Consider the following 72089-nt stretch of genomic DNA (forward strand, 5'->3'; position numbering starts at 1 on the left):
TACTTAGCCCGATTTAGAATTTAGCTCAACCCAATAAATTAAACAACCTAGGCTCATTAACGAATTTAGCCCAATTAATAAATTAAGCCCCCAATAACTATCTTAAGCCCAATAAGCTTGACTCAATAACTAAATCAATTCATGCAAGCCCAAATAAAATTTTAGCTCAAATAAACAACTCAAGCCCAATAAACATCTTAGACCCAATAAATAAATTAAGTCCAATAAACATCTTAAGTCCAATAACAAAATTGACCCAATGAATAAACTAGACACTTAGACTCTTAAATAAATTATCCGGCCCAAAATAAAATAATCCGGAACCAAACCATAACATATGTCCCTAATACACTTTACCTGACCTGGACAACCCACTCTCCCGAGCCCTGCCTGAGCTGCCCGCTAGATAGACCACAATTACAACCATCCAATTGTTCACCTAGCCGAGACTAGTTCAAGAAATCTTAAACCAACACCCAAAGCGACCTAATCCAACCATCAACCATTGAACAACAACTAAGACCTAGCCATGGCAGAAAAATTATCCACAATACATAAAAACGTGAATAATGCATGAGTTAAAATTTGAGCTATTATATCCACATATAAATGCAACAACACAATTTAATAACCAAAAAAGTGAATATACTGATCTAAACGGTGTGAGCAAGGAAGGGTATAACATGCCTTTGCGTTTAAAACGCACAAAAACTTATACGGTTACGGTTGCGCATATCGGGACTTGGGAATCTCATAATTATCCAATTTTGGAAGCTCAAAATCCCTGAACTACTGATTTCTGCCTCTAATTATCCTCAATTAGCTTCCGATCTGCGAAAAATCACACAATGGTAAAAAGTCAACCCTGGTCAACTCTGGTCAAACTTTAACAAAAAATTACCAAACTTTATTGCGCTCTCACCGCTTAACGATTTTGAATCTCGGCTCGAAACTTGGATATTCGGATCTACCATGTCGAACCGGTAAAAAATGGTTAACATGCAGGTGGTCGCCGGAAAATTGGGAAAGACGGCGGCGGTGCGGCGGCGATGAGCAAATCAACTCCAAAAATTCTGAAATTCGGCAGGGTTGTAGATCTCGACGAGGCGATTCCAATGCACTAAGACACGACCAAAGAGGACCACCGTGGCGGCCGAAATCGGCAAAAAACAGACGGTGGTGGCGGCGGCGTTCGAGCTCAGATCTGCCCAATCTTTCAACGGAAAAAGCTGTAATAAGAACGGGAAATGATCTACACACATACTAGAACCTTTTAAAAACACAAAAACAACAAGAATTGACCTGAAATCCGACGATTCGCGCGAGAAATATGATGAATAGTGCCGCGCAATTCTCGATTTTGTTCTCGCCAAATCTTACACCAAAACTCATGATTCTTGGTACGGATGTGATCGCCTTGAAGAGAGTTACAATATGGCATGCTCAATCGACGACGAAGGGCGGCGGACGGTGGTCGGCGATGGCGGGAAGTGAAATGGGGGGTTAGGGTTTAGTGTGTGTTCTTGGGGTTGTGCGTGAGAGATAGTGTATCACTTAATATTATAAAAATTGGTCCTAAAATGATTCGGTATGATCCATTTTAATGCTCTCGTGTTATTTTACTCCAATATGTAATTTAACACATTTTTACCATAATCTTGAATAGCGAACTTTGACCTGTCAACTAGACCAGTAAATTCTTAAATAAATAAATTGAATCAATCTTAGGCTTTGACCAATCCCCCAAACTGATTATTTTCTCCAAATTAAATTATCTGGCATAAATAATTATTTTAATTCCATTATCTCAATAATTATCTCGAAATGCCAATATTACCAGATATCCAGAAATAGTCAAACTCATTGACTAATTGGCATGTGTATTTTATAAATACACTCTGTAACTCAGTTGGCTCCAATAATTATTTTATACACTAAATAATTATTTTTAATTGCCAAATAATTCGGTAAATAAATTTTGGGGCATTACATAGAATATTCTAGTTGAATTGGATCGATACCAAGTGTGGTATCAAGATTTGGTTATCGTCTGTTAGAGATACATACGTCCCGTTGTTAGAACAGTCTTGGAATGTATTTTCTTTGATAAGTAATTGTTCTAAGTAGATAAGTTTTGATCTTGATTTATTATTTTGGGATTTAATCCAGGAAATTAGTTGAATTGATATTCAACCGGATTTAATTATCAGATGCTTGAAAACTCGGGATTTGAGTTGTGCCTCTACAGAGAGTTTTCTTTGACCAATGATTTTGGTCCAGATAGGAATGTTTCATAGTAAAAAAGACTCAGGGATGAGTTATGTCAGGATGCTGATGACTGTCGGGTTCCGAGATGTTATAGTAAGTGCAACCTTATGTCGGTGTACTCTGGAAGGATTCTGTTCCAGTGTGGTATTTTAGGAAAACTTACCTCAGTCTCGTTGTATGTACAGTCATACCAATGAGTATAACTATCAAAAGAGTATTCAGGATTTATTTGAGTCTTCTAGAATTATAGTTGGTGTTGGATTAGTGCAAATGGAATATGGTGAGTTATCGCCTGACTTCATCAGAGATACATATATTGATTCCGTTGATAGAATAGTCTTGGAAAGGATTCCTTGACAAGGGTATATTCTGGATGGATAGTTTTTACATGATACTGGGGGAGAACCAGGAGGTTTTACTAGTACTGTCTGATTCTATCAGGGGTATAATTAGTCATCTGGGTCTTGATTACGAGATGAACAGGAAAATCTAAGTAATGAATTTAGTTAAATAAGTTTCCCTGTAAGAATTGAAATTTGATTGATGGGTTATCATGCAAAGATGAGTTTTATCAGGACACTGGGATGACTTATACTGGGAGACGTGAACTATGATCATTGAAACAGTTACGTTAAAGTATAATTTGGCGTTATTTTGATAACCTTGAAAAGATACTCGATTCTATTGACAGATTTCATGAGCCTGTTAAGTTACAGCATGGATACGACAATATAAGAATTCACTTGGATAGTGGAAAGATGAGCACTTAGGTATCCATGTGTGTGTTTTGAAATGGTCAGTTAAACTGGTTCAATTTTGGTGCCCAGTGACTATTTGCAACTATTTATCTGAGGTAGATATAGATGTTATAACCCCGTGATGGGGGAGGTAAATATTCTTTTGCAGAAAGAACGATTGGAATTATTCAGTTTTTGGTAGACTGATAAGATGAGTACAACACTCAGATATTCAGTTCTCAGGAATGTTTTGCAGTAATTCTGGGACTTCAGTGTCAGAAATTTATCTAGCAAGCGTTTGAATTTTAATGGATACTAACAAGTTAGCATCAAGTGTTTAGACACGGAAAAAGGACAGCAGCTGAGATCTAAGTTTACTAGATCTAGCAAAATTTATGTCACTGATTTTTCGGATGTCTATTGGATGAATTAGGCCATTGATATGTCTGATTCGATGAGATCGAGTTGGGGGTTAGTTAGATTGTTTTAATCTAAGGACCTTGCCATAGAGAGATGAAACAGTTTTGTTCATCTGAGTAGCGCAAGTCAAAATTCAGCAAGAAATTATTATCCGTGGCAGGATAAGCAGTATTCTCATTTTTAGGTGTTATATCAAGTTATGAGATAGATGTCATTATATTAGTACTATGGCTGGCAAATTTTATATAAATCCTGACCCGTCCCGATTCCCAATCCGATCCCGTCCCGAAATTTTCCCGACCCGAGTGGTCGGGATTTTTCCCGACCCGATTAATTTTGGGATCGGGATCGGGATAGGCTACTCTTCCCGACGGGATTCCCGACCCGACCCGAATATAAAAATAATATTTTTTTTAATAATATTTTTTAATTAAAAAAATAAATTTTTTTTTAAAATTTTATGTTTTAATATTAATATTTTTATAATTATATACCATATAATTTTTTTATATTTATATTTTTTAATAATTAACATTGAGTTATAATTTTTTTTGTTTTTTTATTATTATTAATAATTATATGTTTTTTTATTAATTAAGTAGTTGTTTTAGTTTATTTGTAATGTACTAAAAAAAAGTTTTAGTTTTTTAATGGTTATATATAAAGGAATTTTAATTTATTTGCAATGTATTAAAAAATTGTTTGATTTTTTTAATAATTTTTTTTAAAAAAATATTTTCATAGAATTTTTTTAAAAAAAAATATTATTCGGGATTACCCTCTTCCGACCCGACGAAATCCTGAATGTTCGGGATCCCGAACATTCGGGTCCTGACACTTCTCGGGTGCGAGATCGGGAGAAAAAAAATATCTCAATTTTTATCGGGACGGGAATCGGGTAAGGGGGTTACGGGACGGGTCTCGACCCGATTATACCCCTAATTAGTACTAGAGATTGTACTAATTGACTTTTTAGTCAATAAGAATATTAGTATTGATATCTCCAAGAATAGAACCTGAAGGGTTCAAGAAATCAAGAATTGTGGACAATGATGTTGACACAGGTGTTATGACAAGTGTTAGTCGTAAAGTATGAGAATCCTTTCGGTGTACAAAGATTTGCGTATGAGGTTCTTTATGGTGGAAATGAATGAAGAAAAGTGCGTATGAGTATGTTTCTAGATGTTTGGTGTATCAGTAGGTCAAGGCAGAACACCGAGGATCTAGAGGATTGCTTCACGATTTATCCATTCTTGATCGGAAATGGGAGTTGATCATGATGGACTTTGTGATCCATTTACCGGTTAGCTCGAGGAATTGTGATGTTATCTGGGTTGTGGCGGACCGACTCACCAAGTCATCACATTTTATTCCTTATAACCGATATCCCAGGTTTACATCCAAGTTTTGGCTTCAGCGCGCTATTGGTACTACTCTTAGCTTGAGTACAACATATCACCCAGAGACTGACGGACAGTCAGAGCACACGATTCGTACTCTTGAAGACATGTTGCGAGCATGTTCTTTGGACTTTGGTCCAGCTTGGCAAGATCAGTTTCCATTAATTGAGTTTGCGTACAACAACAGTTACCATCACAGTATAGGGATGACTCCATTTGAGGCGTTGTACGGCGACGATGTCGTACTCCACTGTTCTGGGAAGAAGTGGGGGAGCGACAGTTAGAGGGACCAGAGTTAGTCCAACAGGCTGCTGATATTTTTGGACAGATCAAGAAGAGAATTAAGAATGCGCAGGGTCGGCAGGCTAGCTATGCGAATGTCAAGCGCAGACCTTTGCAGTTCGAAGTGGGAGAGAAAGTGTTCCTGAAAGTCTCCCCATTTTGCAGAATTTTGATATTTGGTCTCAAGGGTAAGCTATCTCCTAGGTACATTGGTCCATTCGAGATTCTAGAAAGTGTTGGAGATTAGGCTTACAGGTTGGCTTTACCGCCGTATTTGTTTAGTATACATGACGTGTTCCATGTTTCACTATTGCGACGGTATGTGGCAGATGAGTCTCATATATTACAGCCGCATGAGGTACAGTTGGACTCGGATTTGACATACGTGGATGACCTTTGCGAATCATAGGTCATAAGGATAAGGTGTTACGCAACATGACCATTCCTCTTGTTCTAGTTCAGTGGAAACACCGAGGCACTGAGGAGGCCACTTGGGAACTTGAAAGTCGTATGCATACAGATTATCCAGAATTGTTTTAAAATTGTTGTACTTCAGTTATATCTTGTAAAATGTTAAGTTTGAATAAAAAGAAATGTTTATTCATTTTATATCTGCATTCAATACTTAAGATTATTTGAGGACGAAATATCTTAAGTAGGGAGAGAATGTAGTAGCCTGGTTCAATTCCACAAGATTAAGTTATTTTAAACATGTTAGAAAATGACATAATTTTAAAAGTATCAGAACATGTTTAAGGAGTCATTATTTGGTAAAAATAATTGAAAAATCAGATCTGAAACGTCCAAAAATGGTAGGAAGGGTCCCGGGGGTCTCAGACAGTCCAAAAACAGCCAAACGAGTTCGGAAGGCCCGAAGTAGTTTGGAGCATGCGGACCAGTTCGGACCGTCCGAACTCAGCAGAGTCTAGGTGTCAAATGTGGCTCGAAAAAGTGGCAGTTTCGACCATCCGATCATAGTTTCGACCGTCCGAACTCACCGCCAGATTGAGGTGTCAAAATGCACTCTTTACGTGGAATTCATTCCAGGATCGGAGCCTCCGAACCCAGTTCGGACCATCCAAACCAAGGCCTATAAAAAAGGGTCCGAGGCTCTCATTTTGAATATCCAATTTCCTCTCCTCTCCCGGTAATGGCTCTATTTTAAGGGCTTTGGGACTCTTTCTTTAAGAGTTGGAGTAGGAAATAGTATTTTTATAGCGGACAGTGTCCGCAATAGTTGCCAGACAGCGGAGCTCTGGCGAGGTGTTCAGTGGTCGTAGCTAGGCTCTGCCCAGGCTCTGGGGTATGCGACATCAGCGGGCTGACGACGGATGAAGGTATGGCTTTGGTTCCCTATAGTAAATAGGGAGTAGGCTATAGTTTAATTAAGGCTTTTAGAGCCTAGTAGGTGATATTTGGCATGCTAGGTAATGCATGGTTATTTATGATTGTTGTGCTGCATGGTAGGCTTGAACCTAGATGAGAGCTTTTAGGATCTTTCTTAGTAAGGTACGGAAGTATTATACGAGATATCCAGATTGAGTACGCATGTATTATGTGTTTGCATGGATTATGTGATTGCATGTTTTATATGTCTTTATATACATTATGTCATGATTGTATGTTGCATACATGAGCATATTGAGCCTTTACCTTAGAGGTGGATTGTAGTAAGGTGCTCACCCTACGAGTTTGTGGATGGTTGGATACGCAAGTCTTGTGTTAGGTCACCGTGATGATTGGACATATGTACTAGTATCAGGTCACCATTATCCACTGGGTATATGAGTCATCTCCTGAGGCGACGGCGCAGCGTGTTATATACCCTGCCCGGTCTATGAGCTAGTTTCTTGACCTAAGTATCTTGGTACCCAGTTCATTTGCATTCATGCGCATATAATAATGTATACTCATACTATCGTACTGAGAATGTTAGGCTCACTTCCGGTTGTTTTCTGTTGGCTGGATGCCCTATTCCATGGAGCAGCTGCAGACAGTTCTCCCGGGGACAGGGAGGTTAGGTGGTGACCAAGGTTGGATAACAGGGTTGACCACTAGGTTTTGCCTACCTGGTATTATTTTATTTTAAGATTCTGCAGTTACTCTGATTAAGATTATTTTAATGTTTAATTGAATGCTTAATTCTCTGATTATTAGGTGATCACGATACGGGTCACTACAGTACGACTATATTGTACTTCATTTGAAACAACATATACTACTGATCAATATAAGAGATACTGCGTTTCTAACCAAGCACCAACACAACAATGGAAAGCATATACAATGGATACATATATGTGTGTTTGTTAATCACCATATATGTGACTAAATTAGACATTAGAATGCATAAACATGTGATATTCATTATTGATACTACTATATTTGACATTTGATGTGTAAACATATGTTAATCACCATTGATGTTACAAAATTAGGGCATTGGATGCATAGATAAGATTGTTTTATCCATAGATGATACAAACATATGTCATTAATACTTCTAATGTATAATTTAGTAGCATATATGGTGATTAACAAACACATGAATATGTATTCATTGTATATGTTTGTATCATCTATGGATAAAACAATCTTATCTATGCATTCGATGTCCTAATTTTATAACATAAATGGTGGTTTACATATGTTTACACATCAAATATCTAATATAGTAGTATCAACCATGAATATCACATGTTTTGGTGCATGGTCAGAAACGCGGTACCAATTATATTGCTCCGTAGTACTTGAGCTTGCAAATTAAGTATAATAATACCTTATTGTGGTATTCTACTTTGTTAAATTTGGTACATCTTTCATTCATCTTTTTCATGGTGGTGTTGATGCATGGTCAGAAACGTGATACCAATTATATTGCTTCGTAGTACTTGAACTTGCAAATTAAGTATAATAATACAACCTTATTGTCGTATGCTACTTTGTTATATTTGGTACATCTTCCATATATCTTTTCCATGGTGGTGTTGGTGCATGGTTAGAAACGCGGTACAAATAATATTGTACCGTAGTACTTAAGCTTGTAAATTAAGTATAATAATACCTTATTGTCGTTTTCTACTTTGTTAAATTTGGTACATCTTCCATTCATGTTTTTCATGGTGGTGTTGGTGCATGGTCAAAAACGTGGTACCAATTATATTGATCCGTAGTACTGGAGCTTGCAAATTAAGTATAATACAACCTTATTTTCGTATGATACTTTGTTGAATTTAGTACATCTTCCATACATATTTTTCATGATGGTGTTGGTGCATGATCAGAAACGCGATATCAATTATATTGCTCCGTAATACTTGAGCTTAAAAATTAAGTATAATAATTTCTTATTGCGGTATGAGGTTTTGTTAAATTTTATACATCTTCCGTACATGTTTTCCATGATGGTGTTGGTGAGTGGTCAGAAATGCGGTATCAATTATATTGCTCCATGGTACTTGAGCTTGAAAAATTAGTATAATAATGCCTTGTGGTATGCTACTTTGTGGTGCATGGTCAGAAACACAGTATCAGTTATATTGATCAGTAGTACATTATGTAGAAAATTAAGTATAAAACGTTCTTATTTCCCTGATACAGTACCAAATTCATCAACAATACCAAATACACTACCAACTACACCAACACAGTTATCCATCTGATCAAAATACAGTACAAAATACACCAAAAATAATTTTTTACTCCATTCTAATTTCCTTGAACTCATTTCATCAAAACATATTCGTCACTTAGGATGGCTGCACCAACGTGTGCCCTAGTACCATCTATGTTTCAATCAGTCTGATAATTCCATGTAAAAGGATTATCACGAGCATAACACTCAGCCTATAAGGAGGTAAACACACCACAATCGGTATTAGGCCCTTGGACTCTACACTTTGGAAATCCCACGGTGCAATTGGAAAGGTCAAGGTCCTTGAACATCCTCAAGTATCCTAATAGAAATTCAACCTGGACATAAATCGAGTTATTATAATAGTAAACAAATTGCATCACATAATGAGGGAGATACAGTAATGAAATACTTAAAAATTGCCTCGCACTTGTCCTGTCATATGGGCTGTCTATTGAGTTCCTCACCACAAATTCTCTTTTTTCACTATTCCACACAAAAACCAATGGGATCTCACACCAATAGGAAAGAATACATATCTGCATATCTCCATTACTTCCTTGTTTAGATCATGTAACTTCACCACGGTACTATTCGTACACTTGGAGAGGAAGTCCACGTATTGATGATCCTCGAGTGATTTATTCTTGTAGTGCTCACCAAGTACACTTAATACATCACGCTACGAAAAAATATTTAAATTTTCAACAATCAATTTTATAGTGCTTATATACAAAAATAAAAGAACATTTGATGAAATACAATTAATTACAAAGGTACTCCATACACACCTGAACACAATGTTGAACCGTATAAATGGGGAGGTCATGGTTATTGGAGTGGCTCAGAATTTTTAGGTAGCATTCTATTATCACTCCCCGAACATCTTTGCCAAACAGCAGATCGCATAGTTGAGCTCCTTCCACTGATAGGTATGAGTCATTCCACACCACACAACTGTGCAAAAGAAAATCAGTGCACTAACTAAAATATACAATAATAAACATGATGAGTTAGTCCAAATTTTCTCTTGAAAGAAAAGAAAAAATGGCATTTCTCTCCGAATCAGTCACTAAATCGTGTCCACAAAAATCTGTCTGACCCTTGTACAATTGCAAAGGATCCTCCATGACCTGTCCAATGTCTAGCGTCACCTGCTCAACAATACGATCAAAATCTACGACGTAGTAATCCTGATGAAACACACAATAATTAAAACAAAAACAATATGAGTCACATATCAAATTAAGAAAAGAAACAACTATAGGTAATATATTATTACTAAACTCTGTCGTACTACCAACCAAACTACTAGATTTCTCTCTCAGTCATTTTGATGTTCTTCTCGGTGCATTCATCAAACTCTCTTTGTTTCTCCTACTCGCACGCTCTACTTTTTTTCTTATGTTTGCCATCTTCTTAGGATCAAACCCACTTGCAGCATCGCTCTCATCAACCATCAATTTTGAAACATAGTCATCAACATTTCGACCAGAGGCTTCTCCATCAGCTTTCGAGGTAATTTTACTAGAATCCAAATTCACATTATCAACTATCTTCTTAGGTTCCTTCTTAATTTCATTTTCTACTTGCATTTTCTCACCTTCCTTCTCATCTAACTTACTGAATCCATCCTCCACTTCATCAGCAGCATCTTTCACATTTTCATGATTTATTGGAACATGTGTCTCTAGCTGCACACTATATAAGTCACTGAAATTTCCATCAAAATCCTTACCAACAAATTTTTTACGACTATTACTTTCTCCAGAAACATTCTTCGAACTATATTTACGTTTCAACTTCTCAATCTCAGAAGATTGTTCCCTAACAATCTTTTCCAAATGAGTGACATTAGTTTTCGAAATATACTCATTCATTGTTGACATTACCTGTAACAAATCAATCATACAATCCATCAACAAACTTTAAGAACAATACTCTTTCCTCAGGGAATGAAAATAGAGGAAAAACCTATTTATAACATAAAATTTCAACGTTAGAACCTTATAATTATTTTAGATAATATTATATAAAAATAACATATCAAATAGGACCTTCGTCCTCGTAATTGTGTTAAAAAATTCTTTGGCAGAATTGGCATTGTTAGGAATTTTGCACTTCGCCCAACGAAAAACACGGGGGAATTTCCTAAAACTTGTCTGAATGGCAAAGAAAGGTACACTCTCATACAACCAAGCCTACATTGAAAGATGATTAGATTAAGTATGAACAAGAAGAAAATGTTAGATGACTAATTTATTAAGAACAATAAATACTAACCATCAACCCCACTAAACAACCATCTAGGTATTTCTTCCGTTCTACTTCACCTTTTCCATCACCGATATGGGCAGCAATTTGCTCGCAAAGGAATCGGTACAAAACATCACCCCACGAGTAATAAAAAAAATGATCCAGATAATCAAGATATGAAAAAATAAATCGTGGAGTTGAATAATTGCCAACCGAAAAAATCACACAATTGAATAAATACAAGATAAACATCCTCGCAAAGTCATCAACATATTTTTTTTTCTTCTTACGTGCTACTTAAAGAAGTTTCAAACGAATACTTGACCGAATCATCTTGCTTACATTACCCCCAAAATAACAAGTTACAAAGGAAGATTCTATTTTCAAATCGATATTCACTGGTTGTCCAACATACTTTAACCTCATCACAATGGAAAAATCTGACGATTTAAAAGGAACCGATACACTACCATCGCCAAATTTGAAGGACAAAGACTGAACATCAAACATTTTCAACACTGCCTCAACCTTCAAACAACTAAAGCTAAGCTTTGGCATTTTTAACCATTCCAAGAATGGAGAATCATTTATCTACTGTAGTTGTCTTCTCCCGGTTATAGATGAAATTTCTTCCATTGTACTTCAAAATACTGTAGCAGAGCAACGACTTGGTGCCTCATATGGCCTACGAGTACTGCCTTTCACCTTAGATCCTACTCGTTTTCAAACCATTTCTAAATCAAAAAATAAATTTGGGTCATAATTCATAACGAAAAGATTTTAATAAACAACTTTCACGATACAAAGCAGAAAACATACAAATAAACCGAAAGGGAGATTTTTAATTTTGAACTATTTGAACTGTCTATACATAATTTTCGAGTATACAAATCATTGATAAATCTAGTTTCAACTGTCAAGACTACAAATAAAATTTTCAAAATTTCACATACAAATGATATTAAAAATTGTTTAAGCCAATGAAGATTTACAATTTAAAAAAAAATCACAGCCTAAGCATGCTGCTTAAACATAGAATGCATATAGATATCACGTGAGCAAATGAGTTATTGAAAAATTTTAATGAGCCAATGAAGATTTACAATTAAAAAAAACTTGTAGCCTAAGCGCTCAAATGCAAATATCGTAACCCTAGATCCCATTTTCTTCACCAAATTTCAATCCAAAATCCTACTTTAAGCACATAACAACATAAGAATTAATAAAGAGCGCAAACCGGTTGAAGCTTCTCAGATCAGCGAAAGGCCCCTGCGAGGATGACAATTTAGAACAGGAGGAAATTTTGAAAAATTGAATAGGAACGGATACTATAACGTGGAGAAGGGTGTGTATGCCTGTATTAATGGCGAGTGACTACGGCGGCGGCGAGCTACGGTTGCATCAGAGAGCGCAGAGAAGTGGAGGGAGGAGAAGAGACGGGGCGAAGCGATCCTGAGGTTGAAGCGACGGAAAGACAGTCATATAGAGCCGACTTCGCCGGTCGTTGGCCCAGTCGCCGGTTGATGATTTGGGGCTTAGGGATTTATCTGGTGAAGTTTTCTTTTGAGCGTGAAAGAGGTGGAATGATGATTTGGGGTTGAGGTTGTATTATTAATATTATTACTATTATTATTAAATTTTAAAAAAATAAAAATAATAAATGAGTGAAAAGATGAAATATGGAGCTAATAAAAAAAAGTTTGATGCATAAGGGAGTACAGTCTGTTTTATTCTAGCATGAGTACTAAATAAAAACTCAAGTTTGCTTTTAGGTATTTATCCTCAAATTTTCGTTAATTATATTGTATTATTGAAGGCATTGAAAGGTACATATTAAATTTGTTTCTTTCTCTTCCCAGTGAGTGAACTTGTTAATATAATACCCTTTCAACAAATTCACTGATAGAAACACTCGTTTCCCCTCATGGATTAGTTGCATCCAAGTATTTCCCCATGTGGGCTGGCTTGTACTCTGGTTTTGCCCCAAATAACAGGTGAATTTTCTCTTCTACTATTATTTTTCAGCATTGGACTTGATCAAATTATGAGAATCGTCTCCACAAAATATTTAGTAACATTGTAAATAGAGAGCAAGCGAGAACTTTTGGAAAGAGATACAACATATGTTGAAAATGCGCAGGAAAGAGATGCAGCCAAGGAGGAGCTAGTGTTTTTGGTCGATACTTAACCCAAAATTTTATTCACTACTTGCTCTTCGGTTCGTCTCTTTTTCTTTTTATTTTTCACCCCATTTTTTCTCCTTTTTTTTTGCCTTTTTTCTGCTTCTATTGTACTGTTTTCTAAATCTAAATTTTATGTTAGGATTAGTTTGGTTTTTTATGGGATTTTGTGTATTAGTTGTTTATTACAGATTATTTTTCAAAAAAAAATTTTGGGTTCTAGTTTATCTTCCAGTGAATTGCAATTTGCAAGTAGCAATTTAGGCCACAAAATTATTGTTCCTACTTTTTTTCACGTGCGTCGCATTTTGCGTTAGTGTTATAAAGGATGATGGGCTATTTTTTGTACTTGATTTGGACATTTGCTTAATTGAAGGAGTTTACCCGAGCAGTTTTATTTGTATGTACTGAATATGGTAGGGGGTACATAATTTTTTCTGGAAGCCTAAATCTGGGAGACCAACGACTTTTGGTGTCTGGTTATGCCCTTTTTTTACCTGCTAAATTTTCCATGTGCTTGTTTTCTCTTGGATTCTTCTAACAAATTCTTCTTCTCCGGACTATGAGATACATGGAAGCACAATGCATTCCCTTGATGCCAAAAGCAGTTTTCCTGTTGAACATGACAATGTGGAACCTGAAAATCGTGGATATCAGAAAAAATTACTTGTTATATCCTTTGGTTTCTGGTCTAGGCCAATTGTTTCCATTTATATTATGGATTCTGAACATACCATCCATTTCTTAAAAAGTGAGGCCTACTGCATTTTCCTGTCCTTCACGGATGCACATGAAAGCAGTATCACCTTTTCTTTCGCAGACAAATCTGTGAGATATTTTGATAGTTTTACTTTACAAACAAGATGATGAATATTCATTAACATGTCAATAATTTCAGGTAATAGAGATGAGGTTGAAGCAGATAGGATAAAGTTGAAGAAAAATGGTGATAGGTCTGCCAACGAAAACAATAGATGGAAGAGAGAATTAGAATATATAGATCATTACCGGTTTCTCCCGTAATAGAGATGAAGTTGAAGCAGCGAGAACTTTTTTTCATAATTGTATATTGAATTTTATTTTAGAAATTTTAAATTTTGAATGATTTATAATATTAAAAATTTGTATATTAATTTTTTTTTTATTTTTTTTAAAAATGACAACTGATATTCACTGTTGTCGTAGGTAGTGTAAAATTGTTGTTGAAGGTCCTCTTATAGAATCGTGGCTTAGGTAGTCCTACAGGGCTGACCATGCCTCTGATGGATGGATATCCTGAATGATTGCATGAGTTGTGACATATGAGTTAAACATTCGTTGACGAAGTTGAGTTCCTTCCTATATAATTAAATAGAAAATTAAAAAAATAAACGTAAGTTTATTATTAAACTTAAAATAAAATAAAATTAAATAAAAAGTTTTGATTTGCAGAGCAAATAAAGTAGCAACAATCAATTTATTTTAGCTTGCAGATGTTTTCTCTATGAGTTTAGAGTTTTTTTAGATTGGCATGACTCTCTGTCTTTCTTTATATTTCATTTTTTTTATTCTCGCTTTATTTTTCCCTAGGAGCGCAACTCATCAGCTTCCTCGATACGTATGTATTTTTCGGCTCTAGACAACAAATCCTCCAAGGTGTTCGGGGATTTTCCTGTTATAGATTCCTTGAACCTTCCAGGATGCAAGTTTTGCTGCATTATCCCAGACAACAAATCGTGGTTCAAGTGTAGGACTTCGTGAACTGCGTGAGTAAATCGTTGAACATATTCTCCCAAGAAAGGCAAAAGACTTAAATAAATTTTTTTAAAACTTTAAGGGATTTTTAGGAAATAAATATTTCCTTCAATTTTGAATAGATATGCTGTTGGTTTTGGGAATTTTTGTTAATTGAGAATTGCTGGATGAGTTGCTCCAAGTTGGCGATGGATCCAGATGGCAGTTTATTGAAGCACGAGAGTGCTCGCTCCGATAAGGTTGTTCGGAATATTTTACAGCATGCACCGTCTGTTATGTCATACAAATCTGTTTTCGCATAGAACTTGTCAATATGATCTTGAGGGTCATTAGTTCCATCGAATTCAGGTAAGTTGGGGATTTTGACTCCCGTAGGTAATATTTCAGATAAAATAGCATTGGTTAAGGGTCTCCGACGCACAGGGAGAATTGCTGACAAATTTTCTCCGTTGATATTTGTGTGAGAAGCATATCCTAGGGTTAGATTGGTGGTTTTTTCTTCCTCGAAGTAGTCTCAAACTGTGTGGCTAATTGGTTCGCCTTCTTTGCGAATCGTATTTTTCTTAGTTCTCCCGGGATCTTTGTCATTTGTTATTGACGCGGTTTTCTTCGGGTCTTTGTTACCGAGGTCATGAGATGAGGAACCTCCAATTTGAGATCTCTTTTCAAGGCTTTGGTGTTGACGGAAATGCCACGAATTGAGCAACCGCTTCAATCGTTGCACGTGCGGATGTTCCTTCTATTAAGGTTGTTAATGTTTCCTGGGTAAAACTGAATCCAGACGGTGGTTTGGAGATGGGAGGTGGGTCTCCATTATTTTTGATGGAGTATGCATTCTCAATGATGCAGCGAACAATTTCCCACAGACGACGCCAAGCTGATGTAGCAAAAAAATTGATATTACCCGATTGAAGTAAATATGGCTAATTTGTGGAGATCCGGGTGGCCGGATTAATATTCAAACAGTTTCAGAGAAAGAACTTCGTGGGTTGTTATCTGCATCACAAAAAAATGTGAGTGGCGCCGGAGGTTGCCCGACGAAGACACTCCGATGCTCAAGTCAGTATTTGCCCAATAAAAGTTCTAGAGAACTAGAGCATGTGACTATAGAGAGCGTACCTTAAGAATGAGAGAACTTTAGCTATTTTTAGATAGTCATAGAGTTTTATGGGCTTGAGCCTCTTATGGTATTTTAAAAATTTATGTGCCTTGATAAAGTGTCCAAATAAATAACTAAATAATATGGGACTCAAATAGATTGAGTCACTGGGCTTGGGCCTGAAAGAAAGTCAAATTGGGTAATAATCCATCATATCCAATGGCCGAGATCAATCAGATGGATTCAATCTGATGGATCAGATTGAATCTATTCCAACAAACACAACTATTTGTGAAAAATCCCTCCATCTCTTAGATGTCTATAAATAGACCCCTACAGCATAATGGAAAAGAGTTAAATAGTCTGGAATTCGAAAATACATATAATTTTGTGTAGAATCATTTTGCAGCATCAATATTATGTTGTTCATTCCAGAAAGTTCAAAAAACATTTTCAAAGTTCGTCGGGTTTTGTAATGTGGAGTGCTCCTATTACAAAACGAAATCATTGTATCTTGGGAGACAATTGTCATATTCCATCAGCACCGTGTGTGGGGAAAATTCGTCTTAAGGATATAGAGTTTGACTCTAGCCTTGACTTAAAGTTTTCTGTTCCTGTCTCAAGTCGTGTTGTAACATCAGCGAAGACACAAATCGAACAGACAGGGACGGAGCTAGGATTTTTAAGTGAGGGGGCGAATTTAGTATTATGTAATTATTGATTATTAAAAAAAATTAATATATATATATACATAATAATATAAAAAATAATTTTGGACTCATATCATCGAGAAAAGTTTATTAAAATTTGAAAAAAAAAACTGAATTTCTTATAAAGAAATTTAAAATAAAAATTAAACATATGGTTTATATTAAATTATGTAAAAGTTAAAAACAATTGTTTCAAAGTTTTTTAATATTTAAAATATTAAAATTAAAACTTTAATCACTGCAAAAAAAATATTTAACATGTAGATTAAAAATTAAAATAATATGTAATTTTTCTATTTACATGTCTACTATATTTAGATAAATTATTATACTCGAATTTTTTAATATAAAATTTCAAACTTAGTAGTGATTAAATTTATTATGAAATTTTGAACAAAATATGCATAAGTTTAATATCAACGAATAAATGTTAAAACATAAATCTTCCATATTTAATTATAAATTTAACACTTAAAACTCAACGTTCTATTAAAATTAAAATTGAAATAGTTAAATTAATCTAATTAATATATCTACGACATACTAACATATATATTAATTTTCAGTTTTTTATAATAGTGATTATAATTTTAGTAGTTTGATACATTCAAAAATTTATTATTGTACAAGAAATCAAATTAAAAAATATAAATACTTATTTAAAGGTAACTGTTTTTAATTTGTTAAACCGTCGAGAATACATTTTTTTCAAAATTTTTGCAATTAAATGTGATTCATATTATGTGAATTTTAGTATCAGAGTTTGTTCTTGCGAGATTAATGAAAAATATACATTGATCTCACAAATATAAAAAGAATTTTAATTTTTTTTAATTAATTATATATATGATATATATATATATACAAAAAAATTTGAAAAAATTGAGGGGGGGCGACGGCCCCCACCGCCCCTGTAGTGACCCGTATCCAGAATTAATGATTAATGAGTAATTAATCGTGTGATCATGTTTAGATTAAGTAAAACATGATTAAGGAAATTCCAGATGTATTAACGGACTTTGGAAATGTACTCAGAAGGATCGGAAATGGCTCGAAGGGTGACCAAGAACGGAAGCTCTGTTGTGACAATCGGAAGCTCCGATGTGTAATGGCAGCTCCGGTGATATTACGTCAGCCATGACGTAAGCAACAACGGAAGCTCCGATCGAGACCGGAGGTTCCGATTTCCTCTATCCGCAGCCAGCCAACGAGAGAACGACGCATGGCAGATAAGGGAGATCGAAAGCTCCGATTCTGCAATGGAGGTTCCGATCGTGTTCTATAAATATGGGGTTCGAGCTCCTCATTTCTAGCCAATTCCGAATCCTCTCCTTTGCCCACGTGGCTCTATTTTAGGGCTTTGGGTACTCTTATTTTAGAGTTGGAGTACGGAGTATATTTTAGCATAGTCAGACATTGTCTGACATAGTAGCGGAGCAGTGCTCATGTAGTGAAGCCGTGCTCAAGGATCTAGAACTGCAGCAGGGGTGTGCCCCTAGTTACGGGATAGTCGCCATCAGCGGGTTGACGACGGGCGCAGGTATAGCTATGGTCTCCTTAAATTATTAAGGAGTATGCAATGGCTTAGTTAAGGCTTTTAGAGCTTAATGAATGATGTATGGGTAATTTGCATTGTAGAGTTGATGATACGCTTGGAACCAAGAGTGGGACTGCTAGGACTGCCAATAGTAAGGCACGTAAGTACCGACTGAGATGACCAACATGATATATGATATATGTGAAAGAGTGGGTGCCCGGTGAGCCAACTTGTGGCTAAGGGCTTTTATGACTCTATGTATAAACAATCTTTTGTTTAATATAATTTACACTTTTATAATGGCATTTACTTTATCTTTTATCATATTATTATGTTGTGACATACTATAAGATGTTTAGATGAAGACCTTGAATATACTATCGTGTATGTAAGATGTGGTGGCACATGGGGATGGCTATCATGAAACACATCTTATAATCACTGTATATTCTAAACAGTTCTTAGTCGATTGAGCCGTCCGTTAATAAGGATAAGGATCGCTCGAGATTGAGACTAGCATTTGCGATGCCGAGTACCACGTTTCATTGGTATGGAACATAGAGATGTTCAAAGCATGCAAATGGATATTCATACGATGAATGATCGAACTACCCTATCCGGACTTTCCAAGTGGTTATCACTTATCGAGTGGATAAAGTCCGCGTTTTTGGTTGTACACCATTAGTCCTTACTACTTGAAACATCATTGAGACTCTATATAATAGTACTGTACTTTGACTCGTTTACCGACTCTATTGGGGTCATCAGGTGTCGGGATTGGGTACAGTTACGACACATATAGGAGTCGATGCTTTGTTGTCAAGGATTCACCACATACTTGCTAGTGTGGATATCCTATGCAATCTGAGGAGATATTAGTGTGACGAATCTCTGGCCAGAGTACATGATGTGTTTTAAGAAATGGTTTCTTAGTAGCACATGCGATGTCACTATTTGATCTTCAAGATGCATTGCATAGTTATCGAATCTCGAACGACTCTCGATTTACCAATGGTTGTTGATTCGATCGGGATATATGGATGAAGGGACCGTACTGTACGCTAACCAAAATCTATTGGTTCTTGCAGGCACTATCAGTGATACCTAGGGAATCATGGGGCGATGTTGCTAGGCGCTCTTACCATGATTCGATGGGCAAGTCGGAAATTGTTGTTCCGAGTCACAAGGAGATGTGAGCCCACGGCTAGCTGTATCCCTGAACCATTGAGGGTCACACAAGTAATGGATTTCTAATTTCCGTTGAGATAGTTAAATTTAAAGAGTTAAATTTAATGAACAAAGAAGTAGGACTTCTTATATCAGAGTAGAAGAGTAAGATTTCCTAAAATGACATAGGGATGGGCATTTTTGGAAATCACTGAATTCGGATTCAGAAAATTTATCTTGACTTTAAAAGATGCAGAAATGGTTTCTGTGCACATTGGTGAAATTGGTTTATCAATCTGAGTCACGATGAATTTTATATTAATTTCTGAATATGCAGGTTTTGCTTGTCACGCTTTAACTTATGACTAATGGGCCCTAAGCTGTTAGCAGCCCACATTATAAATAAGTTATTGCAGTGCAGAAATTAAAAAAAAAAAAACAAGTCTCATAATTTTCGAACACTAGGGTTTTGAGACCTAGAGTGTCCGCCCCCCTCTCTGTGTTTTTTCTCTCTGAAATCCAGTCTGTGAATTTTGAATTTGCAGTCTGGTTTAACAGATCAAATGCAATCTATCAGAGGGATTCGAATTCTGTTCGTGGACCTGATTGAAGAATTGTTCGTCCATCAGTTCCTGGGATATACAACAAGAGCAGAGTTATCTGTTGGTGTCCATAATCTCGTTTCGAGATTCAAGGTAAAAATTTAATTGTTATTTAATTTTTACACGCACAATTTAATCGTAAAGTTTTGATACCTTTGATATGGAATCGTTCCATATAAAATTTTAAAACTTCTGCTGCACCGGGTATCAATTCTGATTGATCTGAACACCGTTTTCCAACAGTGGTATCAGAGCCAGGTTGCTCAGATCAAGCGATTAAATTAATCGATTGTACAAAATTTTTAAGCCTTGGTTTTTTAAAACAAAAGGATTTTAAAATTTTAAAATTAATGGACAAACCCAGGGCAGCGATCGTCGTAGCCCAAGGGGCAGCGACGGGCTGCAAAAGGGCGCGGGCTGCCCAGGATCGTCCCGGGCGGCCCGGGAAAATTAATTTTTATTTTTAATTAAAATTTTAATATGTTAAAATTCTATTTTTGGTCCGATCGAAAATTGTTTTTGATTGGTCCACGAGGCGTCGGATCGAATTGTTCGAGTCCGAAAATTTTAAAATTGATTTTTGGATAAATTTGAATTTTTGGAAAATTTATAGATTTTATCCGTTAAATCAGATTTTATGAAATTAATTATTTTTGGTACAATTGATGATAAGATATGATCTTATGGAAATATTGAGTAAAATATGATTTTATGTATAAAATTGGATTTTATATGTAAAATATGATTTTATTTGATAAATAGGTAAAATATGATTTTGTATGTAAAATAAGATTTTATATATAGAATATGATTTTATCCTTTTTTTAATTTAATTGCCATTGCATGTTATCCAATAAATTAATTTTGAATTAAATATTATTGGATAAGGATGATCGATTACCATGACCAATTTTGTAGGTGTATGTTAGGGAATTTACATTTGTTTTTATTGTTGTTGGGTTTATTAATGGGCCTGTTTTATGGCCCAATATGAATTGTCATATGTAATAAAAGTGGGCCTGGTTTATGGTCCGTTTCCACCCCTTAAAATGTATCCCCTACTTGTCATAGTTATTTATTGTAAATACATTATACTTAGTGGGAGATGAAGATTTGAAGACGAAGGTGGGCCCAGCAGACAATAAAGACTGAAGAAATGTAAATTGGAAGCACAATGTAATAGGATTGCATTGCATACTTGCATATCACCTAGGATTGGACTTAGACTCGTGATTGGCAACCACGGGTCGATTAGTAATGGAATCGATCATCCTAAAATATAATATATGATATTATCGTTGTATGCATGTTTAGACTAAATTGTATGAATCCCGCAAGCATACATAAAATGAAAGATGAGACAAATTTTCAAAATTAAAATTCCTCATTTTAAATATGATTTAAAATTGATATCAAGATTAAAAGGGAATTTAAATATTTTTTAAATGTTCCTACCTTCCATCAACGATCAATGTATGAGATGCTACCCGCGGATACGGTCCGGCTCATATTATTGGGGGGGGTCGTTCGTCGGAAAGCTGTACATTGGATCGACACATGTTGTAAGTTGGGTGGAACTCCCATGGGATTTGCTCATATTATTGGGGATCCACATGGCGACCGTCCATCACAACTTAATATTGATGGGTCATCTTGACGTGTCACAATAAACGGCGTCATATTATTGGGCCCTTATTGGACATGAGGTAAAAACGTGGAGGTTGCTTTGGAAGAAATTGGGCTCTACCTTTTGAAAATTATGGTTGGCTGATATTATTCGGGACTATAGTTTGTCAATTGGACTCCATGTTCCCACTAAAGAAAATATTTCTCGTTTTCACTAGAGGGTAGTGAAATCGTTAAAATAGTGGGAGTGAGATTCATAAAATAAATTTTGCATATTTTATGTCTTAGTAAATTATTAAACAAATCATCGATTATTGTCTGTTTCATCTCAGTATTTCATTACAATGAATTCGTAATCCACATGTTTCAATTCTCGAACAAAACAAATTTTCTGGCGCAATCTATACAGGATGGTTCCATAAGTTAAGATTGTCATGAGTTCGGAAAAGATTTTCTAAGTGTTAGAAAAGGCTTCTCCAAAAAACAGCCTCGGCTGATGTCACTGCCGAAAGGTTGGCCGAACTAGAGAAATGGTTGGACCATGATCTCAAGGCCAAATGTTACATGCAAAATTCGACAAGTCTAAACAAGTTTGCCATTACTGCAAGAAACCTGGTCATTGGAAACGTAACTGCAAGGAATACCTCGAGCAGTTGAGAACTGCAAAGGGTATGTTTTACATTGAAATAAATGTTTTACTTAATACTACTTCTTGGATATTGGATACCAGATATAGATCTCACATTTACAATGAGTTGCAAATGATGACAAGAAGTAATAAGCTAAGGATGGGTGAGACCCAGCTAAGGCTCGGGAATGGTTCTAGAGTCGAAGCCAAAGCTATAGGAGACATTTATTTAGTTTTGCAGAACAATTTTAAGTTATTTTTGAGAGATGTTTTATATGTTCCGGATTTGGTCAAAAACATTATATCTATTTCTATGCTTGATAGAGATGGTTTTTTTTGCAATTTTGTAAATGGGATTTGCAATATTTACAAGAATGAGTGTTTGATTGGAAATGGACAACTTGAAAATGATCTATATAGCTTAAAATTAAAAGACGTTCCAATTAATTATGTTGATAAACCGGTAACAACAATTAAAAAGAAGGACGATAGTCAAAACCCGGCAAACCTTTGGCATGCTAGGCTAGGTCATATTTCCTCAAGGAGGATGAACAAGCTAGTGGGAGAGGGCATGTTTGATATGTCTGATATTAACTCTCTACCTACTTGTGAGTCCTGCCTAAAGGGAAAAATGACTAAATCTCCTTTCAAAGGAAAACCTGAGCGTAGCCAAAATCTATTGGATTTGATCCATACGGATGTTTGCGGACCATTTAGTATTGGTACAAAATTTGGTCACACCTATTTCATTACCTTTACTGATGATTATTCTAGGTATGGGTACTTATATTTGATGAAATATAAGTCTGAATCATTTGAAAAGTTCAAAGAATTCAAGGATGAAGTAGAAAACAAACTAGGTAAGAGGATTAAAGCACTTCGATCGGATCGAGGTGGAGAATACTTGAGTACCGAGTTTTTGAGCTATCTAAAAGAGAATGGGATTCTCTCTCAGTGGACTCCTCCTATGACACCTCGGCTTAATGGTGTTTCGGAGCGTCGCAATCGAACTTTGTTGGACATGGTTCGATCCATGATGAGCTTCACTGAGCTCCCACCTTCGTTTTGGGGCTATGCTCTTGAAACGGCGGTATTGTTGTTGAACAACGTTCACACTAAAGCAGTGAACAAAACACCATACGAGTTATGGAATGGAAAAGCTCCTAAGTATTCGTACTTGAGGATTTGGGGATGTCCTGCTTACGTGAAGTAGACAGTGGGAGATAAGTTGGATAGTCGATCCACCTTATGTTATTTTGTAGGGTATCCGAAGAATTCAATCGGATATTATTTCTATCATCCTACTGAAACAAAAGTGTTTGTTTCAAGGAATGCCACCTTCTTGGAGAAGGAGTTCTTATTGGATAAGAAAGGCAAGATGATGGAACTCGAAGAAATTCGAGAAGAACCCAAGATACAAAATAATGATCCTACACCTCAGGAACCATTGATTGACACGCCTATTACTAGAAGATCCGAGAGGACTTCTAGGCCTCCTATTAGATATGGTTTTCTTCTTGAAGGGGATCAAAGTGAACCCGACATTGGATGTGATCCAAGAAACTTCAAGGAAGCAATTTCTGATGTAGATTCGAATTTATGGCTTGAAGCTATGCAGTCGGAAATAGATTCGATGCATACAAACCAAGTTTGGACTTTAGTAGATCCTCCCGATGGAATTGTTCCAATAGGGTGTAAATGGATCTATAAGAGAAAACTTGGGCCTGATGGAAAGGTACTGACCTACAAGGCACGATTGGTGGCAAAAGGTTATACTCAAAGACAAGGAGTTGACTATGATGAAACTTTTTCACCAGTCGCAATGTTCAAGTCCATAAGAATTCTTATTGCCATAGCAGCATGGTATGACTATGAGATATGGCAAATGGATGTGAAGACTGCATTTCTTAATGGAAACATTAAGGAAGAGATCTATATGATGCAGCCCGAGGGATTCACATCCATGGGAAGCGAGCATAAGGTATGCAAGCTTCAGAGATTGATCTATGGTCTCAAACAAACATCAAGAAGTTGGAACCAGAAATTTGATAAAACAATAAAGGATTTTGGTTTCAACAAGAACCTGGAGGAACCGTGCGTGTACAAGAAAGTAGTTAAGGATGTTGTGACATTCTTAGTACTTTATGTTGATGACATCTTACTCATTGAGAATGATGTAGGGATGTTGCAGTCAACAAAGATATGGTTATCAGGTAGATTCTCAATGAAGGATTTGGGTGAGGCGTCCTATATTCTAGGGATACAGATCTATAGAGATAGATCTAAGAGAATGATAGGACTTACTCAAGCTACCTACATCGACACTATATTGAAAAGGTTTTCAATGGATGAGTCCAAGAGAGGACATCTACCTATGTGTCATGGAGTCTCTCTATCCAAGTCTATGTGCCCCAAGACTGACGAAGAGATAGAGAAAATGACACACATACCATATGCGACAGCCATAGGGAGTATCATGTATGGGATGATATCCACCAGACCGGATGTGGCATTTGCTCTGAGTGTCACGAGCAGATATCAAGCCAATCCCGGTCAAATGCATTGGAAAGCCGTGAAGGATATTCTTAAGTACTTGAAAAGAACTAAGAATGTATTCATGGTTTATGGAGGAAGAGAACTGAAATTGGAAGGCTATACCGACTCTAGCTTCCAAAGTGATGTGGATGACTCGAAGTCAACCTCTGGTATTGTGTTCATGCTCAATGGCGGTGCTGTCTCTTGGAAGAGTTCCAAGCAGGGCACCACAGCGGATTCCACCACTGAGGCAGAATACATTGCGGCATCAGCTGCTGCTAAAGAGGCCGTTTAGATGAGGAATTTCGTCCAAGAGTTGGGCGTCATTCCTGAAGCTGTTGGTCCAGTCCCGGTGTACTGTGACAACACGGGTGCCATTGCTCAGGCAAAGGAACCAAGGTCTCATCAAAGATCCAAACACGTACTGAGGAAATACCACATCATCCGGGAGATCGTGGAAAGAGTAGACATCACTGTCGAGAGAGTGGCCTCTGCAGACAATATCGCTGATCCACTTACTAAGCCCTTGCCAGGACCATTATTTGACAAACATCGCGAAGCAATGGGACTACGTAGTATGACTAGATGGCTTTAGGGCAAGTGAGAGATTGAAAGAGTGGGTGCCCGGTGAGCCAACTTGTGGCTAAGGGCTTTTATGACTCTATGTAAAAACAATCTTTTGTTTAATATAATTTACACTTTTATAATGGCATTTACTTTATTTTTTATCATATTATTATGTTGTGACATACTATAAGATGTTTAGATGAAGACCTTGAATATACTATAGTGTATGTAAGATGTGGTGGCACATGGGGATGGCTATCATGAAACACATCTTATAATCACTATATATTCTAAACAGTTCCTAGTCGATTGAGCCGTCCGTTAATAAGGATAAGGATCGCTCGAGATTGAGACTAGCATTTGCGATGCCGAGTGCCACGTTTCATTGGTATGGAACATAGAGATGTTCAAAGCATGCAAATGAATATTCATACGATGAATGATCGAACTACCCTATCCGGACTTTCCAAGTGGTTATCACTTATCGAGTGGATAAAGTCCGCGGTTTTGATTGTACACCATTAGTCCTTACTACTTGAAACATCATTGAGTCTCTATATGATAGTACTGTACTTTGACTCGTTTACCGACTCTATTGGGGTCATCAGGTGTCGGGATTGGGTACAGTTACGACACATATAGGAGTCGCTGCTTTGTTGTCAAGGATTCACCACATACTTGCTAGTGTGGATATCCTATGCAATCTGAGGAGATATTAGTGTGACGAATCTCTGGCCAGAGTACATGATGTGTTTTAAGAAATGGTTTCTTAGTAGCACATGCGATGTCACTATTTGATCTTCAAGATGCATTGCATAGTTATCGAATCTCAAACGACTCTCGATTTACCAATGGTTGTTGATTCGATCGGGATATATGGATGAAGGGACCGTACTGTATGCTAACCAAAATCTATTGGTTCTTGCAGGCACTATCAGTGATACCTAGGGAATCATGGGGCGATGTTGCTAGGCGCTCTTACCATGATTCGATGGGCAAGTCGGAAATTGTTGTTCCGAGTCACAAGAAGTTGTGAGCCCACGGCTAGCTGTATCCCTGAACCATTGAGGGTTACACAAGTAATGGATTTTTAATTCCCATTGAGATAGTTAAATTTAAAGAGTTAAATTTAATGAACAAAGAAGTAGGACTTCTTATATCAGAGTAGAAGAGTAAGATTTTCTAAAATGACATAGGGATGGGCATTTTTGGAAATCACTGAATTCGGATTCAGAAAATTTATTTTGACTTTAAAAGATGCAGAAATGGTTTCTGTGCACATTGGTGAAATTGGTTTATCAATCTGAGTCACGATGAATTTTATATTAATTTCTGAATATGCAGGCTTTGCTTGTCAGGCTTTAACTTATGACTAATGGGCCCTAAGCTGTTAGCAGCCCACATTATAAATAAGTTATTGCAGTGCAGAAATTAAAAAAAAAAAAAAACAAGTCTCATAATTTTCGAACACTAGGGTTTTGAGACCTAGAGTGGCCGCCCCCCTCTCTGTGTTTTTTCTCTCTGAAATCCAGTCTGTGAATTTCAAATTTGCAGTCTGGTTTAACGGATCAAATTCGTTAATTCTCTTCGTAGAAACTTCTGATATATTTTCTAGTGCAATCTATGAGAGGGATTCGAATTCTGTTCGTGGACCTGATTGAAGAATTGTTCGTCCATCAGTTCCTGGGATATACAACAAGAGCAGAGTTATCTGTTGGTGTCCATAATCTCGTTTCGAGATTCAAGGTAAAAATTTAATTGTTATTTAATTTTTACACGCACAATTTAATCGTAAAGTTTTGATACCCATGATATGGAATCGTTCAATATAAAATTTTAAAACTTCCGCTGCACCGGGTATCAATTCTGATTGATCTGAACACCGTTTTCCAACAATATGTGTTGATGAGAATGTGCTACGTGTTTTACCATGTTTTATGGCTTTAGCACATGCATGTTTTTACAATAGACTGCATCTGCTATGATGTAATTCATGACAGTTTCCATCAGTGAGGCTTTACTTCATGTGGATTCGTGTCTGGGAACGCTCATCCCCTGGTTTTTCTATCACTAAGAGCGACCACGACGGTGGAATAGACGCTATAGTTGATAGGTGAATATAGGAGCCGCACCACGGACTTGCTATCCGATATTGCCCTATATATTCATGACGCCTCTGAGTATTGTTTTACCCTTGTTTTAAATACGCTTATGTGCTGCATATATTTTATATCATTGCTTATGTATTGAGCTTAGAGCTCACATCCATTATTTTCTGTATGTCTGGATATCCCATTCGAAGGGACAGGCTTAGGTGCAGGATTGAGAACCAGGAGCTTGGAGTAGCCAGTGACCAGTGAAGACAGCAGAATTAGCTGTAGGTCTTTACCCTTAGGATTATTTGTAATTCGATTGGATTGTTTATTGGCTCTTTTAACCGGTTGTATTCTGCTGGTCTGATTTTATTTAAGTCTTCTGTAGTGATTTATGTTAAATTCATGCTTAATTATGCTCTAACTCTGATTAGGTAGTGGATCCTGGTTGGGTCGCTATATTTATTGGTATCAGAGCATGCATGCAAGAGACTTGGGATATAGTACTGAGACTTTGGATTATCCTTGTAGGATTGGTGAGACCTAACGAAAGACGATTTGGTTCTTCATTGCCGAGGTTTGTGGCAGAAGTCTTTACTATAAGGAATGCAACAGTGATGAGAACACAAGTAGTAGCATATCGATAGATAGGTTGACTGATGTGGGCGGTTCATCATTCGATGCATTGGGATGCTGATCGAAGAACATATGAATTCTAGGCAGGGAAGACTGGAAGAGAAGAACGAGTATATCGCGTCAAATACCTCTGAGGACTTTTTGGAACGAATGACATGTAATAACCCATGTGCTTCCAGTCCGAAGAGATTTTCCACTCGTAGTTGGAGAGATTTTCATAAAGACCTTCACCATGGAATACCTCAAGTGGCTAAGGTATGACTGGTTTCGAAGATAAGGTCTTTAAACTCATGCAGAACATGGTTTTGCCAGTACGCATGTATCAATGCTTTCGGTAGGCACACGGGAAACTTCATGTTCAAAAGCATGATATGAATACAAGAACGCTGACGGTAGATCGTGAGCAGAAGAGGTTGACTGACAGGCACTGATGCAGAGCATAGCTGGTTAGCGAGATCGAGTTATTTCTCCAGAATTCATGGCAGGACGAGATGCCGAGAGATATTGTGCAGGATTATGCTTGCATTGATGCACGTGTCGATTAGAAGCTTCATGCTCAAGGAACGAAGAATAGTACGATGATTTTAAATACTATATTTTTGTAGTTGTAAACAGTATTTCAGTTGTAAAGAATCATCATAATTTTGTTGTATCATTTCAAGTTGTTGGTTGTACATTTTCATTGTATTTTGAATACTGTATGTATTACATGGGATTGTAATAAAGAAATTGTACATAACTTGAAGTAATGATACATGTAATATTTATCCAGCAATTTGTGAATGATTGCAAGTGATTTTCTAAGATTGACATTGTTCTAGTTGATTAGTGTTCAACTATTGCAGCTCATGGGTTTTGAGTAAGCCAACTGTAACTGTTTGACTTGTGGTTAGTCTAGGTGTCTTCCTAGGATTGACCTAGTTAGTCAGCAGGCTGAGTTAGTGCCAGTGATGAGGCGATTCATCTGGAGGCTTGGGAATATTGTTCGGTTTGGAACATTGAGTTTTGTTCTAGGTTATTTCCTTAGAACAGTAGTATGTTAACCTTTGTAGGTTGCGACTTCGTGATGATGAGTTTTCGTCAGGAATGCCAGGTCGAGTATATGCCGAGAGTTGTGGACTATGACCATGACTAGACATGATGGGGCGCGACCCTATGCCAGTGTTACTCTGGGAGTCTTTGTACTTCAGAGGTTACCTGGAAGCCTTTGTGCTTCAGGGGATGGCGGTGGGAAGGCTACTCAGTCTAGAGTTTTGGTAACAGTCACGACAGAATATGACCTTGGATTAGAGGCCTAGTTTGGTATCATGACTTAGATATCGTCTGGATTTTATCAGGGATATTGGTTTGGGTTTCTGCCGTGAGGACCAGTCTTGGAGGGATTTCCTTGACAAGTGTTTACTATGAGCGGATAGGTTTTGACCTATGATATACTGCTAGACTGGTGGATCTAGTAGGTAGACGGTTCTCTATTAGTGATGACTAAGGATTGTACAGGACTATTTGAGATGTGAGGGACGCTTGACTTATGCCAGTGTACACTTGAAGGTGATTCCAAGTGGACATTGTAGTGGGCTACCTCAGTCTTGAATTGTTGCACAATCTTAGCGAGGGATATAATGAGGAGCGTGTCCGGAGACTTTGGGAATCTTTGGGATTCTTTAGGTAATAATTCTTGGACTCGACGAGCCGTGGCGTTCATTTTTGAATGAATGAGGCAAGGGATAATGAGTCCAGTGATTGCACTATGTATCGTCTGATGCATTCAGAATTAAGCGTATGATTTTCCGTGAGATGGAAATGATCTAGGTTGATAGATCACAAGAATTTTTTGGGTTTAACTTGCCCTAATATTCGATTCCAGTGTAGGAGGAAGCTGTCAGTAGTAAGGTGCTAGTTGGTGTCAATAGACTACTAATAGCTATTGTCTGGCTATCGAGTATAGGTGTGTTGAAACTGGAGTATTTTTGGTATTCCAAGTGTTGGGAATAGTAGACTTGTGGCAGCCGGGTCAAGAGTATTGATCGAGCCACATATGCTTTTGATGATCAGTGGTAATCTGATTTGAGTGTCACTGTGAGCTAAGTGTAAGCCATAGTCGAAACGAAGAGGTCTATTAGTTGATCCCAATCTGTGACGATCAGGGCGTAGAAATTAAGAATACTTGGAATAGTTTTTTTTTGCGTAGTGCTTAAGGGGATTTGTACTTTGTACGATCTCAGAACAATCGGCGATTTGGGTAATTTAGTCTCTAGGGTTGCCAGAAATGAATAATCCAGAATTGCTGTAATCGGGGATGATTTCAATTAGACTTGTATGGTCAAGTTAGGCGATAAGTTGTGAGTAGAGACAAGTAAGGGAATTGGTGGTTTTCCAGGATTGTGCATTCGTGTTAAAGAAGAGACAGATATTGATTCCAACAATTTCTTAGTGATAGTAATCGCTTACTCGAGATTGAGTAACGGAAGGGATCAAGTTTTTGCTTCATGTAAGAGTTGTCCAACAACAAGAGTGAAGGTTGTCAACCGAACATTTCGATGCAGTGTTCCTGTGATGACATATAAGTATACCATTGTGTTTGGATCCGACGAGTAGTTGGAAATGCTAATAGACATTAGCAAGAAGACATCAGTTGTCTGATCGTGAGATGTGACATTAACAAGGATCTAGTTATCAAGATCTAGCATTTATGTCACTAGTCTTCCATCATGAGATGACTGAGATAGTCGACGATCGACTTAGTAACCAACGAGGTTTGCCTTTGGGATTGAATATTTTGCAAGATCGTGGAGAATTGAATTTGTTCTTTCCAGTCAGCCAGTCACATCCGTGAGAACTGTATGTCAAGGATATTGCGTTTTAGCAATGGACGATGGTCGGATGTGTTTTGTGTGACAAGTTACTTCAAGCGAAAAGTGTCTCCAGGAGTGACTCGGGGACTGATGATTTAGTCCTCTAAATGATAAGGCTGATGCGTCCAGCAAAGGCATGAGTTGACAGTTTGAATCTGTTGGGATTAGTTTCCAGGATCAATAAGTTCCACCATGTCAAGTTGGGACGAGCGATGATGGTATCATCATAGGCTCCGTAGCGAGTTATACCAGGTGAAATGACTGTCGAGTTTCGAGAAAAAATAGGAAGTGTTTTCATATGTCTGTTCACTATGGAATGTCCCAGTCCAGCATATTGGTGGGAGTTTGCCTTAGTCTTGATGTGTGTACAGTGATTGCGAGTATTTATAACTAACAGGAGAATGTCCATCGATTGGAATTCATGGGTGAATAATCTGTGGTCGAGATGATATAGACAATCAGAGGCGTAATAACTTCTATTGCAGTGTATGCGTGGCTTCGCAGGTCAATGGTTAAGAGATGAATTAGCGTCATTATTGGCAAGAGATGATAGTTTTTGTCAGGGCACAGTGTTGGGATTGGTGTTTCCTAACTAGAGGTGTTATGCACCGAGAACTTTTGGGAACCATCGGATGGTTAGGTTCAGTTAGTGATCCGACGAATGTTGTAAGCCGGTCAGGTTATGACCTGGTTTTCGTAAGTCTAAGATTTTCCTTGGGACGATGATCTCAATCGAGCAAGTAATTGTATCCTACGTGATCAGTGAGATCGTGGACAGGATGAAAGATGTATCAGTGTTGTGATACATTAGTGCCAGAGAAGTTCAACTATCGACAAGAAGCGTGGTAGTATTCAGTTGGGAGAATACTAATGTGGTTTAGCATTAATGGAGCTTGCAGTAAAATCGACAAGAGTATGAGTGTGTCGAAAGATATTTCGACCAGACACTCAAACAGGTGTCTCTAGTACGTTCTCTAGATTTACCCTAGATTTCGAGGACGAAATCTTTTAAAGGGGGGAGAATGTAGTTACCCGAATCCAGAATCAACAATTAATGAGTAATTAATCGTGTGATCATGTTTAGATTAAGTAAAACATGATTAAGGAAATTCCAGATGTATTAACGAACTTCGGAAATGGATTCAGAAGGATCGAAAATGGCCCAAAGGGTGACCAAGAATGGAATCTCCGTTGTGACAATCGGAAGCTCCGATAGTGATCGGAAGCTCCGATGTGTAACAGCAGCTCCGATGATATTACGTCAGCCATGACGTAAGCAACAACGGAAGCTCCGATCGAGACCGGATGTTCCAATTTCCTCTATCCGCAGCCAGCCAATGAGAGAACGACGCGTGGCAGATAAGGGCGATCGGAAGCTCCGATGATGCAACGGAGGTTCCGATCATGTTCTATAAATATGGGGTTCGAGCTCCTCATTTCTTGCCAATTCTGAATCCTCTCCTTTGCCCACGTTGCTCTATTTTAGAGCTTTGGGTACTCTTATTTTAGAGTTGGATTAGGGAGTATATTTTAGCATAGTCAGACAGTGTCTGATATAGTAGCGGAGCAGTGCTCATGTAGTGGAGCCGTGATCAAGGCTGTGGAACTGCAGCAGGGGTGTGCCCCTAGTTGCGGGATAGTTGTCATCAGCGGGCTGACGACGGACGCAGGTATAACTATGGTCTTTTTAAATTATTTAGGAGTATGCAATAGCTTTGTTAAGGCTTTTAGAGCTTAATGAATGATGCATTGGTAATTTGCATTGTAGAGTTGATGATAGGCTTGGAACCTAGAGTGGGAGTACTAGGACTGCCTGTAGTAAGGTACGTAAGTAGTGACTGAGATGACCAGCATGATATATGATATATGTGTTGCATGAGCATGTGCTACATGTTTTACCATGTTTTACGGCTTTAGCACATGCATGTTTTTACAGTAGACTGCATCTGCTATGATGTGAGTCATGAAAGTTTCCATCAGTGAGGCGTTAATTCCTGTGGATTCGTGTCTAGGATGCTCAGCCCCTGGTTTTGCTATCACTAGGAGCGACCACGATGGTGGAATAGACGCTATAGTTGATAGGTGAATATAGGAGCGGCACCACGGACTTGCTATCCTATATTGCCTTGTATATTCATGGCGCCTCTGAGTACTGTTTTACCCTTGTTTTAAATACACCTATGTGCTGCATATATTTTATATCATTTCTTATGTATTGAGCTTAGAGCTCACGTCCAATATTTTTTGTATGTCTGGACCCCCCATTCGACGGGGCAGACGTAGGTGCAGGATTGAGCACCAGGAGCTTGGAGTAGCCAGTGACCAGTGAAGACATCAGCATTAGCTGTAGGTCTTTTCCCTTAGGATTATTTGTAATTCGATTGGGTTGTTTATTAGCTCTTTTAACCGGTTGTATTCTGCCGGTCTGCTTTTATTTAAGTCTTCCGCAGTGATTTATGCTAAATGCATGCTTATTATTGTAGTAACCCAGATTCCATTTTAAGATAATAATTTTTTAAACATGATTAAGGGTTGGTGATTAACCAATTCCGGGGTTTAATCGGACTTCAGAATCAAGATTTGGATTTTCATTTTTCTGAGCCAGTTCGGATGGTCCGAAGAGAACTTCGGACGGCCCGAACTCAGCAACTCGGGGGCTCCGAAGATGGCTTGTTGACTTCGGAGTTAAGGCAAGTTTGGACGATCTGAACTAAGGATTGGACGGCCCGAACTCCCTCATGCCATGCAAGCAGGATTACTCAGACACGGATTTTGACAAGTGTCGGACGAAGAGAAGTTCGGACGATCCGAACCTGAGTTCGGAGGCTCCGAACCCGACGTGGCTTGTATGCATGCATTGAGCTGGAACGGACGATCCGAACCCCAGTTCGGAGGGCCCGAACTCGGCCAAAAATTTTCCTATAAATAGGACTCATTCGATTTCAATTTGAAATACAAATTTCCGAGTTTCCTTCTCTAGTTATATAGTGTGATTATACACTTGAGGGCCCTATCGGTTATAATTGAGGTTCTTGAATAACTAAGGTATGGTTATAGTCATCCGGGACCAGCGACTCCAAAGGGCTATCTACGGATGAAGGTATGGTCCGGAAATCTATTTAAGTTTTGGGAGTACTTATTAGCTTAGTTAAGGCATATAGAATTTGTGTATTGATACGGTGAACTTTTGAATATAGGCTTGGAACCTAGGATCTACTATACTTGAACTAGCCTAGAGGTACGTACACATTGATTGAGATTGCCAGCGAGTATACATGTTTATATGTTGCATTTATTTGGCATTATTATATGGCATGATATATGATTTACCATTTTCCATATTCATATGTCATGTGCATATACACGTTGAGCCTATACCTTGTTATACCTGATTATAGAGCCGCTCAGCTCTATACTCGATAGTATGTCACTGAGAGTACCGCGATGGCGAGGACATGTATGTCTAACTACTCTGGTGTACTAGACGAGTGTGGTTGCACCCAGAGGTTGATCCGTGCGGTGGCAGCATTCATGTGGCGCCGGTACTGAGCATGACTTTTCAGATGACCATTTACCAGTCATTATGTTGCATGCATTATATACATATGTTTACTCATGTTTATGTACTGGGCGTTAGCGCTTACGTCCTAGTTGTTAACTTGGACACCCTATTCCACGGGACAGGTCGCAGGATAGACGGAGCTGGTAGTTCAAGGCAGGACTAGGGAGCAGGAGCCTTGAGGAGTTAATTATACAGCAGGATTCGATATAGCTGTATAATGTTTACTTTTAAGTTTTCGATAGGTTGTATCACTACAGTATTAAGCCTGGATTTATTACTAAGTTGATATGTAAATTATGGATTATGTTTCCGCACGTTTTTACTCTCTTAAGAATTTTGCTGTATTAAGTTTAATGCATGCTATTAGTTGCCAGTTAGTTGGTGATTCCATGCAGGGTCTCTACATTTTTGGTATCAGAGCATGCATAGATTTTGGGAATTAGTACTTGGGATTTACTCTAGTCTTAAGTAATAATTGCGCATTTGGGATTTTAATGTGCAATTCTTTTCAGGATATGGCTGACGAGAGTCACGGTAGTGTTGGCCAGGGAGGTGGTCATCATCATCGTCACCATCGCCATCAGGATGATCGACATCGTTCTCATGAGGGTAGACATCGTTACTCTATCAATAAGTTCATGCAAGTAGGACCGAAACCCTTGTTGGGAGGTGAGAATCCTGAACAGGAAAGAGGCTGGATGTCTAAACTCGAGAGTGCTTTTTGAGCTTTCAAGTGCACTGAGGAGCAGAAGCTGGAAGTTATAGAATTTGTTCTAGAAGATAGAGCACGCTTATGGTAGGATGCCAAGGCTACTCAGGCACGTACTGAGAAAGGACAGGTGACTTGGGGGGATTTCTGTCAGCAGTTTCAGAAACTGTATTTTCCTCCAGCTGTTCGACAGGCACGGTCGATGGAGTTGCTGAATCTGAGGCAAGGATCAATGACTATTGATCAATATCAGCAACGATTTCTTGATCTGCTACCTTTTAGTCCTCATATCAATTATAGTGATGCGTCCAAGTATGATATCTTTCTACAAGGCCTGAATCAAGATATCTACTCACAAGTTGTCGTATGTGATAATCCGACATCTTATGAGACTTTGGTGAACCGTTTCCGTCAAGTGGAGAATAGCAATAGGCGGGCACTGTTGATACTGCCAGGACAGTCTAGTGGATCTCTTGGGCCTAGGGCTCAATATGTTGTGCAATCTGGACCTATGTCTTCTTCTACTCCTACTACTTTGTCTAGTTCTCGTGGCTCACGAGGTACATTCTGCTTTGGGAAGAAGAAGAAGAAGATGGAGTTTTGTAGTCACTGTGGTGGGGAAGCATCCTGCAGCTTCATGTAGGAAAGCTACTGGTGCTTGTTATATTTGTGGTGAGCAGGGACATCTGCGGAGAGATTGTCCTCAGCGCATGGGTTCTGCTGGTGGATCGGGATCACAGGTTGGATCTCAGGCTTCTACTTTTCCACGTCAGCAGTTAGCACCACAGAGTTTTTCTGGTTACCGTCCACAGACTCAAGGGCAGGTGTTTGCTCTGTCTCAGGAGCAGGCTACTGAGGGAAGCGATCGCATGTTGGCAGGTACCTTTTTGTTATGTGGTATTCCTACATTTGTCTTAATTGATACTAGAGCATCGCATTCCTTTATTTCTAGTCGCTTTGTTAAGAGACATAGATTATCTTATGTATCATTAGATATAGATTTAGTTGTATCTACTCCGCTGGAGAAGGAAGTAGTAACTAAGAGTCTAGTGATGGGTTGCCTTCTAGAGTTTGAGGGTCATGTGTTATCGGCTAATTTGATGATATTAACGATGACAGATTTTGATTGTATTTTGGGAATAGATATGCTGACTTTGTATCACGCTACTATGGATTGTTATCAACGTCTGGTACAGTTTCATCCGGATGAGGGTGATAGCTGGTACTTTTATGGTGAGGGTGCGCGACCTCCAATGCCACTTGTATCAGCTCTGAAGGCATGTCGTCTTGGAGTCAGGTGGGAAGGGCTATCTCATTTATGCAGTTGATATGTCCACGAAAAGTTCGAGTATTGATCAGCTACCGATTGTCAGCGAGTTTCCTGATGTATTCCCTGATGAGATTCCTGGTTTTCCTCCGGTTCGAGAGGTTGAATTTGGTATTGATCTAGTACCAGGAACTACGCCTATATCCCGAGCACCTTATCGTCTGGCACCGTCAGAGATGAGGAAATTGAAATAGTAGTTGCAGGATCTGCTTGATAAGGGATATATTCGTCCAAGTGTTTCTCCGTGGGGAGCAACTGTGTTTTTTGTCAAGAAGAAGGATGGATCGATGCAATTATGTATTGATTACAGTCACCTGAATTGTATCACCATCAAGAATAAGTATCCTTTGCCGCGGATTGATGATCTGTTCGATCAATTACAGGTACTTTTGTTTACTCAAAGATAGATCTGAGATCTGGATACCACCAGATGCGGGTACGAGACTCAGATATTTCTACGACTGCTTTCAGGACCAGATACGGGCGTTATGAATTTTTGGTGATGCCATTCGGTTTGACGAATGCACCGGTAGTCTTTATGAATCTGATGAATCAGGTATTTTGAGAATATCTGGATAGATTTGTCATCGTCTTCATTGATGATATTCTTTTCTATTCTCATGACAAGGATGAGCATGCACAACATCTGAGAATTATTTTGCAGACGTTACGAGATAAGCAGTTGTATGCAAAATTGAGCAAGTGTGAATTCTGGCTTGATCGGGTAGTGTTTCTCGGTCATGTGGTTTCTAGTGAAGGAATATCTGTTGATCCTAGTAAGATAGAGGCAGTGCTGAACTGGTCTCTTCCGATAACGGTTGCTGAGATTCGAAGTTTCTTGGGTCTAGCGGGTTATTACCGTTGGTTCATCGAGAATTTTACACAGTAGGCCAGACCTTTGACACAGCTTACATGGAAAGATGTTATCTTCATTTGGTCCTCGGATTGTGAGGAGTCATTTCATGAGCTACGTAGATGTCTTACTACTGCACCTGTGCTTGCTCTACCTTCTGGATCGGGAGGTTATGTTGTCTATACTGATGCCTCTGGTCAGGGGTTGGGATGTGTTCTAACATAGCATGGACATGTTATTGCCTATGCTTCTCGAAAATTGAAGACGCATGAGAATAATTATCCAGTGCATGATCTCGAGTTAGCCGCCATTGTATTTGCGCTCAAGATTTGGAGAAATTATCTTTATGGCGAAAAATTTGAGATATTCACGGATCATAAGAGTCTGAAATATTTATTCACTCAGGCGGAGTTGAATATGCGACAGAGACATTGGATGGATCTCTTGAAGGATTATGATTGTGAAATCAAATATCATCCAGGTTTTGCTAATCTTACTGCTGATGCCTTGAGTCGGCAGGTGAGACTTTCTGCACTTCAGACTAGTGAAATATCTCATATGGTTCAGGAGTGCTATTCATTGAGTTTTACACTCAAGCACAGAAATGGAATTCATTTGTATACTATATTATCTGAGCCAGCATTGTATTTTCGGATCAGAGATGCTCAGATATCTGATGTTAAGACTCAGCGTTTGGCACATCTAGCCAATGGGGGTAATACATATGGATTCCATTTTCAGACAGATGGTTTATTGTGCTTATCAAATCGAGTGGTTGTACCTGATGTTACGGAGCTCAGGAATGATATTCTATCTCAAGCTCACAGGAGTCGATTGTCTGTTCATCCTGCAAGCATGAAAATGTATAAGGACTTGCGAACCAGATTCTGGTGGAAAGGGATGAAGCGGAGTGTATATCAGTTTGTTTCAAGATGTTTGGTTTGTCAACAGGCCAAGGTTGAACACCGACGACCAGGTGGATTACTGCAGAATCTTGAGATTCCCGAATGAAAGTGGGAGCATGTGACTATGGATTTTGTCACCCACTTGCCTATGACTTCACGTCAGTGTGATGCTATCTGGGTCGTTGTTGACCGTTTGATGAAATCAGCACACTTTATTCCTTGCAAACGGGAGTATTCTTATGATCGCATGACACGCTTATATATCCAGGAGATAGTGCGATTGCATGGAATTCCAGTGAGCATAGTCAGTGATAGAGACCTGCGATTTACCTTACGTTTCTGGGGTAGTTTTCAGCAAGCGTTGGGTACCACTCTGAGTTTGAGCACTACATATCATCTGGAGACTGATGGATAGTCAGAGCGGACGATTCTACGTTAGAGGATATGCTACGTTCTTCTGTCATGGATTTTGGCTTATCTTGGCAGGATCAATTACCTTTGATCGAATTTGCCTACAATAACAGTTATCATCGTAGTATTGATATGACACCTTTCGAGGCATCGTATTGCTGAAGGTTTCGTACTCCGTTATTCTGGGATAAAGTCGGGGAACGACAAGTCGAGGGTCCTGAATTGGTGCAGCAGATTGTAGACAAGGTAGATTTGATCAAGCAGAGGATCAAAGCTGCTCAAGATCAGCAATCCAGTTACGCTAATATTCACCGCATGTCACTTCAGTTTGAGCCTGGTGAATATGTGTTCCTACGAGTGTCACCTTTTAGGAAGGTGATGAGGTTCGGTGTGAAAGGCAAGTTGTCACCTCGTTTCATTGGGCCTTTCCAGATACTGGAGAAGATCGGAGATGTTGCTTATTTTTTGGCGTTACCGTCATCTCTTTCCAGTATACATAATGTTTTTCATGTGTCGTTTCTTCGACAGTACATAGCTGATGAATCTCATATTATCCAGCATACAGATATTCAGTTAGAACCAAATCTGTCTTTTGTTGAACGACCACTCCGTATCCTAGATAGGAAGAAGAAAATTCTTCGGAACAAGACTATACCACTTGTTATCTTGATTTGTCTTTAGATTTTATTTCGCGGACGAAATATCTAAAGGTGGGGAGAATGTAGTAACCCAGATTCCATTTTAAGATAATAATATGTTAAACATGATTAAGGGTTGGTGATTAACCAATTTCGGGGTTTAATCGGACTTCAGAATCAAGAATTGGATTTTCATTTTTCTGAGCCAGTTTGGATGGTCTGAAGAGAACTTCGGACGGCCCGAACTCAGAAACTCGGGCGCTCCGAAGATGGCTTGTTGACTTCGGAGTTAAGGCAAGTTCGGACGATCCGAACTAAGGATCGGACGGCCCGAACTGCCTCATGCCATGCAAGCAGGATTACTCAGCCATGGATTTTGACAAGTGTCGGACGAAGAGAAGTTCGGACGATCCGAACCTAAGTTCGGAGGCTCCAAACCCGACGTGGCTTTCATGCATGCATTGAGCTGGAACGAACGATCCGAACCCCAGTTCGAAGGGCCCGAACTTGACCAGAAATTTTCCTATAAATAGGACTCATTCGATTTCAATTTGAAATACAAATTTTCGAGTTTCCTTCTCCAGTTATATAGTGTGAGTTATACACTTGAGGGCCCTATCGGTTATAATCGAGGTTCTGGAATAACCAAGGTGTGGTTATAGTTATCCGGGACCAGCGACTCCAAAGGGCTATCTACAGACGAAGGTATGGTCCAGGAATCTATTTAAGTTTTGGGAGTACTTATTAGCTTAGTTAAGGCTTATAGAACTTGTATAGTGATACGGTGAACTTTTGAATATAGGCTTGGAACCTAGGATCTACTATACTTGAACTAGCCTAGAGGTACGTACACATTGACTGAGATTTCCAGCGAGTATATATGTTTATATGTTGCATTTATTTGGCATTATTATATGGCATGATATATGATTTATTGTTTTCCATATTCATATGTCATGTGCATATACACGTTGAGCCTATACCTTGTTATACCTGATTATAGAGCCGCTCAGTTCTATACTCGATAGTCTATCACTGAGAGTACCGCGACGGTGGGGACATGTATGTCTGACTACTCTGGTGTACTAGACGAGTGTGGTTGCACCCAGCACTCATGTGGCGCTGGTACTGAGCATGACTTTTCAGATGACCATTTACCAGTCATCATGTTGCATGCATTATATACATATGTTTACTCTTGTTTATGTACTGGGCGTTAGCGCTCACATCCTAGTTGTTATCTTGGACACCCTATTCCATGGGGCAGGTCGCAGGATGGATAGAGCTGGTAGTTCAAGGCAGGACTAGGGAGCAGGAGCCTTGAGGAGTTAATTATACAGCAGGATTCGATATAGCTGTATAATGTTTACTTTTATGTTTTTGATATGGTTGTATCACTACAGTATTAAGCCTGGATTTATTACTAAGTTGATATGTAAATTATGGATTATGTTTCCGCACGTTTTTACTTTGTTAAGAATTTTGTTGTATTAAGTTTAATGCATGCTATTAGTTGACAGTTAGTAGGTGATTTCATGCAGGGTCACTACAATTATGCTCTAACTCTGATTAGGTAGTGGATCCGGGTTGGGTCGCTACAGCCCCCCCCCCCCTCTCTAGCCCCGTCTCTGCTGGAACAATTTCATTTTGCATAGTACTCTGAACCCAACAACTACTCAAGTAAACTGCACTGGACAAGTATTGTGCAACAAACTAGTTCAAAAAAATGATAGTAGGAGGAATCGAATACCTGACCACTGACCAAGTGTTTACCTATTTCACTAACTTGAACACCCCTTGAGAGACGTTTCTAACATTATTGATTTGACACCAGATATTGCTAACACAATATCGGACTAAATGCTCAAAATGCCAATTCATAAAAAAAAGTAAGGGAAAAGATTTGTTGCACCCTTCTTCTAGATCAATGATCTCGTCAAAGTTCAAACTATCTAATTCCTTTTGTTTCAAAAAAAAGAAAAACTATTTATTTCCTTATTAATTTATTGATTCCTTGATAACTTTTCGTACAATAATAAGCATTTGGAATCTGGATAAAATTCTTAATTCCCAACCCCTCTCGTCAATCTATTCGATGAATATATATATTTTTATTATTTTTTTGTTTATACAATAAAACACCGCTGCACTTTGCTAGATGTAGACCTGGCCAAGGGCCGGGTTGGGCCGGACCCGGCCCGGAACCAGCCCGTGGTCAATGGGCCGGTTAACCAGGTCAACGAGCCCGACCCGGAACCGGACCGGACCGGCCACTAGGCGGTCCGGTCCCGGTTTTCCCTTAGGAAAACCGGCAACCCGGCGGGTCCAACCCACCGGGTTGAACGGGTCCGACCCGCCGGGTTGGACATGTGGCGCCCATCAGGGCGCCCAGATCCAACGGTCACTAGCAAGTGGCCGTTGGATCATTCAACGGCCATGATCTTGTGGTCGTTGTCGACCCGCCCGACCCGGCGGGTCAATCGGCTAATTTTTTTTTTTAAAAAAAAAAAAACTACTTTTTATGATTTTATCTATAAATACCCCCAACCTCCTTTCATTTTGTTTACACAATTCTCTCTTCATTCTCTTTATTCTCAATTCCTTTTAATTTCTTGAATTATAAAAAATATCAAGTTTCGATTATTGGTTTATTTTCAGTTGTTGATTTATTTTCATATTTATACAATTACAAATGTCCGGAGCGGGATCAAGTCATAGGGGTGACAAAGAAAAAGGAAAGGAAAAGAGCATCATAACACCCGAGGTCGAGTATCCTCAATTCAATGTCGATGGATTTGATCTTGAATATTCCGATGATGAAATTCAAGAAATTCAACAAGAGGCGCAACAAAGACAACAAGTTGAACAACCACCACCACCACCACCACATCATCATGCAAGTCAAGAAAGTATAAACGATCCGGCGGCCTCTCAAAGACAAACTCGAGCGGTGCCTTGCCCGACATTCGATATCTTCACCAAACACTTCGACAAGGTGACGCTTCCCTCCGGTGATTTGCAAGCCAAATGCAAATATTGTTCAAAATGTTACAAATTTAAACAAGGAGGTGGTTATGGAACTTTGACGCGGCATATCAAAAAAAATCATCCTATGAAAATTGGTATTGATCGTGGTCAAACTCAAATTCCGGCATTCTCTTCTCAATCGGGTAATGAATCTCAACTATTTAAATATAACGAAGCTAGATTTAGAAAAGAAACGTCTAAATTTTGTGCGGTTGAACAACTTTCTTTTAGTTTTAGCGATAAATTATCTTTTGAAAATTGGCTTTCTACAAGTGCAAATCCTTCTATTAGACGTATTCCAAGAAATAGTCTCAAACGCACAATGAAAAAGTTAGTCGTTGATCAAAAGAAAGAATTAATTAAGGAATTTTATAGTTTGAATAATAAAGTTTCTTTGTGTTCCGATATTTGGAGTGATCATTGGCAAAGTTGTTCATATATGGGTATTACATGTCATTGGATTGATAATAATTGAAACATTCAAAAAAGGTTGCTTGCATATAGATGTTTCAACGAATCACACAAGGCACAAAATATTTCGCAACTTATATTTGTTATTTTAGAATAATATGGTCTAACTACCAAAGTTTTTTCAATGTCTTTTGATAATGCTAGTACAAATACTTCTAGTATTAGTGAGCTTATTGAAATATGTAAACCATCACTAGGTGGCAAATTTTTTCATATTAGATGCACATGTCATATTTTAAATTTGTGTGTTCAAGATGGACTAAAAAGTTTAGGCATACATATTCAACCAATTAGGAATGCTATTCATTATTTATGGACGCATCCTCAAGTTATGAAGCAATTGGAAAAATTTTGTAGAGTAAATGGTATGAAGCCTAAGTGGTTTTCACGAGATGTTCCAACTCATTGGAATTCAACATATAAATTGTTATTATCCTCTTTTGAATATAAAGATTTATTATGTACATTTTTTCATCAATTTATTCAAGCTCATGATATTTATTTGTTTTCAAATCAATGGAATATATGAATTATTATTTGTAAAATTTTAAAAGTTTTTAATGATGCTAGTGACCAATTATCCGGTGTTTATTACCCTACTTCACATTTAGTTTTAACACATTGTTGCAACATTTCTTGTATTTTTCATGAACATGTTAATTCTAATGATAGTGTTTTATCTCAATGTATTCTCGTCATGAAAGAAAAATGGGAAAAATATTTTTTGCTCATTCCTGAAATTTTTTTATGTGCTTTTGTTTTAGATCCTAGACTTAAATTAGATGGCTTAAGCGACATGTTAACATTATATTATGAATCTTTGGAGCCTATTGGGAAACGATTCCTTCTATCTCATTGATTTTGTTTAATATTAAAACTCATTTACTTGATATTTATAATGAATATAACATCAAATATGGTGGACAAATTGTTTCACATGAAACATAATCCACTGCAACTAGTATTGTTTCTTCTAAACTTACTAAAGTACAACTTTTATTAAGGGAACGGACGAAATGTTCACGAGGATCCTCAAGTTCCAGTCAGGAACTTGAGAATTATTTTACCACTACTTTTGATTTTAGTGATACAGATGAGGAAAACTTCGACATTTTGAGATGGTGGTCGCAAAAAACACAAATATATCCAATTTTGGCTATAATGGCAAAAAAAATTCTAGCTTGTCCGGTTTCAACAGTTGCAGTGGAGCAAGCATTTGGTATTGGAGGAAATACATTGGACGAGAGACGTTCTAGCTTAAGGCCGGAAAACTTGGAAGCCCAATGTTTTCTCAATGATTGGTCAAAAGCCGCTACTCGAACACAACATATTCAAAGTGATGAAGAAGACCAAGATGATACCGAAGGAACATCCGGAATTACGACGGGAGGAAATGCGAGTGAAGTAGAATAAAATGTAATAGATTTGTAATATTAAGTCATAAGATATTAAGATGTTAAAATTCTAATATATTGTTTATTTAATAAATGTAATAGATTTTCATTATGAAGATATGAAATATTTGATTGAGATTATTTAAAGAATATGTCTTATTAAAAATTTGTTTAAAAATTTAAAAATAAATAAATTTCGAAGGTGTAGTGTCCCAGCACCCAGCGCTGGGGCGCTGCACCTTCGAATTTAAATCGAAGGGGCAGCGCCCCAACGCCGCCAATGCAGCGCTGGGGCGCTGCAAATTTTTTTTTTTTTAAAAATGGCACGGTTTGGCTTGGACCCTGAACCGGCGGTTAATCGGACCCGGACCCGGACCGGAACCGCCGGTTCACCGATCCGGACCGGAACCGGCCATTGGCGGGCCGGTTAAGGGTTGGCTAAATGCCAACCCGGACCCGAACCGTGGCCATGTCTAGCTAGATGTTACGATTTTGAAAAGTAAATCGATTAGTAAACTTGGATACGAGTTTGAAAAGAAATCGATTAGTAAACTTGGATAATTGTTGAAATTAATTTATATACATATATATATATATAAATTTTTTTTTTGTTTTTTCAGACTTAAGGTTCCGTTTGAACATGTATTTTAAAAATATTTTAGTGTTTATGTGTTTGGATACATTTTTTGTAAAATTTTTTAAATTTTTTTTAAAAAATTGTTATCCTAGTATAGTTTTTAAAGAGTATTTGAGAGACGTTTATAGGTGTTTTTAGAATAGAACTTTGGAAAATAAAGAGGAACAACATTACTTTTGAAATGTTAAAATATTTTTATAGAACAGTTGTCTAAATACATATTTATCCTTAAAAAAACTTTTAAAAAAATTTATAAAAAGTTTAGAAAAATATTTTTATAAAAATGTTTTATAAGTACATCTTTAAACGACACCTAAGTGTTCATATTCGCTCTAGTATACTTGGAAGAGGACGGCTTCTTCTTGTGTTAGATCCCAAGTAAATCTGGATATTTTTACAGTATATATCCACTTAGAGTAGATTTTTCGGACCAAATCAACCATTTGTTTGCGATTTCTTATCTGCCCCAAGCATTGTTTATTTTCCAGAATAAATTATATCTTCCAAATATGATGTCTTCAAAGACTCCGAGAGTTCGAAACCAATATGCTCTTGTTATATTTTTTCAAATATTTTTGGTTCTTGAATCTTGAGACTTCATTTTCTTATATACAAATATAAATATGCTTTTCCTATTTTGCAGAATAATTTTTGGGACAAACTCCAATTTAAATGCTTGCCTTATTTAGAATTGAGTGATTCCCGCCTGAAAGACTTGGTTCACTTCACAGTTCACACACAACCCACTATGGCTTATGCCTCCTACACAAAAAATATATTCTCTGCCTCCCAAATATATATACATTTGTTTTTATACTCATACAACAAAAAAACCTTATTTCCATTTCTATTTTTTCACAACATATTACCACATTTTTTAATTATGTTTTCATATATTCTCTGCGTCCTTAATATATGAACTTGTTAGTTTTTCTTACAAAGTAAGAAATTTATTAGAAAAAAACAAAACTTATAAGCAAACTTTCTATTTTACCTTTATTTAAATCATTCAAAAATAGTTACATGTTTTCCAAAGTTTAGTTAACTGAAGTATAAGAAAATTAATAATAAATGTTGAAATGAAACTATTTATTTACGCAAAAAACTCGTATTAGACGATCTCATGAATCAATTTTATAAGATAAATTTTTAGATATATTAAAAAAAAACATTAGTATTACTGCAAAAATAGTTCAGCTCAACTATATATGCTCAAAATAATAATATCTCACAAGACTAAAAAAGAAAAGAAAGACTATAATATTATATTTTTGATTATAATTTTGAAAAAACAAGAGAGAAGAAACAAAAAAATTCTACAGATGTCTACGAATGAAGCGGTGTCAAACGAAGGCATCATCAAATCTCACACACATCCAAAATCTATAAAATCAATCGATATAGACTTATGCCGTACACAGCTTCTCAACTTCAAGAAACCAATTCTATCCAAGATTTCACTTATTTGACATCACCCACACACACCCACCACAATCTTCTATATTCTGTGTGTTTTCTCGAGTTCCTGTTGGCGTACCGGTGCAATATGGCTAAGAATCCCATTTCAGGTCGATATTTTCCCTTGCTTTCTGTCTGTGCAACTACTTGATGGTGTTGTATGATGATTTTTTAATTGGTTGAAAGTGTGGCTCGTTTCGGTGAATCGATGAATCTGATTTAATATGTGTTTCTTTGGGTGTTAAATGTAGTTTCTTTTTTTGTTTTCCTTGTTCTCTTGATTTTTTGATGCGTTGGATGAGAGGGTTATCCCTTGTTGAGTTCAGTTAAGTTTCTGTTTCTTGAATTTGAATGGCAGTTTTCTTGATTGTTCTTTATGGTTTTTTTTTTTCAAGAATCAAGAGTGTATCATTATTCATCATATTCTTTTTATTAATTGCTGATTGAAATATGAATTCAGCTCTGGTGTTCAGAAGCATTATTCATTAGAAGGGATTGGGCATTTCTGTCTGTTCTTCATGTTTTTCTTATTTTGGGCTTATTTGTTGTATTCCACGCTCATGAATCATTGTCAGATCACTTTCTATTTCCTGTGGTCCTGGTATCCCGTTTGCTCATCGTGATTGAATGGTAGTGCACCGTGTTTGTGTCTCACCTGGTGTATCATACGGATGCTCGAGGAAACAAATGGTCGAACTTGTTCCATGTCTATTCATGCCTGCATGGAATGAATTTTCCAGTTTTCCGGTTTGAGTGGTGGTTTGAAATTCGTCTACCGTAATATAATACCCGTTAAGTTTTATAGCATGATGATGCTGTTGATCTATTGGTTCATTTATTTCTTATATTTGTGACTTCACATGTTGCTTGTGGATTATTTGGGCATTGCAGATGATCTTAACAATCTCTCCTTGAATAAAAATGGAGATTTATTCAAAAAAGGCTCTCTGGTTGTTTGCTTCGGGGAAATGTTGATTGATTTTGTTCCTACGGTTAGTGGAGTTTCACTCGCTGATGCTCCTGCCTTCAAAAAGGCCGCAGGTGGTGCTCCTGCTAACGTTGCTGTTTGTGTGGCTAAGTTGGGAGGTTCAGCTGCTTTTATTGGAAAGGTTCTTAACTTTTATGTAGCTTGGCTAATTTTTTTATACTAATTTTTTTGGGTATGGGAATTCTAGGAAGGTAACGAATTAATTGAATGTTTGTGCCTTGATGTGCAAAATTGATTATAAGTTTTTTGTATCTGAAATAAATAATTTCGAATCGAGCTTTCTAGCTTAATCACGTTCGTCTATGAAAATCCACATTGTTTGCTTCTCAGGTTGGTGAAGATGAGTTTGGGCGAATGCTTGGAGACATACTGAAAAGCAACAATGTAGACAATTCCGGTCTGCGGTTTGACCCCTCTGCAAGGACTGCACTATCATTTGTCACGCTCAGAGCCGATGGTGAGCGGGAATTCATGTTCTACCGTAATCCAAGTGCTGATATGCTCTTGCACGAATCGGAACTTGACGTAAATCTTGTGAAGAGGGTATGATTTTTTCTTTTGGTGTTGATATCATCATGGACATTGCGAGAGAATCCTTAGAGGTGGAGTGAGGTGGGCAATGAGGGCAATTTAATAAATTTGAATGGCAAAACGTATATCATTATTTTAAAAATATGTATTAAATTTCAAAACATTTTCGGTGGTGGATTTCCTCCCGCTAGATATCCACTGACCCCTGCAGATTATGGCTATTTAGCATGCTTATTTTTTAGTTCAGTGAGATACATTTATTGAATACAGGCAGCCATTTTTCACTATGGCTCAATCAGTTTGATCGAAGAACCTTGTAGGTCTACACAACTTGCTGCTATTAAAATTGCCAAGAAATCTGGTAGCCTACTTTCCTATGATCCAAATCTGAGATTGCATTTATGGCCTTCGAAAGAGGCTGCTAGAAAAGGCATAATGAGCATTTGGGATCAAGCAGACATTATCAAGGTATGCACAGCCTACAAGAGGGCGACTAAATACAAAGGTTTTGTAGCATTTGCTGTATGATACTTATATTTTCATGCTCATGAACATCACAGATTAGTAGCGAAGAGATCGCATTCCTGACCGAAGGTTCTGACCCGAATGATGATAATGTAGTGTTAAAAAATCTTTTTCATCCAAATCTACATCTTTTACTTGTGAGTGAAGGTGAAGCTGGATGCAGATACTACACTAAGGTATTTCTGGGTATACAGTTCCAAGAAATCAATAAAAGTTCTGCGCATAATTTTGATGTCTTTCAAAACAAGATGGCTGGAAATGGACCATTATAACTAATAACAACTGCGGCTATGCATCGTTATATTTCAGGCTTGTTTCTGATAAATCGTTGACCAAATTATGTGCAGACTTTCAAGGGAAGAGTTCCTGGTGTGAAAGTGAAACCAGTTGACACAACTGGTGCTGGCGATGCATTCATGGGTGCAATACTATGTTGTTTAGCCAAGCACTCAAATCTTTATGAGGTACCATCATATGTTTGAAACCTGGATCTGTTCTCTTTTGTATCATTCAGCTTATGCTCGAGATCTTTAAGAGTTTCTTTCATGGAAACTATCCCAACAGGATGAAGATAAGCTGAGAGAGACCCTCTTCTTTGCAAATGCATGTGGTGCCCTCACGGTGACTGATAATGGCGCAATCCCAGCATTGCCCACGAAAGAGGCAGTCCAAAAAATTATGGCAGAAAAGTGTTTGTGAATGAGGAGAAACAAGAAGCGAAATAATAGGTTCAAGCAGCTTCATGTTTTGCTGGGAAATAAACCTGGAATATCAGTATTTGTTGCAGTAGAAATTATTAGATTTGTTGGAAATTGTACGAATCTTCGAAGAGTTGTAGTTTTTAATATGAATAAAATGTATCATCCAGGTTTTTTCTAAATAAAATCACAAGACGAAATTTTTACCATTTGTTGCAACGTTATAATAAATTAAATCAAGGGATGATTAAATGTGGGACGCTGGTAAAACAACAGTTCAATCCTGGACGAAATCTTTTGCTACATTTGAGTTTTTAAACAGTCCTACATTTTACTCAAATTCGACATTAAACACTATAGATGAATAAAATACAAAGTTTCGTTTGACATTAAAAGCTATAGATAAATAAAATACAATTAATAACAGTAAACACATTTGATTCGTCTATTTTTAAAAAAGAAATCGGCAATACTTATATATCAAGCACGATAAATGATCAAAATAATATATGGTTGGTTTTTTAAGGCAACTTTGAAAATAGGTATCTAAGCCAAACAAAAGTTTTATTTTAGTACCCAAACTTGTTTGTTCCGAAAATGCCCTTGTCTTTTAATCATTATTATTTCGTGAATTATCAAATGTGTAATCGGATTCAAAATCTGATTCACTTGATTCATCAAGGTAATAAATATTTTCATCGTCTGATGAACATTCAATTGTTTCAACTGGATAAAATCCAATAGTTTATAATTCTTCTAAAAGTTTTAACTTTGTTTTTCTTTTCGTTTCGTTTTGGACATTCGTTTGCATAATATCCTTCTTCATTGCACAACCAACATGTGCAATTCTTTCCTTTACCTTTTGGGCAAGGTGGTTTTTTGTTATCAAGTTTTTTATAGAATTTTCTTCTATATGGTTTTCTGAAGAAATTCTTTTTAAATTTTTTTTTCTTATAAGGAATGAATTTTCTATTAAATTTTTTATTGTTGAAAATATGATATTATTATTATTATTATTATTATTATTATTATTTAAAGTTGAATGTTGAATATTGAATATTGAGTTGTAAAATGTGAAAAATTAGTGTGTGATGATATAGATGATGATATATTAATTTTTGGACTAATCTTCAAATGAGATCTATAAATAGGTCTTCATTTGTGATGAAAAATACAATTGAATTGAGAGAGAAAAATTTGTGAAGTGTAGAGTTTGATATATTTTGAGTTTTGGAGTTTTTATTTTTTACCATAAATTTTTATTTTTTCACAAAATTTATAAGGTTTATTCTGTTTTTGTCGTTTTAGATGTTTGTGTGGCATGTTTGTTTTACAACCATATTCTTTTACTGTAAATTCCATTTTGTCACAACAAAGTTTATTGTTTTGTTTGTAAGATTTGTATATTCTTTTATTTAACGTTATTTATGTATCTCTTTGTTATTATATCTTTGATAAAGTTAATAGCTCCTCCCAAGGTTTTGGCATAAGAGCTTGTTAAGAATTCATCTTTACTGTTTATTGGTATATTAGGTATTTTATTAAAAATACTTAATTTATAATGTTCTTTTTTTTTATCAGTATCTATTAACTGATATAATTTTATTTTCATAATCACAGATAAATTCTTCTAAATAACATAAAATATTGCATAATTTGATATTATCTAAGATAAAAATTGCTCTATTTTGTTCTATGGTTTTTGCTACTAGATTAGCATCATTGTTTGATACTCCTAAAAATTCTTGATACATGACATCAACAAATAGTTCAAACTATCGATGTCCTGTCATCCCTTGTGGTAGGTTAGTTATTACTAGGTTTTCAGCCCAAGTTCTCACTGCTCCTACCAAAGTCATTTTTATCATTCCATGAGTTAATACTTGTACGTTCTCACTTTTATATAATAATGGTGTTAATTGAATTTGTACTGATAGTTCATTTGCCCAATGATCTATCCTTGATTTTCTTTCTTTCGTAGTAGAACATCCTAAATCTAGAATGTTTTGTTTTATAAATCCTGACGTTTTTGATTCTCTAATAATATCTCTAACATCTTTATATGTTCTAGAATATTGGTCCTTATTGTATTCAAATCCTTCATTTTTAGTTCCACTACCACTGCCCCCTACATTCATTCGTAGTTGTGGTCTAGATTCATCTTCTGAAATATCCATATCTCTATATTGTTCTGATTTTCGATGAGAATGATACAACTCTTCTGTATTTATTCCTATTTTTTCATAATCAGATTGATCTATTTCACTAAACATCTCCATACTTAGTCCTTCCATAAATAAGAGGATTTCTATACCATGATTCAATTTTAAATGGTTCTTCTTCTATTTTTCCTTTTCCTTTATCTTTTGGAAAAACTTTCTTAAGATAACTTATTATTTCCTTACTATGTTTTTCTTGTTCTATTATTAGTCTAGTCATAGTTAAATCAATATATTCTTTGAAATTTTTTTCTAACTCTTGTATTGTTAGATGGATCTTGCTAATTTTATTTTCTAATTCTTCCAAATCTTTTTCTAATTTTATTAAGGATGTCATTATGATAAGGTTGATTCATTAATAATAGCTTGTTTAATTTTAAAAATATTCTGATTCATTGTTCCAATCTTTTCAAGGATATCTTCATAATTTCTAGCGAATGATAATGATCTCCTTGGTAAAGAATGTTTCGTTATTTGAAGGTCATCTGAACTCCATCTTTTATGGGGATTTATTTCTTCAATAAATACTTTCTTAGGTGTTTCAACCCTTGTGATGTCTTGAAAGATTGTTGGAATCACGGTCATTTCTTTAAATTGTGAATTGTGCGAATGTACATTGTTTGATAATGCTAATCCAACAACATAATGTATGTTGATTGGTGCATTTTCTGATCTCATTAGATCCTTTCTTTAAAATGGTATTCGAGTGTTAAAACTCTGTTAATATCCTTATCCTAAATAGAAACTGAGAATTGCCGATATAAATAAAATTTAAGTTTTGAATAACATAAATTTCCTGTGATTATTCCTAATATGGAATCTTCATAGTTGTTTATTCGTTTATCTTGTACAACAATTTCAATTAGTGAATCAATTCCTTCCCTTAAATGAGTTGAAACTATTATTTCAAGTCCTCTGATAAATATATATTTTAGTTTATTTTTTCAGATTCTTTTGCTCGTTTCATAATTGACTCTACCTCTGATGCTGTTAGAAGCAGTATTTCATTTTTATGTTCAAGATTTATCCGTAAAGATTTTTCTTTTGTTTTCAGAGAATAAAATATATGATTATTTATTGTGTTTAATATTTGAGATATTTTAGTAAAAAATTCCTTGACTGATTAGCAATTGTTGCGAAGAACTGTCGTTTTTAAGTTTCTTAATTTCTAAAAACTTTTGTTGATTGAATGTGATATTTAAATCATATTCTTTATTATTCTCAAAGTCTTCGATTTCCAAATCTGCCATCAATAAATAACAGAAGATCTTCTCTTTTTGAGATCTATTAGTCTTTGTTCAATATCTGCTATATCTTGAATTATTAAATCATCTTCTTCAAGATTAGAAGAGTGATTTAGGGCTCTTTCATGAGCCTTTAATTGTTCCTTAGTCATATCTATTCTAAAACTAATATTCTTAGTAGCCAGATTAAATATGCTAAGTTTATATTTTGATCGTACTGAAGTACATATCTTATTGATCCAGCATTTTTGTTCTTGAATCTCATTTCTAGATCTTATAAACATACTTGTTTTTTTAAATGTTTCTTCAAATTCTTTTCCTAGAGGTGATTTGGATTTCTTAGATCCTAATACCATAAATATTTTAGTAGGTCTCTAATACCAAATTGCGGAAATCTCTTGATTATAATCATATTAATCTATATCTTGTGAATTGTTATTACCAAATTGTTCAATTAATTTGGATTTTAAATAACATATTAGTTGATTCATCAGATTATACTTTTCGTATATAAAAAAGAATAATGGATCTGAGTTTGACATATTTCTAATTTGATATTTTAACGCTTGAAGTTTTTTTTATTTAAAATGTATATTTGTAGTTTAATAGTCATTCCAGGCATGTTTAGAATTTTTTTGATACCAGGTTTTGAAATTCACAGATAAATGACAAAATTTATTTATAATAGATAAATGATTTGAATCCAACTTGATTCCATTCATTAGTTACTATTATGAATTTTAATTGATAAATTGATTCGAAAATAGTTAAGTCAAAATTATTTATATGAAATTCATGAAATATATCATATTTATGATCATATTCAGTTTCAAACCAATTTTTAATTATTAATTTTCCATTTCTTATAAAGGATAATGACATAATTTGTTTGAATTAATAGCACAAAGAATTGAAACCAAAAGATTAAGATATACCTTATCTATTGCCTTCGATTTTCTTGATTTGGCAGAGGCTCAACCTTTCTAGTCCTTTTTCCACTACCTGTGTATTTCAGCGACATACAACGGACTCCAGAGTTTACCTATCAAAGAAATCGTTTCAAATAGATAGATAAATCTATCTTTAGATTTTCAATCCTTTGGCTATATTTCTCTTAGCCAAGAATTTGATTCATATTATTATGATTTTACAATTCGTCTTCTTATTATTCATAAGCTATTTTTCTTCTTATGATATTCAGAAGATATATCAATGCATGAAAGAGAATTTTTGCACTGAAAATTTCTATCTATTATTCATTCGAAACACAACTCCTTATATAGGGGAGTTTACAGAGTTGAAAATGCGTGAAAAGATAAGAAGCATAAAGAGATAAGATTTCTTTACTCTTAAAATAATGAAGAGGGACCACTCATCGAAACTGCATAATAGAAAACAGTTCATTTATCGTCTGAATGGACACATTTTCATGTGGTGTGATCCACGATTATAATTTTCTTACATTGATGATTCGCTGTCTGTATCACTAGTGGCTTCAGACCACTTTCTTTTTTTTATTGTTTTCTCTTCTGTAACAGCTGTTTCTTTTGTCTTTTCTTCTGTCTTTAGGCAATGTCCACATTTGTGAGTGAAAATCATTGTACCTAATTTCCTGCATAACACCTGTTGAGTTTCTCTTGTCATGTCAACTCTTGCTTCATAGATCGGAGCTTCAAATTGAGCTAACATGACTTGATCTTTCTTTTGGATAATCTCTTTATGTCCAGTGGTTAATAAAATTTTACTTGATGTAAAATTTATTTTAACCTTTGAATTTTCATCAATCTTTCCAGTTTTTGAGATCATGTCGATTAATGTATTTATTCTTATCTCTGGAATTGTTGAGATATCCATAACTGGTTTCTCTTCATTTGATCTTTCAAATAAGAACTTTTCTTTATTTCGTCGACATTGGATATATACCATTGGATGGTAGAATTTGTTACTATCCCAATTTGAAAGGGTTGAATGAATGTTCAACGTTAATACTAGATCATCTTTGAAGACTGCTTTCTTAAACTGGATAATACTATTTCTCAGTTGGTAGGAAAATAGTTCTATCTCTTGATTATTTGGACTGACTTCTAATCAGCTTAATAATCCATTTGAGAAAAATCTTGCGATTTCATGCGCCGGTGCTCCTTACAATGTTCTTGTTCTTGATATGCTTTGTGTGTCACAAGTTTGTAGCCAAGATCCTGCAGATGGTTTGACTGTTCTCAAATAGTTTAGTGTTTCAAAGAACTCAGTCTTGAATTTTTCTGTAAAATTTGTTTTTTAAAAAATTTGTTTTTGCGGTAGCAAATTGACCATCTTTGTAAGGCCCGAGATTATTTAATTTTAATCCGAAAATATTTAATTTGAGAATGTTTAGAGTTTAGATTTAAATTCTAATATTCTTAAATTATTTAGGATTGAAATTGAATCAAAAAGAAGTTTCAAGGGCCAATTTTCAAATAGTGAAGAAATGAGGGGCCAAAGTGCAATTTTCAGAATTTGAGTGGGATACTTGGCTTTTAATTGAGCATGTATGTGTATATACTTGCACTTATCAGATTTCTATCAATTCCTTCAGCCAAAAAACCGAGATTCATCTTCTTCCTTGCAATTTTCATCTTAAATCTTTAATATCTCAAGATCCGTCCGGCCGAATTAAATTCCGGGCATAGTTCCGCGATCCTTGAAAGAAGAGCTTTGATTTGGTGTAGGTATCTTTATGATCCAGCATATTTTGAAATTGAGATGATACAGAACTCAGAATTTGATGTTAGATATGTGTTCTTGAGATTCTATGTGTTGTATTATCAATTGGATCGAAGATTGGATGCCGTTTGTGTTTCTTATGAATTTTTCAGCATGTTTTTTGAAATTACAGCTGCTGATATGCTGGTATATTGATGTATGTTTGCTGGTATATCATGTATATGAAGTTGGTTTGATTGATAGATTGGTTAGATTTCAGTTTTGGTTACCGATTCCGTACCGTTACGCCGTTGGTTTGAAAAATGATCAAGTTTGAGTCTATAGATTACATGAGCTGAGTATTATGTAAGTTCTTGCTGATATAATTGGTTTGCTATGCTATATTTTCAGATTGGTTTGAAGGTCATCGAACTCGGGAATTCAGCGGCGAAACCGGAATAGAATAGCTCAAGGTTTGCTTTGAAGATTATCATGCAAGACTTAGTTTGTTGAGCATATTTTGATTGAGGTTTTGTTGTGCAGCTAGATTAGATTTGAAGAGCCTTGAAACCAAGATTGAAAGGTATAAGACAATCTTAGAACAAGGGCTTTGTACATTCAAGAGATTTTTCTTGAATGCCCTTCCAAAACCACATACTATGTTCTTATACTATGTGTTGTGTTTGCTTATATACTTTCTTTGTTGAATCAACTTGTTATTAGTTGGCTTTTAGTTTTATGCTTCTAGATTTTGATGAATTCATATTGCGCCAACAATCCTTGCAATTTTAATGGTAGATTCGCCAAAAGAATTTGGACGTTTGGATATATATCGAGGAACATAGGAGATAGATCGACTCCTATTGCTAGAAACTCGATATGGTGTTTCAAATTCAGGGAAAAGAGTTCAACGCCACCCCGAAAGGGAGAGTAGGTGATATGAATCTTATGTATGAAAGGCAACATGACTACAACGAATCGCACCTCAATTCTATAACAAAAGAATTCAAAGATTTTGTCCCGACTTTGAAACAAGTAACAGATTTTGAAATCTCCACCTCTAGTTGAACCTGTAACTAGCAACAGAGAATTCACGATAGAAAACAATAAAAGATTCAATTAGTTTGTGTGTACGAGATATTATGCATATTTTGATAATTTATGCTATTTTTAATGTCTTTTATTCCTACTAGGAAACTTTAGGAGAAATCTTTGATATCTTTTTGATTTATTGTGCGTTATCTTTCAATATTTTGGGTTGTAATATAAATACTACAATATTCATTATTAATAAACAATTAAGATTTCTGATTATTGATCGGTGTATGTAAAATACGTCGGGGCGGGCGCGCTAGGGTGTAGCGCGGGCGTGCCGCAGTTGCGCAGGACACGGCGTGGGCGCGCCGATTAGACCTGGCCAAGGGCCGGGTTGGGCCTGGACCCGGACCGGAACCGGCCCGTGGTCAATGGGCCGGTTAACCGGGTCAACGGGCCCGACCCGGAACCGGAACCGGACCGGCCCATAGGCGGTCCGATTCCGGTTTTCTCTTAGGAAAACCGGGTACCCGGCGGTCCAACCCGCTGGGTTGAACGGGTCCGACCCGCTGGGTTGGACACGTGGCGCCCATCCGGGCGCCACATGATCCAACGGCCACTACCAAGTGGCCGTTGGATCATTCAACGGCCAGGATTTCGTGGCCGTTGAGATCAACGGCCACGATTTCGTGGCCGTTGTAAACCCGGCGGGTCGACCCGCTCGACCCGCCGGGTCGGCCGGTTTTTTTTTTTTTTTTTTATAAAAATCTATTTTTTATTCTTTATCTATAAATACCCCCCAACCCCCTTTCATTTTGTTTACCCAATTTACTCTTCATTCTCTCTATTCTCAATTCATTTCAATTTCTTGAATTATCAAAAATATCAAGTTTCGATTATTGGTATATTGTCAATTGTTAATTTATTTTCATATTTATACAATTAAAAATGTCCGGAGAGGGATCAAGTCGTAGGGGTGACAAAGAAAAAGGAAAGGAAAAGAGCATCATACCACCCGAGGTCGAGTATCCTCAATTCAATGTCGATGGATTTGATCTTGAATATTTCGATGATGAAATTCAAGAAATTCGACAAGAGGCGCAACAAAGACAACAAGTTGAACAACAACAACCACCACCACGTCATCATGCAAGTCAAGAAGTATGAACGATCCGGCGGCCTCTCAAAGACAAACTTGAGCGGTGCCTCGCCCGACATCCGATATCTTCACCAAACACTTCGAGAAGATTACGCTTCCCTCCGGTGATTTGCAAGCCAAATGCAAATATTGTTCAAAATGTTACAAATTTAAACAAGGAGGTGGATATGGAACTTTGACGCGACATATCGAGAAAAATCATCCGGTGGAAATTGGGATTGATCGTGCTCAAACTCAAATTCCGGCATTCTCTTCCCAATCGGGTAATGAATCTCAACTATTTAAATATAACGAAGCTAGATTTAGAGAAGAAACGGCTAAATTTTGTGCGATTGAACAACTTTCTTTTAGTTTTAGCGATAAATTATCTTTTGAAAAATGGCTTTCTACAAGTGCAAATCCTTCTATTAGACGTATTCCAAGAAATAGTCTCAAACGCACAATGAAAAAGTTAGTTGTTGATCAAAAGAAAGAATTAATTAAGGAATTTTATAGTTTGAATAATAAAGTTTCTTTGTGTTCCGATATTTGGAGTGATCATTGGCAAAGTTTTTTATATATGGGTATTACATGTCATTGGATTGATAATAATTGGAACATTCAAAAAAGGTTGCTTGCATATAGATGTTTCAACGAATCACACACGGCACAAAATATTTCGCAACTTATATTTGTTATTTTAGAAGAATATGGTCTAACTACCAAAGTTTTTTCAATGTCTTTTCATAATGCTAGTGCAAATACTTCTAGTATTAGTGAGCTTATTGAAATATGTAAACCATCACTAGGTGGCAAATTTTTTCATATTAGATGCACATGTCATATTTTAAATTTGTGTGTTCAAGATGAACTAAAGAGTTTAGGCATATATATTCAACCAATTAGGAATGCTATTCATTATTTATGGACGCATCCTCAAGTTATGAAACAATGGGGAAAATTTTGTAGAGTAAATGGTATGAAGCCTAAGCGGTTTGCACGAGATGTTCCAACTCATTGGAATTCAACATATAAATTGTTATTATCCTCTTTTGAATATAAAGATTTATTATGTACATTTTTTCATCAATTTGTTCAAGCTCGTGATATTTATTTGTTTTCAAATCAATGGAATATATGCATTAGTATTTGTGAAATTTTAAAAGTTTTTAATGATGCTAGTGACCAATTATCCGGTGTTTATTACCCTACTTCACATTTAGTTTTAACACATTGTTGCAACATTGCTTGTATTTTTCATGAACATGTTAATTCTAATGATAGTGCTTTAGCTCAATGTATTCTCGTCATGAAAGCAAAATGGGAAAAATATTTTTTGCTCATTCCTGAAATTTTTTTATGTGCTTTTGTTTTAGATCCTAGACTTAAATTAGATGGCTTAAACGACATGTTAACATTATATTATGAATCTTTGGAGCCTATTGCGGAAACGATTCCTTCTATCTCATTGATTTTGTTTAATATTAAAACTCATTTACTTGATATTTATAATGAATATAACATCAAATATGGTGGACAAATTGTTTCACATGAAACACAATCCACTGTAACTAGTAATGTTTCTTCTAAACTTACTAAAGCGCAACTTTTATTAAGGGAACAGACGAAACGTCCACGAGGATCCTCAAGTTCCAATCAGGAACTTGAGAATTATTTTACCACTACTTTTGATTTTAGTGATACAGACGAGGAAAACTTCGACATTTTGAGATGGTGGTCGCAAAAAACACAAATATATCCAATTTTGGCTATAATGGCAAAAGAAATTCTAGCTTGTCCAGTTTCAACAGTTGCAGTGGAGCAAACATTTAGTATTGGAGGAAATATATTGGACGAAAGACGTTCTAGCTTAAGGCCGGAAAACTTGGAAGCCCAATGTTTGCTCAATGATTGGTCAAAAGCCGCTACTCGAACACAACATATTCAAAGTGATGAAGAAGACCAAGATGATACCGAAGGAACATCCGGAACTACGACGGGAGGAAATATGAGTGAAATAGAATAAAATGTAATAGATTTGTAATATTAAGTTATAAGATATTAAGATGTTGAAATTCTAATATATTGTTTATTTAATAAATGTAATAGATTTTTATTATGGAGATATGAAATATTTGATTGAGGTTATTTAAAAAATATGTTTTTATTAAAAAATTGTTTAAAAATTTTTAAAAAATAAAATTTAGAAGGTTCAGCGCCCCAGCACTGCATTGCGCTGCCCCTTCGAATTAAATTCGAAGGTGTAGCGCCCCAGCGCTGAAAATGAAGCGCTAGGGCGCGGCCCCTTCGAATTGAATTCGAACTGAAAATGAAGCGCTGGGGCGCTAAATATATATATATATATTTTTAAATGGGACGGTTTAGCCCGGACCCTGAACCGGCGATTAACCGGACCCGGACCCAGACCGGACCGCCGGTTCACCGACCCGAACCGGAACCGGCCATTGGCGGGCCGGTTAAGGGTTAGCTAAATGCCAACCCAGACCCGAACAGTGGCCAGGTCTAGCGCCGATAGTTCGCAAAATTCACAGGACACGGCGCGGGCGCGCGAAAATGCAGCGCGGGCGCGCCGTTGGTTCGAAAATAATAGGTGCGGGCGCGTGATCTCCAGGCGTGGGAGCGCTGTAGCTTCGACCTTGGGCTTCAATTTCTTCACTTTCTTGAACTCCTTTGACCTCCATAAAATTATAACATCCCCCAAACGGAATATCAAGAAATCCAACACCCCCTTGTGACTTCAACATCAAAGATCGAAGTGCTTCCTTGAACTTCTGAGCTCGGCCTCTTGTAACTGGTCCTCTTGGTAACTCCAACGGATCCTTGGCCACTTGAACATCATGCGAGCCATCCATGTTCGCATAATCCTCCCCTTCTTGAAAAGGATTTGTCCTCAAATCTTGATCATCACCTACATCAAACGGAGATAAATCAAAAACATTAAAAGTAGCACTGACATTATACTCACCTGGCAAATCTAATTTTTAGGCGTTGTCGTTGATGCGCTCCAATACTTGAAACAGTCCATCGCCTCTAGGTAAAAGCTTTGAGCGCCATTTTTTAGGAAACCGCTCTTTCCTCAAATGCAACCACACCCAATCACCCGACTCAAACACAACTCTCTTCTTTCCCTTATTTGCTTGCTTTGTATATTGCAAATTCTTTTTCTCAATGTTCGAACGCCTTTACCCTTTCATGCAAATTTCTCACAAATTCCGCCTTTTTCTTACCATCCATGTTAACCCTTTCACTCATAGGCAAAGACATCAAATCCAACGGGGTTAAAAGATTAAAACCATACACAATTTCAAATGGTGAAAAATTTGTAGTAGAATGCACACTACGATTATATGCAAACTCAACAAATGGCAAACATTCTTCCCAACTCTTCAAATTCTTTTTAATTATAGCACGCAACAAAGTTCCTAACGTTCTATTAACAACTTCAGTTTGACCATCCGTTTGAGGATGACATGTAGTCTAAAACAGCAATTTAGTACCAAGTTTGCACCATAATGTTTTTCAAAAATAGCTCAAGAAATGAGTATCTCTATCAGACACAATACTCCTAGGCATTCCATGCAATCTAACAACTTCATTAAAGAACAATTCAGCAACATGAGAAGCATCATCAGATTTATAACACGCAATAAAATGAGCCATCTTAGAAAATCTATCAACCACAACAAAAATTGAATCCCTCCCCTTCTTAGACCTCGGTAGTCCTAAAACAAAATCCATAGAAATATCTACCCACGGTTCACTAGGAACGGGAAGTGGAGTATACAAACCATGTGGATGTTGTCTAGACTTTTCTTTCTTACAAGTCACACATCTTTCACAAATTTTCTCAACATCATGCTTCATATGTGGCCAATAAAAATGTTCATGCAAAGTTTCTTATGTTTTAGCCACACCAAAATGTCCCATTAAGCCACCCCCATGTGATTCCCTAACAAGTAATTCACGAATAGACGACTTAGGAATACATAACTTATCCTCCTTAAACAAATACCCATTCATGCATGAAGACTTTATCTTTTGGACCATGCAAACATGATGCATATATCTCACCAAAATCAAGATCACTAGTATATAACTCTTTCACATACTCAAATCCTAAGAATTTAGAATCTAGAGTAGATAAAAGTACATACCTTCGTGATAGAGCATCCGCTACCACATTTTCCTTCCCTTGCTTGTATTTGATAACGTAGGGAAAAGTTTCCACAAACTCCACCCACTTAGCATGCCTCTTGTTTAGCTTTTGTTGTCCTTTGAGATGCTTCAATGATTCATGATCCGTATGAATCACAAATTCCTTTGGCCTCAAATAGTGTTGCCATGTCTCAAGTACCCTTACCAATGCATAAAACTCCTTGTCGTAGGTAGGATAATTCAAGGACGCCCCACTAAGCTTTTCACTGAAGTATGCAATCGGTCGCCCCCCTTGCATCAAGACACCTCCAATTCCTACACCTGACGCATCACATTCAATTTTAAAAGTGTTAGTAAAATCAGGTAATACAAGTAAAGGAGCATTAATTAATTTATGCTTGACAATATTAAAAGACTTCTCTTGCTCCTCACCCCAATGGAATGGAACGTTATTCTTGATCAATGCAGTCATAGGTGCCGCCAAAGTACTGAAATCTTTCACAAATCTCCTATAGAAACTACTTGCAAGACCATGAAAACTTTGAACTTGACCAATAGAAGTAGGCATTGGCCAATCTCGAATTGCACTTACCTTGTCCTCATCAACTCTGACACCTTGGGAACTCACAACAAAACCAAAAAACACAAGTTCTTTTGTACAAAACACACATTTTTTCAAGTTAGCATACAATTGTTCAGCTTTTAGTGTGATTAGAACAATTCTCAAATGTTCGACATACTCATCCAAATTTTTTCTTTATACCAAGATATTATCAAAATATACCAAAACAAATTTTCCAATATAAGCACGCAACACATGATTCATCAATCTCATAAAAGTGCTAGGTGCATTAGTTAATCCAAAGGGCATAACAAACCAATCATACAAGCCGTATTTGGTTTTAAAAGCAGTTTTCCACTCATCACCTCCTAATTTGATAGTAACCACTTTTTAAATCAATTTTACTAAAGACGCTAGAACCATACAACTCATCCAACATATCATCTAGTCTAGGAATAGGATGCCTATAATTGATGGTAATGTTATTAATGGTTCTACAATCCACACACATTCTCCATGAACCGTCTTTCTTAAGCACTAACAAATAGGCACAGCACACGGTGACATGGACTCACGCACAAAACCTTTATCTAAAAGTTCACTTACCTGTCTTTGCATCTCTTTTATTTCCTTCGGGTTGCTCCTATACGCTGGACGGTTTGGCAACGCACTTCCGGGCACAAAATCAATTTGATGTTCAATCCCCCTCAAAGGTGGTAAGCCTTGAGGCAAATCCTCCGGAAATAAATCTTCAAATTCCTACAAAAGAGAAACAACAGTGCTCGGAAGATTTTCGGCTATATCACTTGTGTTAAGGAGAAACTCCTTATAGAAAATCAACACAAGTGGAGTATGCACATGTAAATTTCTCGCAACTCACTCTTTTGGGCCATAAATATTTTTTTATCGGCCTCTTTTCTCTCAATTTCTTTTTCATCTTTTTTTTCTCTCAATCTTTTTTTCTAAGGCCATCTCACTTTTTTGTTCACTCTTTTTTTCGGCCTCTTCTTTCTTTTTCTTTTTCAGATGTTCCTCCAACACTTGCTTTGGAGTCATAGGTAATAATACAATAGGCTCCTTTTTCATGGTAAAAGAATAACGATTTTTAAAACCGTCATGTATCACCTTTCTATCAAATTGCCACGGCCTACCCAACATAATATGACAAGCTTGCATAGGCACCACATCACACAACACTTCATCTACATACTTACCAATGGAAAATGGTACCACCACCTGCTTATGCACTCTCACCTCCGAACTATCATTAAACCACTGCAATTTATAGGGTTGAGGATGCTTTATAACAAGCAAACTCAACTTTTCCACCAACTCATAACTCGCTACATTAGTGCAACTCCGACTATCAATAATAACACTACATACTTTGTTATTCACAAAGCATCTAGTATGGAATAAATTTTCCCTTTGAGTTTCTTCCTCCTCCTTTTGTTGTACATTCAACACTCTCCTAGTCACTAATAATTCTCCAACCACCGCATCATATCCCTCTTCATCGGGATCCTCCAACGCAGACATAACATCATAATTCTCCTCCTCACTCTCAGACTCAATATCACCACCAGCATTCATAATCATAATTTTTTTATTAGGAAACTGACTAGCAATATGACCAAGTCCTTGACATCTAAAACATTTAATATCTCTAGAGCGAGTATTAGTAGTTTCAGGTGTACCTTTACCCACTTGTTTTGGTACCTCCAATTTGGTGTAAAATTTTGGCTTGGATACCGACTTGTTGTCCTCCCATTTTGCAACGTTTGGACGCCAAGGAGTCGACGATTCTCCACCGGTAGGAAGTCGACCAGCTCCTCTCCTCTTGAGCTGCTGCTCCACCTTCATGTCCATCTGCTCCATCTCATCCAAATCAAAACAGTGGCGAAGCTCCACTTGATCTTGAATTTTTCTATTCAAACCGCACAAAAATCTGGCCATTGTAGCTTCATTATCCTCCTCAATGTTGGCCCGGATCATCGTGGTTTCCAACTCCTTGTAGTAATCCTCCACACTTCTTGGACCTTGATTCAGAGTTTGTAATCGCCTGTACATGTCACGATAATAATAGTTAGGCACAAACCGCTTCTTCATAACACGCTTCATCTCCTCCCACGTCTCAATAGGCGGCTCTCCACACCTTCTTCTAGTGGTCACTAATTGATCCCACCAGATTAACGCATAGTCTACAAACTCAACCACTGCCAACTTCACTTTCTTAAGGTCAGAATAGTGATGGCAATCAAACACAAACTCCACACGCTTCTCCCATTCCAAATACGTCTCCGGGTCAGACTTACCATGAAACGCTGGAATTTTCATCTTAATACTACTAATATTTCCATCCTTCTTACTGCACTCCGTATGTTTTCCTCGTACTGCTTTTTGCCTATGTCTAACCCCATGTACTCTTCTCTCTCCATCCCAATTCTCATCAAAACTCTCCTCATCTCCTTCAAAATTATTCCCCTTCATATATTTATTTTTTTTTCCACTACCACTACTCTCCTCCAATCTACTCATCCGCTCATGAAGAGGTTCCAACTCCGACCTCATCACCCTAGTAAATTGCCCCATCAACGCCTCCATTTGAACCTTGGAAATTCCTTGGTTCACACTTTCACTAGCATCTTTATTAGGATTCATGGTACCTGCAAGAAAACAAAGTTAGTAGTAAAATTCCTCACACAAGTTCTCACAGATCACTCCAAACGAATCACTCCAAAACTCGTTTTCTTTCCACTCAAAATTTATGTAGGTTTTTTTTTTTTTTTTTTTTTGCTTTGTGTAAAAGTGAATCAAACTCTCAAGTTCACAACTTTTAGACGCTTGAAGATCGACTCTCGAAGATTGACAAAAACAAGGAGAAGAAATTTAGAGATGCTCGAATTTTGACTTGCACCCAAGGATGAACAAGAACGAAAATTGTCCACAAGTTATCTTGCTTCTTCTATTATTATTTTTTTTTGAAGCTATTTTGGTCTCTACCTTTTTTTTTTTTTTTTGAATTTTTCGAGATAACTTGAAGAAGGACGAAGAACGCGAAGAACACGAAGAATAGATAGTCACAAAGATGTGAAAACTTACTTGTTTTAAACCTTTGATTTGATACCAACTGATATGAATCTTATGTATGAAAGGCAACACGACTACAAAGAATCGCACCTCAATTCTATAACAAAAGAATTCAAAAATTTTGTCCCGAATTTGAAACAAGTAACAGATTTTGGAATCTCCACCTCTAGTTAAACCTGTAACTAGCAACAGAGAATTCACGATAGAAAAAAATCAAAGATTCAATTAGACCTTTAAAGGAACCTGTCTTTGACAACCCAATTGAAAATCGATTGACAAACGCCACAAAGCTTTGAAAATTTGATAAGTTTGATTTTGGGTAAAGCAAAAGCTTTGATAAAATTCTAGAGAGAATTTTGTATTGAATAATCAATAATCAGAAATCTTAATTGTTTATTAATAATGAATATTGTAGTATTTATATTACAACCCAAAATATTGAAAGATAACACACAATAAATAAAAAAGATATCAAAGATATCTCCTAAAGTTTCTTAGTAGGAATAAAAGATTTTAAAAATAGCATAAAATATCAAAATATGCATAATATCTCGCACACACACAAACACCTTCGGTGTGTGTAAAATACGTCGGGGCGGGCGCGCTAGGGTGTAGCGCGGGCGTGCCGCAGTTGCGCAGGACACGGCGCGGGTGCGCCGATAGTTTGCAAAATTCACAGAACACGGCGCGGGCGCGCGAAAATGCAGCGCAGGCGCGCCATTGGTTCGAAAATAACAGGCGCAGGCTCGCAATCTCCAGGCGCGGGCGCGCTGTAACTTCAACCTTGGGCTTCAATTTCTTCACTTTCTTGAACTCCTTTGACCTCCATAAAATTATAACATCTCCCAAACGGAATATCAAGAAATCCAACACCCCCTTGTGACTTCAACATCAAAGATCGAAGTGCTTCCTTGAACTTCTGAGCTCGGCCTCTTGTAACTGGTCCTCTTGGTAACTCCAACGGATCCTTGGCCACTTGAACATCATGTGAGCCATCCATATTCGCATCAGTAGGTGGGAGATTTGTTGTGTTCTTCTTCCCTGGGATCCCAAGAACCGATATAGAACTTGATAGCAGATTTTTAAATCATGCATTGCATTAGATTGGTTTAATGCTTGTTGAGATGTTTATGAGTATTTCTTTAAACTCTATGATATGCATGATATAGTTGTTTTATACTGGGATTCAATTCTCACCAGAGATATCTGGCTATTGCTTTGTTTGTATGTGTGCAAGACAATAGGTGGAGCTGGAACGAGTCAGCGACGCCCATGAAAGAACGAGATCAAGATAGATGGGGTAACTTCGGGTTATAATGGTAGAAGATGATGCCACAAACTTATGTATGGCTTTTGTATAGCTTGAATAATGTTGGATTCCATGGCATAAGTTGAGATAACAATTTGTAATGTTTAGATCCTTAAACACCTTATGATATTCCATGTTTTCTTTTAGATTTAGATGTGGAATTCATGCCATTTATGTTAGATGATGTTTGAGGATCAAAACACGGGCAAAGGCATCATTTTTCATCTCTTTGAAAGTCAAATCCGAAGGCCAGGCATGCCCGCCCAGCCCAGAGGGCGCGGCCGTGCCTAACCAAGGCACCATGGGTGCCTTGGCCGAGAAGGGAGCGCGCCCGCGCCCCAACCAAAAAAAAAAATTGTCGATCTTTTTGCGACGCGTTTTTGCGTCGCCAAATGTAAGATTTTGCGTCGCCAAATGTCCGATATTGCATATTAACTATTTTTTAGTTATTAATTACCCTATAAGATGAGATTAGCACCCGAGGTCCCCACAACAGGTGGTATCAGAGCGCAAGTTTTGGACTGATTAGAGATAAGCGAGTGGGGTAGATCGAGTCCTCTTGATTGATTGATTTTGCTAGCATGATTTAATGTTTTAGATTAAATTGATCACATGATTATGTGTATTGATTTTACAAGCATGTATTACTGCTTTATCAAGTATGTATTATTTGAGAATGAATTAGAACCGGTTTTGGATCAGAACTTGATGTCTAGAGAAGGCATGAAAATGCTAATCAAAGGGGGACTAAAACAGAATGGGTGAGTTTGATATATTGATACCTTTGTGTGCTAATCCTTTTGAATATCAGATATGCCTCCTCGTCAAGAGCCGGTTACTAGACATACATTGGCCGTTCCTCCGCCAGAACAGGCAGATGTTCCACAGGCCACAGAAGCTCCTAGACCAGAATAGGGCAGTACATCCAATGACCCAATGGATGTTACAGCAACACCTATGTAGACTTTACTAAAAAGGTTTCAATCCTCCAAGCGTTGGTGGTGGATAATGTTGTTTGATATATTAATATGGAAATGTTGTTTGATTCCCCAGATTATGCAGATGAAAGAAGAGTCAGATTGATTGGGCACCAACTACACGATGTTGCCAAGATTTGGTGGATAACAACCAAGAGAGCTCTTGAAAATCGAGGTACGACTATCACTTGGAAAGTATTTACAAAATAATTTTATCAAAGTTTCTTTCCAGTGTCGTACAGAAAGGACAAGGGTGCAGAGTTTGCAAATCTGAAATAGGGGAATCTGAATATAGAAGAGTACATTGCCAAGTTCTCTACATTGCTAAAGTTTGCTCCACATGTAGCCGGGAATGAAGAGGCCAAAGCTGATCAGTTCATCAATGGACTGAATCCAGATGTCTTTACCCTTGTGAACTCTGGGAGGCCGAATAACTTTCCTGATGCACTTGATAGGGCAAAGGGAGCGGAGGCTGTTTTGATTAAACAGAGAGAAGCATTGTTTGTTGCACAGTCTCAACGACAACCACAACCCCCAGCTCAGTTTCAGCAATCATCTCCTAGATTTGAGGGAGGTAGCAGCAGCGGTGGTAAGAAAGAATATCTGAAAGCAAAAGGAAAGCAGTTTAAGAAGTCAGGCAGTGTTTCATCCAGCTCTTGTGGGCCAAGATAGAGCAGTGTTGGACAGGGTTCAGGCTACACAGGAAAGTATTGCAACAAATGTAGAGGAAGACATCCTAGTGATCAATGCAGAGGTGTGTTTGGGAGTTGTAACATATGCCATCAGCCAGGACATTTTGCCAAGGTATGTCCACAGCGTGGTTCAGTGAGTTCTCAAGGTGAGGGGTCATCACGATCAGTGGCTCAGCCTGAAAGGCAAGAATATCATGTTCACTCCTTCCAGCCACAGCCTCAACAACAGAATAGAGCAGGAGGTAACCAAGAAACGAATCAACCTCCAAGACAACAAGTTCGAGTCTTTGCCTTGACTGAAGAGCAGGCTCAGACAGCACCTGACGACGTTATAGCAGGTAACTGTACTCTCTGTGGTTATCCTACTTATGTGTTAGTAGATACAGGTGCATCCCATACATTTATATCTGAACAATTTGCTACATTACATGCATTGCCTGTTGAGTCATTATCTGCTGTAGTATCTATATCTTCACCTTTGGGGAGCGGTATAGTATCAGTGAAATCTGTCAGAAATTGTATACTACAGTTTGAAGGTAATGTGATAGAAATAGACTGTATTGTGCTTGGGTTGTCAGACTTTGATTGCATTATTGGTATCGATATGTTAACCAAGTACAGGGCTACCGTAGATTGTTTTCAAAAGGTTGTGAGATTCAGACCAGAAATGGCAGGAGAATGGAAGTTCTACGGTAAAGGTTCGAGATCTCGAATACCTTTGATATCAGTTCTATCTATGACTCGTTTATTGCAGAAAGGGGAAGAGGGATTCCTTGTTTATGCAGTAGATGTGTTGAAAACTAGCCCAGAATTGGCAGATCTGCCAGTGGTTAGTGAGTTTGCTGATGTCTTTCCAAACAAAATTCCAGGATTACCTCCAGCTCGGGAGATAGACTTCAGTATTGAATTGATGCCAGGTGCGTTACCGATTTCTAAAGCACCTTACAGAATGAAACCAATAGAATTGAAAGAATTAAAAGAACAACTTGAAGATCTCTTAGCAAAAGGGTACATTAGACCGAGTGTTTCACCCTGGGGCACTCCGGTTCTATTTGTACGAAATAAAGACGGCTCAATGAGACTTTGCATTGATTACCGGCAACTGAACAAGGCGACGGTAAAGAATAAATATCCACTGCCTAGAATAGATGATTTGTTTGACCAGTTGCAGGGTTCCTCAATGTATTCCAAGATTGATTTATGATCCGGATATCATCAGTTGAGAGTTCGGGATGAAGATATACCGAAGACTGCATTCAGAACGAGGTATGGTCATTTTGAGTTCATTGTTATACCGTTTGGTCTGACGAATGCTCCAGCAGTAATTATGGGTCTTATGAATAGAGTATTTCAAAAATAACTCGATGACTTCATTATTATCTTTATTGACGATATTTTTATTTATTCTAAGAACCTTTGTGATCATGCCGAGCATCTCAGAATTATTTTAAAGACCTTGAGAACAGAAAAGTTGTATGCCAAAATATCAAAGTGTGAATTCTGGTTGAAGAAAGTGGTCTTCCTTGGGCATATTATATCCGGAGATGGGATTTCTGTTGATCCTAGCAAGGTTGAAGCTGTGACGAGTTGGCCTAGACCGACATCTTTACCAGAGATATGGAGTTTTATGGGCTTAGCAGGTTATTATCGCAGATTTATACAAGATTTCTCCAGTATTGCCAAGCCTATTGCTCAGTTGACTCAGAAGAATGCACCGTATGTCTGGACTGAAGCATGTGAAGCCAGTTTCATTGAATTGAAGAAGAGATTGACAAGTGCACCAGTTTTGACTATTCCTTCAGGTACTGGTGATTTTACTGTATATTGTGATGCTTCTCACAGGGGATTAGGTTGTGTGCTTATGCAGCGAGGACATGTCATTGCTTATGCCTCGAGACAGCTGAAACCACACTAAACCAGATATCCTATCCATGACCTGGAACTTGCAGCCATCGTATTTACATTGAATATATGGCGACATTATCTATACGGTGAGAAGTTTGAAATTTATTCAGATCATAAAATTCTGAAATATCTGTTTTCACAGTCTGAACTGAATATGAGGCAACAAAGATGGCTAGATTTATTGAAAGATTTCGACTGTGAGATCAAATATTATCCAGGAAAGTCTAATGCAGCTGCAGATGCCTTGAGTAGAAAGATATGTGCCTTATCCTTATCTACGATAGGTATCATTAAATTGGTAGAAGATTGCTGTGTTTCTGGATTGGTATTCGAAACAGATATGAAGTTTATTAGAATTTGTGCACTTCAAGCTAAGCCAGAGTTGTTGGTTAAAATTAAAGAAGCACAGAGAAATGATCAGAGTATTCAGAAGTCCGTTGACATGGTAAGATCAGGGAATCAGTCTGAATACAAGGTTAGTGTAGATGGTGTTTTATATGTGAATAACAGGCTTGTTGTTCCAGATATTTAATATTTGAAACAACAGATATTGAAAGAGGCTCACTGCAGCAGATACAGTGTTCATCCTGGTGGCAGAAAAATGTACAATGATTTGAAAACTCAGTATTGGTGGAAATAGATGAAATCTGATGTTACAGAGTTTGTATCTCGTTGTCTGAATTGTCAGCAGGTAAAGGCCGAAAGAAAGAAACCAGGTGGGTTATTGCATAGCTTACCTATTCCAGAATGGAAGTGGGATCATATTTCGGATTTCGTAACAAAGCTACCGCGTTCATCCAGAGGTTGTGATGCTGTGTGGGTAGTTATCGACAGATTGACAAAATCATCCTGTTTTATTCCGTACAAAATGACATACAGACACGATCAGATGGCAGATATGTATGTCAGAGAAGTGGTAAGATTACATGTGGTGCCTAAATCTATCGTTTCAGATCGAGACCCTAGATTTACATCGCACTTTTGGCACAACTTGCAGCAAGCTCTTGGTAATCGATTGCCCTTGAGTACTGCATATCATCCTCAGACTGATGGATAGTCAGAGCGAACTATCCAGACACTCGAGGATATGCTTAGAGCTGTAGTGCTAGATTTTGGCACTAGTTGGCAAGATTCATTACAACTTGTGGAGTTCTCGTACAATAACAACTACCAGACTAGTATCGAGATGGCTCCATTTGAAGCATTGTACGAAAAAAAAATGCAGATCTCCTCTTTATTGGGATGATATCTCCGAGACACCTGATATTGGGCCAGATATGATTCGAGAGATGATCGAGAAAATAAGACTGATTCAGAAAAGAATGAAGACAGCACAAGATCAACAAGACAAGTATGCAAATGTTCGGCGCAGGCCTTTGTGTTTTGAACAGGGAGACCGAGTGTTCTTGAAGATTTCTCCATTCAGAGGCACTGTCAGATTTGGCAAGCGAGGGAATTTATCTCCAAGATTTATTGGTCCGTATGAGATTCTCGAGAAGATAGACAATATTGCCTATAGACTTGCTCTTCCTCCAGCTCTTTCTGGAATACATGATGTCTTTCACGTTTCTATGCTACGGAAGTATCAGCCTGATATTTCTCATGTTCTCCAGCCAGATGAAGTAGAATTAGTTGAGACTCTGAGTTACTTTGAGAAGCTGATACATATACTTGATCAGAAAGAAAAACAACTCAGAAACAAGACTATTCCTCTCGTGAAAGTTCAGTGGAGTAGACATGGAGTTGAAGAAGCAACTTGGGAGTCGAATCAGATATGAAACAATGCTTTCCAGACGTATTTCACTGATGTGAGTTCTTATTCATTATTTTTGTTATTTCTTTCTCTTATATGCATACAGATTGCATGCGATTTCGAGGACGAAATCATATCTTAGAGGGGGAGAATTGTAAGGCCCGAGATTATTTAATTTTAATCTGAGAATATTTAATTTGAGAATTTTTA

The 72089-nt window shown here is 37.1% G+C and overlaps 1 protein-coding gene across 2 annotated transcripts; it reads left to right on the plus strand.

Annotated features, from left to right (window-relative positions):
* The first annotated feature begins 46211 nt into the window (after positions 1 to 46211).
* LOC140863324 (probable fructokinase-7) lies at positions 46212 to 49290 on the plus strand. 2 transcript variants are annotated; one of them, XM_073266680.1, is made up of 8 exons: positions 46327 to 46465; positions 46931 to 47146; positions 47247 to 47464; positions 47674 to 47886; positions 48145 to 48342; positions 48435 to 48575; positions 48747 to 48863; positions 48964 to 49290. In XM_073266680.1, exons 3-8 carry the CDS (start codon positions 47324 to 47326, stop codon positions 49096 to 49098), a joined length of 945 nt encoding a protein of 314 aa, XP_073122781.1. In that variant the 5' UTR covers positions 46327 to 46465; positions 46931 to 47146; positions 47247 to 47323; the 3' UTR covers positions 49099 to 49290. The 2 variants fall into 2 exon arrangements, with proteins under 2 accessions (XP_073122780.1, XP_073122781.1); XM_073266679.1 differs by lacking the exon at positions 46931 to 47146 and having other exon boundaries at positions 46212 to 46465.
* Positions 49291 to 72089: the final 22799 nt, after the last annotated feature.

This window comes from Henckelia pumila, chromosome 4 (genome assembly GCF_033568475.1).
Source record: "Henckelia pumila isolate YLH828 chromosome 4, ASM3356847v2, whole genome shotgun sequence".
In the NCBI taxonomy this organism is placed as follows: domain Eukaryota; kingdom Viridiplantae; phylum Streptophyta; class Magnoliopsida; order Lamiales; family Gesneriaceae; genus Henckelia; species Henckelia pumila.

Excerpts from the sequence above, each read along its gene's own strand:
- LOC140863324 (XM_073266679.1), top strand. The coding sequence starts at position 46,306 with ATGCCGTACACAGCTTCTCAACTTCAAGAAACCAATTCTATCCAAGAT. Across the intron at positions 48,343-48,434 it reads ATCAAGCAGACATTATCAAG|ATTAGTAGCGAAGAGATCGC; the intron begins GTATGCACAGCC and ends TGAACATCACAG. Across the intron at positions 48,864-48,963 it reads AGCACTCAAATCTTTATGAG|GATGAAGATAAGCTGAGAGA; the intron begins GTACCATCATAT and ends CTATCCCAACAG.